Source organism: Rhipicephalus microplus, unplaced genomic scaffold (genome assembly GCF_043290135.1).
Source record: "Rhipicephalus microplus isolate Deutch F79 unplaced genomic scaffold, USDA_Rmic scaffold_21, whole genome shotgun sequence".
Taxonomy (NCBI): Eukaryota; Metazoa; Arthropoda; class Arachnida; order Ixodida; family Ixodidae; genus Rhipicephalus; species Rhipicephalus microplus.
Genome location: NW_027464594.1, coordinates 9,747,464 through 9,819,552, shown reverse-complemented (window position 1 = coordinate 9,819,552; position 72,089 = coordinate 9,747,464). Strand labels below are relative to the sequence as shown.

General features: G+C 46.7%; 2 protein-coding genes and 1 long non-coding RNA gene across 3 annotated transcripts in view; 2 read left to right on the top strand and 1 right to left on the bottom strand.

The window, feature by feature from the left end:
• LOC142785342 (sphingomyelin phosphodiesterase 4-like) overlaps positions 1-9,803 on the top strand; it is a 141,950-nt gene extending 132,147 nt beyond the window's left edge. Inside the window, exon 16 of the mRNA XM_075883823.1 lies at positions 8,728-9,803. Coding sequence (XP_075739938.1) covers positions 8,728-9,084 — 357 coding nt within the window. The 3' untranslated portion in view covers positions 9,085-9,803. The remainder of the gene's footprint in view (positions 1-8,727) is intronic.
• Positions 9,804-27,617: 17,814 nt separating this feature from the next.
• Positions 27,618-53,756, bottom strand: LOC142785341 (uncharacterized). The gene is made up of 6 exons (XM_075883822.1): positions 53,653-53,756; positions 53,014-53,278; positions 33,368-33,511; positions 31,721-32,013; positions 29,461-30,502; positions 27,618-28,102 (listed from the first exon to the last, which is right to left on the bottom strand). The coding sequence occupies exons 1-6, from the start codon at positions 53,683-53,685 to the stop codon at positions 27,879-27,881; spliced, it is 2,001 nt and encodes a 666-aa protein (XP_075739937.1). The 5' UTR covers positions 53,686-53,756; the 3' UTR covers positions 27,618-27,878.
• A 2,247-nt stretch (positions 53,757-56,003) lies between these two features.
• LOC142785375 (uncharacterized) lies at positions 56,004-59,181 on the top strand. The gene is made up of 2 exons (XR_012888947.1): positions 56,004-56,227; positions 57,216-59,181. It is a non-coding gene; the product is annotated as an uncharacterized LOC142785375 (long non-coding RNA).
• Positions 59,182-72,089: the final 12,908 nt, after the last annotated feature.

The following is a 72,089-nucleotide window of genomic DNA, read 5'->3' as shown; positions in this document are numbered from 1 at the left end:
GTTTGAAATGCCCGGCACTGTCAGCCGCATCGTTATTGGCTACCGAGTGAGTGTTGGCAGTACGGCGACGGCCATCGGCATTTGGTCCGTCTGCTTATCTGCGCGTCTACGCATATTTCTGCGATGACAAGTCCAAAAAAGCGCAACGAGAGACCACAGAAGTTTTGAATGAAGCACAAGTTCAAGGGAAAGCGGCGCAAAGCGCATCGAACGACGGCAATAAAAGAGAACCAGTCTACGTGCGCTAGGCCTAGCGGCGGCATCGACGAGTGCGCGAGCAACAGTGGCTGGGATGAAGGGATCGACGCTGCGCTTTCTTTTGTCAGTGCCTCGGAAAAAAGATAGGCTTCTTCGATAAAGATAAAAGACCGTGCGGTGAGGTTTGTGCTACGACTGTGTTGTGCGACACACTCTTGCTGACGGCACTTGTGGCGGGTGCGGCGTGCCCAGTTTGCGGTAATAAATAACTTGCCAGTTCGGGAGCCGGCAGAAAAGCGCAAGGGACTTTCGTCGCTCCTCGAACTTCATTGTGAAAACGGCGAATGCTTAGTGACTGTAGTTTCGTGCTCTTATACGTCGCCACGTGTTACGGCGAACGGCAGTAGCCAGGCGAGCCAAAGGTACGACAAGGGGAGCTCCCGAGATAGTTTCGCCGTAAATGTGAAGGCGGTGGGAGCTGCACGCGATGTCGGCATCGAGCATGAGCAACTGTCGAAATTTTGCTCCATCATTGGACTCGCATAGCCAATACACGAACGAGGATTTTTTTCAATAGCCAGGAAAGTGCACACCGGTGCCATGGAAGCTGCGAGTGAAAACTTGCTCCAATCGAGACAGCTGACAAAAAAAGCAGCAGGCGAAACTGATGTGGCTGTTATGTTCGATGGGACTTGGCAGAACAGGGGCCACAAAAGCCACAATGGTATTGGCACAGCTATCTCCTTAGATACTAACCTATGCTTGGACTTTGAGGTCATATCAAATTTCTGCCTGACATGCAGTAGACACAAGGATATGGGCCCTGACGAGGAAGTTTGGCAGGCATTTTATGGACCAGCCTGCGAAAAAAATGTTTCACGTGCCATTACCACATGGGCAGAAAATGAAAGAGCCAGCCATTCAGAAGCCTGCTAAATCACGCACTAAATTTCGTACCGAATTCTAGTTAATCACGCAAAGTACTTAAAAGAAACAGCTTGCACCTTTTCAAACGTTGTTTCGGGAGATGCGCGAGCAGAAACGACACGAGCGAATGCACTGGCAGTGGCCGCGGCGTATTCGGCTGGCTGTACACAAGCAGGCGAAGCACGTTGGGGCATGCCGACACTCGGCCACTGCACGATCTACTTCCAGTGTTCTTGGTGATCATAGTTTAAACCAGGCTCTCAATGAATGTGTCCTCTTTTAGGCTGTCAAGCTTCGTCATGCTGTATGGGTAGTTTGGAATTTGAGCCAATGGGAGCCGATGCGATTTGAACTGATGAAACGCCTTTGCCACCGTGTTGAATCTGCGGCCGGCTAGTTAGATCGCAGAATTTGAGCTAGCGGAAAGCGTATACGCTTTCGCGTGGCGGAAAAGTGGGTCTTGGGCCGATTTTTTTCGTTCCGGCCTCGCAGCGTAGTCTTCAGGACGCTTAGGCGGCGAAGCGAGTGAATTTTCAGTGAGTTTTATCGCTTTCAGTTTTTTTCAAGGCCCAGTGTGAACGTAGCCTAAATGTCTCTTATGTGCACGCCTATGTAGAATAGTTTCAAAAGGAAATAGCATATTGGTAAGTGCTTTATTTGAGTAGAACACTGCTATTACATTCCCCACTGATGCGTATTTTCGGCTGCTAGCTTGTATTAAAGGGGGCAGATGGATCTTTGGGACCTAAAAATCGCGAAAAACACTTTTTTTTTTAATGGCCTTTTTAAATTCTGCAAGCATTTTTACACGTGCCTGCCAATTTTCAGACTCCAGAAAGTGATAATTTACTCGTTATATCATTACAAAGAGGACTCGCGAGCTTGCACAGAATCTGACGAAAAACACTTCTTTCGCGACGCAGAGCTACCGTTTGCCCAACGCCATAGCCACGATCTAGGTCTCGTTCGAAAGCGCATTTCTTCATCTTCAGATTTCCGCTCGAACAGCCTGGTTGCTGAAAAGAGCAACCGAAAAAAAATCTAAATATGTGACGCTATTAGTTAAGTGCACGTGACCACAAGGTGGCCACTTCATTGGTTGATTGGACTCTCATTGTCTGCTCGGTGCGTCAACGTGCGAACAACTTGTTCTGCCGCCACACCGCCTGTGCTTTGACTAGCGTGCTCTGATTGAAGTTGTTGCAATGCCTGGATCATTACAAAAGTATTATACCTGTCTTAAGTTCGGTAAAAAAAAAGAAAAAAAGGCTCAGGCGAACAACTTCAAGGCACGTCTCTTGGCAAGTAGCATCAACAAAGAACGGGATGGGTCACCCGCCGATGCCAGCCTGATGGCTTGCCAGCCTGCGACGTTCCCAAACCTGACGCATCGCCGGCACATCCATCATTGCAACGTGCAGATGAACATTGCGCACATCGAGACTCCACGACCCCGCCGACAGCGAAGGAATCGCTGAGGCACCCAAGACAGTCGACGGGGAGTTAGGACCAGTGGGTCCGCTGGCCATCGACGCTTCGCAAAGCAGCGGCCGCCTCCGCCGTAACACAGCCTTGCTAACCAAATTAGAGCTGCAGGTACGGTGCGCAAAAGCCAATTCAAGGCTGTAGGAACTGGCATAGATGGCCGTGTCGAAGAGAAAATTTGAGTTTTTGAAGAATGACGCATCGGCCGGCGCCGCTCCCCCGGAGCCAAGCGAAGAGGAGGCAAGTTTTTTGATCGCCGGTCTTGGCTGCATCGGTCAACTGCTCGATGCCATGAAATGTTAAATTTGCAACGGAAGCGTCAGTATTTACAGACAGGACAGGCAATACGGCCTTGCCGTGAAAATGTGTGCACGTTGCCTGAACTGTGGTGACATCGCGCATGTGTAGAGCTTTCGCGAGTGGATAGCGCTCGGAAAGTGAATTCGTTCATTGTCAATATTCTCGCCACTCGAGCCATGCAGGCTACTGGGAACCATCAAGCGGCCATTAATGACATATTTTCGACCATGAATATATCTCATCGCCGACTTCACAAGGAAACGTGGCAGGGATATGTGAAGCAGAAATTTACACCTGCAGCTAATCGCATGGCCGAAAAAGGGATGGGCGAGTGAGCAAGTACAGTTCGCGAGTGCAATTCACGAGCTGTACAAGGAGCTGCATAGTGACTTTGCCGACGGTATTGCAGTCTCGACGGTATTGCAGTCGCGCCGGGTGTGAGCGTCGACTGAAGGACGGTGATCCGGCATATCAGGCTTGGCAAGACAGCCACGTGTGCCAAAAAAAAATACTACAAAAAAAGCTGGCGAAATGGAAGTTCAGGCAGCTGTGCTCTTCTTTGAGAGGTCCCTGAAAAGAATGGCCTGAAGTACACAACAATCTTGTCAGATAGTGACAGCCGCACCTTTCTAGCCTTGCAAGAAGCGGATGTCTACAGCTTCACAAAAGGACAAAAAGAGGACTGTTTTTGTCACGTCCAAAAGCGTATGGGCACTGTGCTAGGCAATTTAGTAGGAAGACAAAAAGGAGGTGCCTATGAAACCCTTGGGGGAAGGGGAATGCTCATTGGTGACATCATCACACGGTTGAGTTCTTAATACGGCTGGGCGCTTAAATCTCACAAAGGAGATGTTGACGGCATGCAGAAGGCTGTGATGGCGACTTACTATCACATCACTAATAATGATAGTGAGTTGAATCACAGCCTGTGTCCCACAGGCCCAGACTCTTGGTGCCGGCAGAACATAGCTGTTGCCAAAGGGAAGCCAGCTCCGAGGCACCATTACAATTTGCCTCAACATGTGTGCAAGGCTCTTCTGCCAGTACATGAGCGCCTGTCTGTTAAAGTACTTCTAGAAAGGTGCGAAGGAGGTAAAACCCAGAATAGCAATAAAAGCCTTCATTCTATGATCTAGGCTTTGGCATCTAAGCAGCGCCATGCTTCACTGTTTGCGGTTGAAGCTGCAGTTGCGAAAGCAGTAATGAAATTCAATGGCAACAGCTTCAGAATGTCAAGAGGCATCCTCGACGAAATCTCAACCCCAACCTCCCAAGCTTCAGATGAATGACCGAGGAGGACAGGTGACTAGTGGCTGACACAAACTGCCAGCGTGCTTCGAGCGAAAAGCAAGCACTAAAGGAGTGCCACCGCAGTGCTAAGTACCAGTGAGGTTATGGCAGCTAGAGCAATAATTCCTTTTGCAATAGAAGCCTGTACGTGTGTAGAATGCCAGTATGGAAATGGAATTTAGAAAACAAGCCTTTCAATTAATTACTTATCAAATTTGTAATAGCATACCAACTGCTTTTTCAAAGTGTAAAATTCAATCTGCCTTAATATAACTGAAAAGCCAAATAAAATAAACTATTTCCATTATTTCAATCTTCAATCATTATTCTATGTTGCCATATCTTAAATGTTGCTTTTAATTAGGCACTTTTTTCTAATGAGGCCTTAAACAATGGGGGTTAAACTTGCATTATCTTAGGAATGAGATGAGTTACAGGAAAAGTAATTGCACATTTGAAATGAGCAGAAAAAACTGCACAGGCCCGTGCAGTTTCATCAAGATCACTGAATAAATAAAGAAAAAGTGTCTAAAATGAATCTTCCCCCTTAATTAGTCCCAACATAGTTCCCATAGGATCCCATGTATTGCAAATCTCGCTGTTACGCAGCAACTGTGGTGCCTTCTGACATGATGCGTCACAACCTGGCTCACCGAACCCAGCAGGGTACCGCCAGTTTAATTTGACTATTGACAGTCTTAGCTTGGCTTGGCTACAGAACTGGCTGCAAAGAGCTGCAGGTGAGTTGGAGAGGCCACCACTAGATTGCCATCTGTGAAAAGTGCTATCACCGTCATCCCTGTGCTGACAACACAAGTTTCACTACAGAATGACAAAAGTACATGACAGTCAGCCTTCTTATGCAAGCGCTGCTGCACGCTGACAGCAGTGCAGCCTTTCAAGTTATTGAAAAATGCGGTGCTTTCTTTCTTTCTTTTTTCTGTGGTGCTTTCCACTCAGCGAAAAAGTAGGCAGTCTACTTCGTATTTACTCGATTCTACCGCGCCCTCGATTGTAACGCGCACCCGATTTCCACAGCGAAAAAAAAAAAAAGTAAGACATCGATTGCAACGTGCACCAATTTTTTTCGCTGGCCCGCATGATCACACCACTCGAAAAAACGACTCCTTTCGGGAGCGTCTTCCATTTAAATATGAGGTACGGGCGAAGCTTGTGCCCATCTGACGTGTAACAGAGCATTGCCGTCACTGTAGTTTTACCGCGGACCGATGTCAGCACGCGAACTTGCTTCGCCCCCTTCTTCTCGACGGTTGTGGTGCCAGGCATGTCGAAGTAAAGAGGCGTCTGATCGGCATTCCCGATTTGCCCAAGCAGGTAGTCGTTGTTGCGCCGCAAGTTTAGGACGAACCTCTGAAAACTGTGAAGCTTTTCATCGTACTCCTCCGCAAAACTTTTCGCATATGCATGTTCCCCTTTGGAGGGAAAAGCCTTTCCTCTTCATAAAGTTAGTTAGCCAGCACCTGCTCGCTTTAAACTGGCTCCGCATTAGACATTTTTCTAAGACTAATTGCAAAGTCCGCACTTGGAGCAGTTCTGCCGTCACGGGCCGCTGTGCTGCTCGCTGCCAAAGCACATACTCGCCGAGCAGCTCTTTAATTTGCGGAAACCGACCCTGGTGTGGTCCACTGAAGTCTTTGCGTAAAGCTTTGCTGTCGAAAATCTTCTGCTTTTGTTTCCGCCGGTCCCGCACGCACGTTTCGGGAACTCCGAACGACCGCGATGCGGCCCGATTTCCGTCCGTTTCTGCACACGCGATGACTTTTCTTTTAAAAGCGGCATCGTGGTGCACTCGAGTTTTTGGAGTCGGCCATTCCACGCCGTCGATGCTAATGCACTACTAGATGACGAACTCCTCAGCACACGTACGAAGTGCCGCACATGAGAAACACATAGGCAGAAATGGACGACGCGCCATGCCGACGCACGTAGGGGGCGGCCATTTTAGATTTGCCGATGGCAATAGATTGGCCGTAATTTTTTTGTTCGTACTCGATACTAACGCGCATGCGATTTATGAACTAGCTTAACCGGAAAAAAGGTGCGCGTTAGATTCGAGTAATTACGGTACTATACTCAATTTTAAATGTAGAGCATTTCTTAGTCGCACAATGTCACGCATCGGCGGCGATGTCCACACCCCCACTACGCATGCTCGTGCCTTGTGTATTGTGCCCCATGCTTGCATATCGTGCCAACTGTTTTCTCCCCCCCTCTCTCGTCTCGCAAGGCTATTGCAGGCAGAGTCTGCGAGTAAAAGCCGACTGCTCAGGCTGCGCAACCGTTCACTGGCCACTCCATATATGTAGGCTCTCGATCGCACATCAGCGTCCCACCACTCATGAAGGCAACCCTTCTCCTTCATTCAATAAGAATAATAGAAACGAAATAACAATTAAGCATTCCCCAACCATACCCAATTACACAACATTCACGCGATACCCCCATCACTCTGCGACGCATTTACTAGAGTTCCCCAGAGGGAAGATATGGGTGGCATTTTTTCTCTTCAAGTCTTAGACTCACTTTGCTCAAAGAAATTGTTTCAAGTCAAAGCGACTCCGTTTTCATTCACCCTGAATTTCCTCACTTAAGCCTTTTCCTGGCTGTTGCATTTTTTTCTGCACTTGTGTGAATATTCAAGTGCTTCGAATATCCGAACAATTATTACAGTATCCAAATTTTTTTTATTCCAATTTGAAATATTGTAAATATTGAAAAATTCTAAATGAACAAATAAGTGTAAAGTCGTTTCACTGTGGAATAGGAGTGTTAATTCGTGAATCCTCCAATCTAGGGGAAATCTGCCCTGCCATGAAGCCTGGCTTCAAGCTTAAAGGAATGTTTCAAGGTTAAAGGAACCTCCTCTGCAGTGAAACGACTTTTACAGAAGGTTACATGCAAACAAATATACACCCATTCGTTCCTTTGGAATACTGTAATGTTCGTTTGAATATTCACATAAGCCTAAAACATGCAAATCATTGGTACAAACAACTGGGCTGGCATAGCTGTTCCCTCAGATGAAGAGTACAGCCCTCCTCATTGCTCTCCTACCATTCATTGTCCAGTGTGCTAGCGAGAGGTCAGTTGAGGTGGGAAGGAGCTGAGTATCTGTTCCATTAGATTAGTGCTGTTAAGGCTCATCATTTGTTTTTTGTGTGCATTGAGTGTCGTCGTGTCTCAGGTCAGTGGTAGTGATAGGATTGCTCTGCCAAACTTCGACCAGCTGGATTATAGTCTGTATCATAATCACGGCTCAATGAATTTTGGGGTGATACGAATTTTTCTGTAATCCTGGCGAAGACTCATTAGTCAACAAAATTCCAGAGTATGGTCATTGTGAAACCATTTTTTATCCCACATTGTTTTATACAAACTCACTCGGCCTCGCCGATACAAACAGATTGGCTTGTGTTTGTTTCCCTCTCTGCGTAGCACTAGGCTCATGCTGCTGCCCTTTGGAGTCCTGTTGTTTTGTTCAGACCTGCTTGCCACTTCAAAGTAAGCCATGCCCCACAAGTGAGAGCTCTTGTAACCTGAAGCTGGAAATCCTACGAAAAGTTAGCAAAGATCCAAAAAGGAAGCAGATGGATTTGGGGAAGAGCTAGGCCTCGCAACATCACCATGCACTATGTAGGGTGTCCTGACCAAATTATGAACGTACTTTCCTTCAGTGTCCGAAGAAGCATATGCTTCCAAGAGAGACTGACTAACTGACAGCACTACATTATGACGAGCTAATTAAGAATGCTTATTAAGAAAGTACAAGAACATTCCTGTATGACCGTCTCGCAGCTGAATTGTATATCTTTCATGATCTTGCGTGGAAGCTACATTGTCTCGGTGGGCACGTTCGCAGGGGATTCACTTTGGAGAACTTTGGCATGTATCACGGCATAGGCTCTGTTTCTGTTGGTGCCTTGATGTGATATGGCCTTCGAAATTTTTTCAAGAGCTCTATTGTAACACTTCTGATTGAAGCCTGCTGGACACCACCCACATCATTGCTTGGAACTGGGTCTCTCCTGTTAGGATGTTGAACTACTTTGCATAGTATATTCCTGACAATCATATTTAGGGCCGTCGGATACAGGTGACCACGCTGATGCCCATTACTTCTGCCATTTTTCACTAACTTGAACTGGTTGTATCAGTGGGATTCCGACATGGCATTGTATGTTTGTGTATCTCTTTAAGAATGAAGCTTCTGGTCGAGGCTTTCATTTGTGAGGACATTCTTAGATCTTGGGATTCACCCACAGAAAATGGGTAAATCCCACTGTCGAGATATGTCACAGCTCCCACTACTCGTACAACTCACCGCTGCACCCATTACTGCTTCCCCCACTCCTCCCACTTTAGTCACCAAGTTTATGCCGTACCCCACTTCATTCAACCTACTTCATTCTACTTCATTCAAGCTCCACTGCACGCTATCAGGTTTGCGGTTTCATCAGTGTCCGCTAAGTGGAGCAGGCTAACTTTTGTTTTTTTGTTCTTATGCAGTATGGACCCCAGCTGCAATTCCTGTACAGCAGCCCCCATTTTGTTGGCCATGTGGCGCGTCTACTGCTGCAGCCACCGGCTGTCTACACTGAGGTCATCAAGAGGGGTGTCGGCGTACCGTACACGTACCGGCAGCACGAGCTGCCCGCCCGCGTCCGCCTACGATCGTTGGCTAAAAAGCAGTACCTCGTCTACTTGTGTGCCGCGGTGTTCTTTGGCTACACTTGGGACTACAGCCCCTTCCTAGTCTGTTTTATTGTGCTGGAGTGCATCTGCGCCAGCCTGCTCCTCAGGGCGGCATGGTCCTGGGGAATGCAACGTCTGCGATGGCAACAACCGCACCAGGCTGTGGGCTGAGTTGCCCTAGCCACCATTCGTAGCGAGAGTTTTTTATGTGGTTACGTCAAGTCAGTCGGTGCAGCAGTGGCTACGAACCTTCACATGTCCAGCGTGGTGCCAAACTTTATCAGCAGTGCTTAGGGACTGGAAAGCAATGAAAAGGTTTGGAGTCTTCTTTACAGAAAACTTAGCAGATGTGTATCCTTGCACGTACGAAAAAGATAGTTTGCAGTCTGTGTTTGCATACTTTTCAATGCCTGTACAAGCAGTGATCGGTGAATGTAAGAGCAAGCAGCGTGTTTAAAGGGCTTCCATATGGTTTCAACTTTTTCAAAGCAAACCGAACCAAGAGGACTTGGGCATTTCGCTCGTACTCTCAGCATTTATTTGTACACTCACAGTGTTGTTGCATTACTTCGTATGCACCTGCTGACGCATTTCTAAGGAGAGCATCCTCATATATTGCTACGGCAGAGTACTTTCAGGCTTTTGGTTTTTGTTAAGTTATGCTGCTACATTCAGTGCACAAGTCATTCTGCCCGGTACCGTTGCTCAGAAGATATGCGAAGTGTTTAATGTAGCCATGGTGCAGATCCCTTACATGGAGCAAGTGCCACTCATATTCAATTGGTTTGAGCGGTGATGGGTGAAACTTAGCCAATCACTGTTTACTGTCGTGCTAGAAATGGTACTTGTTGAAGCTGACAATGAATAAAATGTTTTCATTGCTTTTACAAGTTGTTTCATGTTTTTTTTTTTTTCATGCAGGCTTCTGCCACTGAGTGTTGCTTGTTCCTGAATCGAAGCCCGCAATACATTTTTCATCTCTTGTGACAGGGAAACCTGTACAGCTTCAGGGCATACGATAATTGCAGCAACAAAGATGCGCCAGTTTTGTGGAATCCGAAATGTAGAATAACACTTTAGACAAGAACATAAATGAAGGTGCAGTCAAACACAAGTTAATGTCCTTGCTGGCATATTCATTTCTGTCCTTTTGCCCAGTTGCAACAGCAGATACTCAAAATGTTGAGTCCCATCTACAGAGAGTGCCACAAAGACTATCCGTCATCTACTCTTGGGTGCACTAACGAAACCAGCCGCGCACCACAGCTTCTTGGATGCTAACTACTTAAAAGCGGGCCATTCCCTAGAGGACTAACAAAGCAATCCATTTTTGCACGTCGCAGGGATGCTCCACATGGTGGCGCCACAGTATGTCCTCGTGCCGAATAGAATTGCTGAGAAAAAAGATGGTACACATTTCTGATTTACCAGTAAAGGGCTTTACTGTCAGCTCGACCACTTGTCCAGAAAACAACTATTGGCAGAAAAATGCACAACCAGAGCTTTGCACCAGGTGTAGTAGCATTGCACGACTGTGAGGTGGAGCTTTCAAGTGCATTCAGTGATAATGTAAGGGAATGGGAAAGAAAGTGTTAGCTCAGAGATCTCTATACGAGAGAAAGAATTCCGCTCCGATCTATCCCCTCTAACATACCCGGCGCCGGGTATGTGTCACTGGTATGCAGGTAAGTGCCGCAGGTGATAAACATTTTAAAACTACCCAGGAATGGTGAGAACGCACAAGGATAATTTTAATGCTTGAGGGTTAAGAGAAAGCTGACATACGCAACGCTGACCAGACGAAAGCAAATAATTATAAATGTCAGTATCCCAGCAGGAGTCTAACCCTAGCATATTGCGTGGCAATGAAATATTCTACCACAGAGCCATGCCAGGTCTCTGAAGTTCTTTGCAAATGGACCCTAATGTTCGTCAAACGTCAATTCTGCTTGCAGTACTGACTCAAAATTTATAAGCATTGCATATGTACACCTATGATACAGTCATGTCTGGTTAATGTCAGTTGTAGTTATGCATCATCTGCTGAGGTTGATTTGTGTAGATGGCACTGAGGTTGATTTGTGTAGCAGTGTTGAGGGCTATTATCGTCGTAAGCCCCAGCGCTTCACATCAGCTAGTTGCTTGTAGTATTGCTAATATCCATGTTGCCGTTGGCAACGTTACGCAACTGCAATGAACTGTTAATATATAGCATATGCAGCTGTTCAATGTATGTGTGTGCTGGAATTTGTACATATATTGAGGGCCAGTTGATAACGGCCCACTCAATAAAAAAAAATTAAACAGGTTCACCTACAACTGCATGTTTCGCATACCATCGATTCCCAAGGTAAATGTGATTTGCTGAATGTTCGCTTTCTTTATTTTAATTAATTTATGTTTTTTGTTTTTTCCTTTCTACTTCTAGCTTGCTTTATCTTTTCTATTTTTGTGCGTGGTTTTGCCTGCGTTAAGACAGGTGATGACAGCATACGACAGCCCTGGCGCCTAAAGTGCTGTGCGAGAAAAGAGTGTGTGTGGGGGGGGGGGGGTGCTGCAAGTTCCATCACTGCGCCCCACCTCTCGTTCCCCGCTGGTCAAGACCCCAAGAAAACAGAACTTCGGATCATATTCAAAAATTAAAACCAAGTAATGGCGTCCTTCTCGCAGAGGCATTCCACTGGACCTCGGCACGGTGGGGTAAAGGTGTGAAGTGAACAGGTCTGTGAATGGAAAATCAGCAGTCATTTGGCGCCAGTGTCGGCAAAAGGCTTGCGTATCCACAACCACACGCTATAAAAAATTCACAACATATACGCAGTGAATGATGATTGGGGCGAAGCGTCCATCCGTTTGGCAGCTGTAGGAAATCGTTCGTTTGTCTGTCTGTTCGTCAACCACATAAAATCGTGAATTGTGCGAAAACCACTAGCGCCATCAAAGAATATTTCCAAGGATGGATGGATTGATACGGCTGTACTATTTAGATCGGGCGGTGGCTAACTTCATCAAGCCGTAATACTTAGTGAACCAAAAACTAGATTTATTTTTTTTTTCTTTTAAATAGTGAGGTTGAGGTCTCGTACTTTACAGTGAAGGGTTTATTTTCACTCATGCCTTGAGTATAGCCACCAATCAAATAACCTCCTTCTAGTTAATTCTACCCGCTTAAAGTCTGTTTTGCCCTCCCTGTCCCTAAACCCCAGTGCTTTGAAAAACTCTGCGCCATCATTCTGAACTATAGGGTGAAGCCCTTTACAGAACATTATCAAGTGTTGGGCAGTTTCTTCCTCTCCACATGCACTGCATACCGTGTCTACCCCTTCGTATTTGGTCCGATATGTCTTGGTTCGCAATACTCCCTTCCTGGCCTCAAACAGTAGAGAACTACCCCGAGTATTAACATAGATACTTTCCTTGGCAATTTCCTGTTTAAAAGTCCGATAGATCTCTAGTGCGGACTTCTTAATCATGCCGATTCTCCACATATCGGTCTCGGCTTCCTTCACCTTCTTCTTAACCGATAATTCTTTTTGGTTTGGCCCCCTGCTGTTTTCTAAGTATTTACCAGTCAATTTTCTGGTTCGCTCCCTCCATTTGTATCGACATTCTTCATGTACAAGTAGCTGAATACCTTCCTAGCTCAATGCTCCTCCCTAATTTCTCTCAATTACTTCTCAAATTTTATCTTGCTGCTAGCTTCCCTGCCCTCAATGGATGTCCATCCCATATCACCTTGTACTCCCTGATTTGGTGTATTCCCGTGAGCTCCTAAGGCAAGCCTACCTATTCCACATTGCTTAATTTCTAATCTTGCTTGAACTTCTGATCTCATGCAGAAGACCGCATTGCCGAAAGTCAGACCAAGAACCATGACCTCTTTCCATGTTTCTCTCGCAACCTCATGCCTATTGTAATTCCACAGTGCCCTGTTTTTCATCACCGCTGCATTCCTGTTACCTTTAGTCTTCACGTATATTTCATGTTCCCTTAGGTACTCGGCTCCACTGTTTATGCATACGCCCAGATATTTGTATTTATCTGTTATCGCTAGCGTGACCTCCTGTATTCTAAGCTCACTACCTTCATTGTCATTAAAAATCATTACTGCAGATGTCCATCAATCTCTGCAAATGTTCCTTGTTGTCCTCCTCTTGAACCACGCTATCGTATGCTCCCTTGATATGCAAAAATTCTAGCCACAGGGGCCTGTGTTCCTTTTCTACTATTTTGTTGCTCTGCGTCAGTGAGAACAGATTGTCTTCCAATCTTCGTTGTTTCCGAAACCCATTCTGTAGTTCCCCCAGCACCCTCTCATCCTCTATTTATGCCTGCAGTCTTTCCTTTATAATCTGATCGCTAGCCTGCAGACCACTGATGTCACTGTTATAGGACGGTAGTTGTTTATGTCAGCTTTGTCCCCCTTTCCTTTATAGATCATGCCCATCCTGCTAAGTTTCCATCCATCGGGGACTTCGCCATCGATTATAATCTTGCTCACTGCCTCTCTCAAAGTCTGGTTAGACTTCGGACATAATGTCTTTATCAGCATAATTAGAATGCCATCTGGGCCTGTTGATGTACTACTAGGAACCCTCTTCTCAGCCCTTTCCCACTCATGTTGTGAAAATGGAGCTATTGCGCCACTTGATTCATCCTTGTCTAATGTGGTGCATAAAGCACTTCTTGGTTGAAATTTTTCTGTCACCCTTGTTCTTATATATTCAATAGCTTCGTCCCCTTCTAGCCTAGCACTTTGAGCTGTAGTTATAAACCTCTGCTCTAGGCTCGTCTCGTTTCTTAGGGAGTTTAGATGGTTCCAAAATTTCGCAGCTGCCTTGGTATCTTGTTTATGTACTTCTGCCTGCCACTGAGGTCCCTTTCTTCTAATCTTTTCATTGATCAGAAGGGATGCATCTCTTCTACAGCTTAGAAAGATTTCCCATTTTCTTTCAACATCATCTGTCGGTTCACTCCGCTGCTTAGCATGTCTGTGTTCCCTAGAGGCTTCCTGACGTTTTGCTATGGCTATCTCAACTTCCTCAACCCACCAACTCTTGGGTTTGTGTCTTCTTTTCTGGGGTGACTTGTAACGTGCCTTAGCAAGCTCTAGCTCAAACAGTCTAATTAGATTCGTGTATGTCCACACTGTTTTATTATCATCAGTGATTACTTTCTCAATTAGTTTAGTGGCCTATTTCGATTTGCCTTTCTGAATAAAAATTTTCCTGTAGTTGCTCATCTTGCCTCCTTCCCACTTTCACTGCTCTTCCAAAACTTAGCTTGATACGTTTGTGATTACTACCCCGACTTCTGGAGCCACCTTCATCTATGTGCATTCCCCCGAGCTTATTATACATCCTATGTGACATCAGTGTGTAATGTATCGTTGACTGCAGCCTTCCTACCTCCCATGTTATTTGCCCTTCACACTTCTCGGTACTGTTTCAAATAATCAAATCATGTCTTTCACACATATCCATGATCATTTTGCCTGTTGGATCGGTATACCCATCTATATCTTCTATGTGCACATTCATATCTCCTAGTATAATTATCTCGCACTCTTCTCCTAACTCCTCAGTGTGATTTGTTATACACTCTACCATTGCTTGCTTTTTCCTCTCTGGCCTTTGCTCCCGTCCACAAGTACACCAAACCAAGGAGCGTCATTCGCCCTGCCACTTTCCCTTTTAGCCATAAATGTTCCTTGCACTCCTGCTTGACCCTTTGCCAGTCTGTACTTTTATGAATGAATTCCCCAATACCACCCCCCTTTCTCCTGCTTTCTGTTCTATTACAATATTCCCACGAGTAGTCTGGATTGTTAGGAGGTTGTTTTATATCCCTAAGATGTGTTTCTACAAAACTGTATACCATTGGCCTCTTCACGCCTAGCTGTTCTATCTCTTCCCACTTCAGCCTGTTCCTGCCACCCTGCATGTTAATATAACCTATGTCTGAATTGGCTCGGCGCTCGTGGCTACGTCTATTTCTGCCCCGAACTCTACCTAACTTAGATACTGGTGCCACTTTGCAATCGTATCTGTCCATACCACCTGTCAAAGAGTGACCCTGTTTGTTTTCCTCGTTACTAGCTCTCCTTCACCCCGAAGAGCCCGCGTGCCCCCCCTTCCCCCCCCCCCCCCCAAAAAAAAATCTACTGCGCGTCCTGCAAGTCGCCAACCCACCTCATGACCTAGCCGCTCATCGAAGTGATTTCTGTCTCGTTGAAAGCCACCCCATCTATGCACCTCTCTGTTTATTTCCACCACCTCAAAGACTTTCTCTCGACTCATCCGCCATATCTCTCGGGTTGCGTTGACAACCGCTCTTTGCAGGTTGCCGTCACGCACCGGTACCTCCGGTATTGTGCATATCACTACCTGTACCTGAGGAGAAGTGGCGCGCATGCCATCGACCACTTTCGCCAGTTTGGTCGCTAGTCCTGCCGTATCTTTATTTATGACATCGTTTAAACCGCCTGAAATTATCACGAGGTTTCGTCTATCAGCTGTAGTTTTGAGTTTTGCGCTTGCTTGCCTCATGACTGCTTCCAGCTTGCGTCCTGGGAACGTTCCTACTGCAACCCTCTTGTCACCTCTTACCCTCTCTGATTGCTTCTGCGCATCGATTTAAATTCGAGTCCCCAGCGATTATCGCATGCTGTGAATTTTCCGCTGGAGCGTCCTGCACCTGGGGCTTACTTGCACCTCTGACGCCGGCTGCTTTGTCCCCTCCCAGCCCCACCACTACTTCGCTGAAGCTGGGCCTTGCGACAATTGAACCGGCTGAACCTGTTTTTTCTAAACTTGCTAGCTCTTTCTCATCCGCCGTTTTGGTTGCCGCTGCCCTAGTGTTCTCTCCATCGGCCGCTCCTTTGTTCACCTTGGCTGGTGCTTCCTCAACGGACTTCAGCCTTTCTCCCATTGCCCTCGTTTTTTCTTGCCCTGTCGCCAACGCAGTCTCCAGCTCGGTGATTCTCAAAAGCAGTTCACTCTAGGCAACCATCGTTTTCTCCATTTTTTTCCCCTCGACTTCACATTGCCTACACTTCGCGTCAGCCTCCTATCCATTTGCGTCTGCACTTGGGTCCATTTTCAAACTCACTCCGCTTCTTGAATACTTTACAGTCTTTTTAACCATGTCTCTATGACACCAATTGTCCTTATGACATGTCTCACTTGATAATTACAAAACACAATCCCTGCCCTACAAAAAAGAGAAAGTGTAAATTCTACTACAAAAATTTGCGTGTTCAATGTACGTGCACCTTCCCCACAGGGGTGGCAAAAGAAAACAAACACACACACGCACAAACTAGTAAATACCTGGTGACTGCCCCCCGGAAAAGCCGTGCAATGTAATAAGTACTACAAAGGTTTTAAGTGCAGCCTTATAATTATAAAGGCAAGCTCAAAACATGCAAAGCCACTTATCTGCGAAGTCGATAGGGAGCGCTCAAAAAACACGTCCATCCACCGTGCCAGTCCGAACTGAATCCAAGGACATATGCACACAACGCCATCTGTTGCGCAATGATAAACTAGACACGGCATAAACTGTAGTGGCCTACCACTACAGAGAAGGGAATGACCCACACCCTGAGGAGCTTCCCCCATAAAAAAATTATGCGTGAAAGGTGCTTCTGAGTGAAGGTGTAGGATGGAAGGCTCCTCCTCTTGGTGATCAGGTAGAATTTTACACCCTACCTGCCTACCTCGGATGCCAAATACCAATTGAAATTTCTGGGCAGACATCACCAGTAATTCGAAAGGCCTCCCTGGATAGTCCTAATAATAAACGCCAGAGCCGTACTTTGCAGTTTCGCATGGTTAACCAAATATGTGTGTAGTGCTTGGCCGGTGATTTTATTCTATCATTAGCAACTGAATGAATGTAATCATAGCAAAAATAAAATAAAAATCTTAGCACTGGAATAAAACGAGGACGAAGAAGGAATGCTACCAGTGCGTTGTGTACCATGCACAGGGAAACAACAACCACCATGAATTGTGTTCCTTCCATCCCTCGTTGCCTTGTTTCAGCGTTTTATATATTTATTAACATGCGTGTTACCAACAATGCCAGCGTTCTTATTTAGGTTGATGAGGTACTATTTTTTGTAGGGTATCAACCGAGTTCGGGTGGCATGGTTTGCATGAAAGGAGTATCATTTTAATGGCACAACAATTAACCTATTGAGCAGTGCGAGTCACAAAATACATCAATATGTACTTCGTTTTGACTAATCTGTTCTCTGGTGCATTGAATTCACGTAGCCACGTGAATATTTTTCTCAGTTTACAAGAGTCACCTGTTTCCATGTGTAATGTTACTATTAAGATGCGCGCTTTTCTGTTTACCATATAAGTGTGGAAAGATAACAAATATATCTCCATGTATTTTTGAACGTGTCCAATGCCAACAGGTCGTCAGTTTCATCCCCATCATCATGATCAACCTCGTGCCTTCGTTCTCTCGTGCCACTCACGAGCGAAGAAGAAGTGCAAGATCGTGAAGCAAATTGATCGCCGAGCTGGACTTTCGACATCACGATGTACTCCACGCCCTTCGGTTATTGGCAGCCTTCAGACGGAGCTGATACAACTCACGCAGCCACTCCTTCAACAGCGCCAGTTACGGAGCAGTCAAGTTCTTGGAGGAGCGTTCTCTCGGCTTGGAGTTCGACTGCGGCTCTCGCCGCTCGCTATCTCGGCAAGCCCGCGGGAAGCGACGACGACGTGGCAGCCGACATCTTCTTCGCCGAGCTCACGTCGCGCGTCTTCGGTCTCGGCGGTTTCCTCGACCTCATGTATCAGCAACACCCGAGACTTCGCGCCTTCCTCATCGGCCTGCTCCTGGCTGTGGTTGCCTTGCTGGGAGCCGCGGTTCCTTTCGCTTTCGTCGCCTGTGCCACGGGGGGCCGCATACCGTTACCGTGGAGACCGACCGCCCCGCGCTGTTGCCTCATCTGCTGCGTGCTGCTCGGTGTGATCGCCCTCTTCACGTTCGCCGACCTGACCGCTATGATGACTTCGCAGGCAGTCCTAGCGGATGCGCTGCGACTGCTGCCGGCGGCGTTCCAAAGAGTGACTAATGAGCTGCGTCACTACGCGAACCAAACTGTCGTAGACTTGCTTACAGCACTCGCTGGTGCCGACGTCGACGTCTCGGAGCGCGTGAAAAACTTCCTCTATGAAGTCCTACCGAACGAGACGGTGGCTAGAATATCCACCGTCAACTGCCTCACTGCCGCCTCCGCCGTCGATTCGGTAGCGACCAAGCTGCGCCGCTGCAAGAACGTTCCCGCCACAATGCTTTTGCCGGGAGCAGTGATTCCCAAAGCTGTCGAGCTTGTTCGCGACAACTTGCACTTGCAGCTCAACCGCACGTTGGCGGGCATCGATCGGTTGGAGGGGAGCATGGCAGGGTTTGAGCAGCGCGCGAAGCTCTGGTCCAAGGCAACGATCGTTGATGTGGTCGCGACTCCTGTCGTCATGGTTTTGCTCTGCATCACTGTGACCTTGCTCGGAATCGGCATTGCCTCCGGTATTCGCAGTTGCGTCACTCAGCGTGGAGAGCGTGTAAGGGCAAGTAGGCGCATCACTGTGATAATGTTGGCAAACGGTGTGCTGATCATGCACTTTCTCACTCTCGCCACCCCTGTGTTGATGGTCGTTTCTTCGACTGGCATCCTGGGAGAGTGCTACCTGTGCGCGCCTTACAGGCAGTCGGCATTTTCGCGTCCCAATGCATTGGCTCGAATGGCATGGCCCGATGACGATCGTGGTGCGCTGTTTTCACCACTAACGCCAGAGCTCATTTTGACTAAGTGTGCGGGTGATGGAGCTTCCATTGCTGCACTACGCAGTTCGGAAACTTCAACTTCCGCGCAGCCTGACGGTGGGCCAAAAATAACCTCGGCGTTAGGTCTGAGCAGGTTAATTGCGGGGCACCAACCAACGGCCGGTAATTGCAGACCTCTTTTCGATGCCTTGACGAAAGCGCTGAACAACTTCTGCGACGAATTTCTGCGAAATCACCTAGGCACTGCCTTGGCTCTGGCTGTGGCAATTACCCTTGCTGTGGCAGCTCTCCCTCTGGTTCTCATCGTGTCGCAGTTCTTTCACGTTGCAAGGGAGGACGGCATCGCGATGGGCGAGGGAGGGAAGGCGCGTCCCAGCACTTCGAAACGGCTGGAGACATCTCGCGAAGAGCTCTTTGCTAAGGAAAGGAGTACCTGGTTCTCGTCCAGGCGCCATGCTTCCTCGACTCACATGGAACTGAAGAAACGGGGTCACCGTTTTCGGAGACCACGAAGCCGCTGCCTACCCATAGTCAGCAAGGCTCGGGGATCCAGACACGACAAAAGAGTTCGAGAGGAAAGCGTCGAATTCATTTGTGGCGGTAAAAGATCAAGAGTGGACGACAGTTCTTCGTTGATTTTTACCGAACAGGCCACCGCGACCGAAGTGTGTGGACTGCCTCGCGCCAACACGTCGACGCCGAGGCTCGTCTCCACGATCTCCCGGGAGTCGCTGGCTTCGTACGGATCGCCGACTCTGCTTGGCACGACGGACTCGGTGCTTCCGCGGAGGTGCCCCCGCTCTGATCTGATCAACGAGTACTACCCGAGATTCTCTCCTACTGGACACCACATCAGGAGGCTCAGGAGCCGGTTCGCACTGATGGGCAAAACCAGCCGCAAGACTTCGTTGGGAACGATACAAGAGGAACCAGAGCCGACATCGGAGAGTGAGCTTTCGATGCTCACGGCGCTGTCAGCGATGAGCGACGAGTGGTGCTTCACCAGGAACACGACGCCCAGCGACAATGGTGACGACGAGGAGCAGTTCGTCTCTGCAGACGCTTTTCCGCTCCCTTCTCCGAAGTAGCTGTGTGCAATGGTACATGCAATGGTACATGCAATGGTACATGCAATGGTACATGGTTGCAACGGAAATTCGTCAAAAAATTCAGTTTTATTCGGGGTGGACTGGTGCGATATCAACAAAAGTTTACGAATACTACAGTTCTGTAATGTTATACGAAGTAAGGCTGGCAGCTGTTACAAAGAGTGTTTGTCGTTTTATTTTTTAGTTAAGCTCGAGATCTCATGCACTCTCGCGTTACTCAACAAAACGCTGCTTTACGGGTACACGGCCACTCCTGGCACCGTATCGATTTTAGTGCTGTGCTTTCGAAACACAGAGTAAGCGTCTTTATTTATAATTTATTTATAATTATATCTTCATAATTTAAATTTATAAGCCGTCTCGTGATATTTGTCGCGATAGCGCGCTCTTCGGGTGACGCAGGCCTTTCCTCTTTCACGTCCTTTGGCGTCCATTCACGCTCCTTACAAAATTAGGTGGGGTGTTCCATCTCTTGAGGAGAAATCAACGGTAGGTCTCGCGCGCAGGCTGATTCTCTGCGTGTGGTCGAGGTGTCCGAATCGTTCCTTTGGCAGCGTTCGTCGCGAGCTCTTGCCAGCTTTTATTGACAGAACCCACAATGGGTGGGTTAACTTGTGTCGTCAGTTTGTTGTTCATACGGAAATATATGGTGTCGAAAACAGAACACTTTGAGAGTCCTCGTGTAACTGCTACCGCAATAATATGGATAAAATAAATTAGGGGAACCTTAAGCCCCGCCTCTGAGTGGAACGCGATTGCGATATACTGTCCCTATAGTGCGTACTTCGAAACGCTTATAGTGCAAGAAATCTCTTCGAACTTGCTATGACCCACTACGTTGCCAGGAGCAGTAACTTGTGTGCTTTTTGTAGTGAGCGACCGGCTTTAAACCATAAAGTAATTATGCTGAGCTCATGTTCTTATGCACGGTGGCAATGCTTGTACGACGCATTAATACTGCATTATTTCATGTTGTACTGTGAGGAATGTATACAGGAAGCGCGTGTTTGTAAAGCATGAAAGTTACTTTCACTGCATTTCCAAGCAGAGGAAGTCATTTTCACTGTATTCACAAGCAGAGGCATGGCTTTGTGGTAGAACACCTTCTTAACACGTAAACGGCCCGCGTTCGATCTTCACTGGGACCCAGAATGTCTTTTTAATTATTATACTATATCTTTCTCAATTTTTTGGTGCCGCACAAGATTGTTTTTCGGTCACAACCGACGACGCCGACAACGACGCCATCGTTTCTGGGAAACGATTTGTGTAACGTTATTGCGTTAAAATTCGGCACAATCCTCGTACGATGAGAATCGATTTGTGGAGTACGCGGGAGGAAGGTTACCGCGTGGCGTAATTTTTTAACACGACAAGGTTCGTCCGAAAGAAATGTCGACGTCGTCGTCATTGGTTGGGAGCGAAAAATCTTGCCCGTGATCTAAAATTCAGAAGGATGCAAATGAAATAAATTTAAAAATTTTTGGAGTTAGAGTGAGGATCGAACGCAGGCCACGTGTGTGGCAACCGGGCGTTCCACCGCAGAGCCACAGCATTTGCTGAAACTGTTTAGAAAAAATAAAAATAAAAAAAACACTACATGAATGTCGTGCAGAGGAAGGAGTCTCCTCAACAATCATATATTGTGTGGCAGAATTAAGGAGCTTTTATGTGCGCGCAGGATCGTAGAATTGCGTCATGCGTCACAAGATGTGGATTGTGCAGTGATAGGATGAAAGGCTCACCCATTACAAAAAGCTCATGCATGATTCTCATCAGCAGCGGAACCGTCAACACGGAAAACCGCTGCGTAGGATCGCATGTTGCATATGGCACGCGCGACTGCATAGGCTGGACCCGTCTCGTCGACTTCGGCCTCCGATCGGACTCTCTTGACTTGGGACAGCGTTGCTTTGCCGACTGTGGCTTGGTGTCGCTTTCACCAAAGTTTTCGCCTTCCGAATCGGCATAGAAGACAGTGCTGTTTGCTGTTATTGCGGCAGCGATGAAACGATAGAGCACGTTATCTGTCACTGCCCGCGCTGACAGCGTGCGAAGACGGCCGCCAGCTGCTGCGTTAGCTCGCCTTGACGACAGACCCTTGTCAGAACAGTCAGTGCTTGAAAGCCGACATGATGTGTCTTCGCGCAGAAACTCAGTGAAGGCCTTGTTGATGGCTATAGCACCTCCGCTATAGGCTATAGGACATGCTATGGGCTATGGCACCTCAGCTCACCTATTTATTTTACGGACGTCTATTTTGCTCTTCGCTTTTTTAACATATTTCTTCCCTATTCCGTTTTCCCTTAGTGCTGGGCAGCAAACCGGATGCTCCAATTTTCGGTTAACCTCCCAGCTCTTCCTTCATTTTTATTCTATTTCTCTCTTCGCTGATTGTCGAAAGGCTGCATAAGGGCGTAGCGGGCCCTTAAAGGACCCCTGGCACCAAATTTGGAAACTCGAGATGCTCGTGTTGTTTGATAGTCCTGCATGTAGGGTCACTTCTGATCGATTATTAGTGGCGAGCGTGACCTAGAAGATATTTTAGTTTGGTTTGAATGTAAAGGTGGGTGCTCTTCCGAGTACTCGGGCGTGCACAAACGATATTTTCTGTGGTTTCACGTAGACCGCGGGACCTTCTTCTGACGTTGCAAAGGTCAGAATTTGCGGGACACGCACAATATCCCGCGATTAGCACCCGGCGAGGACTATTGTTAGTCACCGCGGTCGCTCTGTTGTTGGGTTGCTCTCAAGGTGGGTGTGGCTGCTTACGCCAGGAATGCTTTTCTTTTTAAGTGCGAAGCATTTCTTAGTGAACTTCAGTGCCTTTGAGGATATCTATCTATTTATTACAGCGAAAGCTGTTATGGTATCTATCACAACTCTGGTCTCGCGCAGCGCCGTAGTTCTCCGACGGCGCTGCCGACACCACCGCCGCTGGTGTCTGTAACTACATCGCGCGATATTAGAAAAAAAAAAGCTTGTACTACTGGCACGGTGAGGCTCGAACCCGGGTCCACTGGGTGCCAGTCCAGTAGTCTACCATTGAGCCACATCGCTTTTTTTTGTTTAATGCATGAAATCATCACCAGTGAACTAGCGAAGTACGCACAACATGCTTCATCAGAAGTCGGGCAAACACACACAGGCGTCAAGAAGGGGAAGCTACTCCGGAACGAGGTCAAAAGTCTCAACAACACTGCGAATTAATACGACTTATAAAGTGTTTTAAAACAGCAAAATAACAAGCAGTCGTCGCACAATGCGAATAGCGTAGCGAGTGGGCTGTCCAATGCTATACGACCAATTACAAAAGCTTGTTTTTGTCCAGTTATTAACTGTGGCGCATACCCACTTCAGGCGTCTTTCCTTATCGTCGTGAGCCAGTGCATGAGCAATTGGGCCCCGCCGTGGTGGTCTAGTGGCTAAGGTACTCGGCTGCTGACCCACAGGTTGCGGGATTGAATCCCGGTTGCGGCGGCTGCATTTCTGATGAAGGCGGAAAAGCTGTGGGCCCGTGTGCTGAGATTAGGGTGCACGTTAAAGAACCCCAGGTGGTCAAAATTTCCGAAGCCCTCCACTACGGCGTCTCTCATAATAATATGGTGGTTTTGGGACGTAAAACCCCACTTATCAATCAATCAATCATATAAATCAATGTATAAACAATTGGCACAAAATTCCTCGCAATAGATTAGCGGATACTACGCTTCTCAGAAGAATGACGAGAAACAGCATAGCGAATGCCGGCCATTACCTTAAATCTTTGCCGTAGTGGGCATCCAACAAGTGCGCTTGCAGGAGCTACCCAATGAGTGTTTAGAAAAAACTCTAAAGGTCGCTTACGTTTGGGTGCTCTTGGATCAACCCCTTTGATTGGCGTGAGCCAAAATTAGCATAGGAAGGTTAGATTGACGAATATGACGAGTGGGCCGCTAGCATTCAAGACATCAATAATGCCACAATCCCGTCGCGTACGTCGTCAAACATTTCCCGCCAGTGAGTGCACATACCCATGGGCGGGTATGTGCCGCTAGTATGCGGGTATGTGCCACAGGTGATTTACACTTAGTATCTACCCGGGAACGACGAGAACGCACATGGGTAAGTTTAACGCGTGAGCGTTAAGAAGTACCCGACCTCGGTAGCGTCGACCCGCTACCCGCTGTGACTCTGCTGCGCGGAAGATGGATCACAATCACAGCGAAAGCTATATAGAAGAGCGGCCTTTCAGAGCCCTTTCAAAACACTCATTGGTTAACTACTGCAAGTACACTTGCTTGATACCCGCTAGGACATTAATAGTAAACTTTGGGGGTTGTTGGTCGGTTGTTCCTCAGAGTCCTGGCGCAACCCATGGACCACGGGGGATCGGCCATGAAACGGACGGTGCCTCATTTGTGAGGTGGAGTTGTTTTACCACCCTGATTATTTAGATAACGATGTTTAAACAAAGAGCCGATTGGAAAACGATAGATTAGAAATAAAATAGAGGTAATAAAAAGAACGGGGTAGTAGGCCGGCATTCGCTATGCTATTCTTCGTCATTCTTCCGAGAAGCATGGTATCCGCTAAACACTTGCACGGAATTTCGTGTCAATAGTTCATGCAGAGGCTGACGACGATGAGGGATTATGGCTAAAGTGGGTGTGCGCCACAGTAAATAGGTGAACAAGAACAAGCTTTTGTAATAGGTTGGATCATTGGACACCCCACATGTTACGCTATTCTCACTGTGCAACGACAGGTTGTTCTTTCGCTGTTTTAAAACGCTTTATAAGTCGCATTAGCGTGGTTGATTTCCTGACATCAAGTTTGCTTAAGGCAAGTTTGCTAAGAAGTCACAGGCACCAGCATAGCTCTGTGGTAGAATACTGGGCTGGCATCCAGTGGACTCGAATTCGAGCCCCACTGTGTCATTGGTGCTAAGTTTACCAACAAGTCACAAGCACCGGCGTAGCTCAGTCGTAGAATACTAAGCTGGCACCCAGCGTACTCGGATTTCGAGCCCCACCGTCTTTGGTGCAGGTGCATTTGGCGGCGGCGGCGGACAACTGCGCGTGACTCAAGTTGTACGGCTTTCGCTGTAATAAATGGCAGGGTCTGAGCTAGAATCGAACCCAAGCATTCTGCGTGGCAATGAAGCGTTTTACCACAGAGCTACGCCAGCTCTCGGAACAACTTTTCAAATAGATGATAATCTTCGTGAAACATCAATAAAGATTACAGTCTCCTTCGTGTTATGGCGTTTGTTGCAGCGGCAAGGTTCAGAAAGTATGCATTATCTGTGCTTACTCCAAGTCTCAATTCATCACCTGACTTTCTGCACCTACACAGCTCCCTTGGAGCACGAAATAATGGTGTCCAGCAAGACGGGCTGAAGTTGTAATAACCAGAACGCGTTGTAGAATTCTAAATCTTAATTTTTACATGCACAGAGCGGGTTTCGCAATCTCCCCTTTTTGCCCCTATTGCAACGAACTCGAAACTATCGAACACTTCTTGTTCAGCTGCCGACGTTTTTCCTTACACGAAAAATGTAGTATCGAAACTAAATTGTGGCAATGTGGTCTACCGGTTACGTCGGCCATTCTGTTATTTGGGGTCTCTGCGCTGGGACACTCGGACAGGAATATTTTCAAAGCTGTCGAAAAGCTTACATGCGACTTGAATATATTTGGTAGGTATCAACTACTAATAATTCTTTCTTCAGTCTTCCTAGTCAAAAGATCTTCAGTCTCTGGGAGGTTACACAAAATAGTGCAACTTAAAATTACAGTCATTCATAATTAACGTTACATTAAAAATCATCCCAAAATTATTTTAGCTCTTATAAATATTAATTATAAATCTGGTATGTATGATCTGCCCGACTCATGGCCGATCCCCTAGAGTGGGTAGGTAGGTAGGTACCAATGCTCCAATCATCATCATCATCATCATCATCATCATCATCATCATCATCATCATCATCATCATCATCATCTTTCAGCGTCACAAAAGCTTGAGGGCACTGTCTCAGGCGCTGCTCCACTGTGGGGCACTAGTTATTTTATTAGGGTAGGTGGTTCGAACTGATGCAAAATCATTCTGAATTAACGTGGCTAGTATTAATTATACGGTACATTAGAAGATTTACGATATAATTTCAGCATTCCCAGACGCAAGGCTATAAATTAATGCAAAAAAACGCTAACGAAACTTTCACTGTCAGGGTTCCTTTAACAACTGTGCTTGCGATAGGCGTTCAATGTACATTGAAACGGCCAATGCTATGCGTACAGTCGTTTCCATACTGCGTAATTGAGGCGTGAGCCGAGAACCGAAGCGGGCTAGCACATCAAGAAGACGATGTGCTCGAGGCCCGATTACGTTATCGCGGTTATACTGTAGAAGGCAAAGCTCAAGCGTACCCAATTTTATTCAGCGATACGTTACAAAATGACTTTACAAAATTGCCAAAGATATGTGCAAGTGTTGTACGCACATACGTGCGTTGAACAATCGCACGTTTTATATAACCAGTTGTGTACAACTGCGTAACGATGACAACAGCAGCATGGGCATTACAAATGCCGGAAGTGGCAAGCTGATCCGTATGCGCTTCTGCACGCGTCGACGGTAGGCCTGAGTAGTTCTACGTAGTGGATAACGCTTATATACAATTGACATTACCTCACGTGATGCTATTGACATAGGAGTATATATGTAATGTTTAGAAAATTAGATAACCAGCACTGCAATCCACAACTGACGTTTTACTACGATCACGCCTGCCTATAGGGTCTTTTTCAGTAGCAGTTCCGAAACCTGGCTTGGCTCTGTGGTAGAATACTCGATAGCCACGCAGAATTCTTGCGCTTGGTTCCTGCTGAGTGTCCGATATTTATCCTTTGCTTTTCACTGTCAGCGCCACCGATTTCAGTTTTTTTAACGCTGTCGAATCTACTTCATCAATCTCTATCTCACTCCGCCGTGGTAGTATAGTAGCTAAGGTACTCGGCTGCTGACCCGCAGGTCATGGGATCCAATCCCGGCTGCGGCGGCTGCATTTTCGATAGAGGTGAAAATGCTGTGGGACTGTGTGCTCAGATTTGGGTGCACGCTAAAGAATCCAAGGTGGTCGCAATATCCGGAGTCATCCACAACGGTGTATATCATAATCACATGGGTGTTTTGGGACGTTGAACCCCACATATTGTAATTAATCTCTTTCCTCGTCGTTGCTGGGTGGATAGGAACTGCCAATTACCCGAGGCACATACCCACATACCACGGCCCATGTATGTGTCACACATATGTGGACTAAAAGGTTCGACATTGTACGCACGAGATTTTCACGTTATTTATGTCATATTAATATAGACATATTCGTCGAACCTTTTTACAATCCCACAGTGGCGTAACTAAGGGGGAGGGGGCAAGGGGGTACAGCTGCCCTGAGCGCCTTTTGGGAGGGGATGCCGAGCCGAGCCCACTCAACATGCGCTCGGGGACTTCCTGAGAACCCAAACGGCGTGCTAGCGCCCCGCGCCCTGTATCATGGCACATCAAGTAAGAGTGTTTGTTAAGTGCTCGTTGAGGCCATCTTTGCGCGGGATTCGCGATACGCTGGTTAACAACTTTAGAAGCCACAAGGGTTAAATCATTGTCAGGCGTATTAGTCGTCGTGATGGAGATGTGCTATTAGGTGTCATCACGAGCGCATTCACGCCAAGCAATGCTGTAGCCACCGAGTAACAATAGGCGTTGTACCAACTTTAATAATCACTTCTCAATAAGCACTATTTTTGTGAAGACAGTTTTTATTTTCGTGTTATACCGATTCCTGTGGTAGAGGGATCAGTCATGTTTGTTTATCTTTCCCTCTCGGCAATCCCTGTTACCCGTCTTCCCCCCACCCCATGTGCGGAGTAGAAAACCGGTTAGTAGCGCCATGCTTGCCTCCCTGGCACGCGAAGAAAGAACATGGTCGTTTTTGATCTCACACTATCACACTTTTTTGACGCACGAAATTGTCTCCAGCTTATGGTCTCATGGCTGACACTACAGCGACGTGCTTTCGGCCTCCTCTGTCACAGGAGGCAGGGCTTTGTTGACTAAGACAGGCACGCCACAGTCCTGAACAGCTGTCTCCTCCGCTGGAACTCTTTTCGACGACAGGCGACCACTGATCCAGAGTACGATGTTGAGGATCAATGCGAGGGCGAGCATGCCTGCCATAAGTTGGAAGAGTCCGTCGTACGAGCCGACCTTGTCGCGGAAAGCGCCTGAAAAACACGAGAGAACGATATACCTGCTGTGCAAGAAGTGACACGTGAACTGTACATGCTAACTACAACAGCCGCATTTTGATGGGGTCGAAATGTAAAAACACCCTTTCACATAGACTTTGGTGCAGCATATAGAAATTAAGCTTGTGCGAATTATTCAGGGGATCTGGCACGCCTGGTAGTTATATCGTAGTTGTGGTACGTAATAACGCATCATTTAAATTGAAGATTCGTGATACCACATTTGTATGTTTGAAATTTAGATTATTACGACGCCCGTACTCTTTTTTACAGAGAAAGCTGTATATGGCTAAGTGAAACGAAACATCGTCCGGCTGCGCCGTCATGAGCGTTTTGCATTAGCTCGTGATGTCGGTTACGTCATTTACAGCGTTGTACCCAAGCACGCACGCCATTGGCTGCACTGTGAGTTAAGTCGCGATGTTAAACACTTGCGAAAACACGGCGTCAGTGTGATAATAGCGGGAGCTCATTCACCCGGGTGAACGCCCTCTTTAGACGGCAAATTTTCCAGCGCCACTTTGGCTTTGGTGGCGACTTCTGTGACCGCCTGTGGTTCGAGAACAACCACTGGGATTAACGCATTGCGAAACGCATTTAACCGCTCATTACTCTCTTCTATGACCGTGATTACGTGAGGCACAGTGGGCGGCATGTAAAATAAACACTGAAGTAAACCCAAGCCAAACGTGCGTCAAACCTCATTAAGAAGCACGAGCATGTAACCAATATTTGTGAAATGCTTCTGTGCAGTGTCGGGTTAAACCCACCGCTAAACACCGGCGCCGATCGCTTGAGCTTTTGCTGGTTAACTATTTGTACAAAGTGCATGGTCGGCGAAACTTTTACTTACAATTGGTTGCTATTTAATGTTGTTCTTTAAGGATTGATTGCTCTTTCGTGCCACCTAGTCGCCTATATAATTACGTCTTATGGGCACACCACGACCAACTGAGGTGTATTGATTATCAGTCAGACAGTTGTGGAATCGGTTGTAAAGGGGAAGAATAAGATGTGCTCATATTGAAACGGAGTTAATGGAGGTCATACACAGCGTAACACACGCAACAAATACAGTGTTCTTGCAAACAGCTCATAGTTACCTCCAAGTGATAGAGGAAGTTAATCCTTCTTGCAGCAGTTGTCATTTACGATATTGTAGGCATTGTAGGAATCAAAGTATGTCGCCGTCTTGGGCGGTATTTGGTGCTTCTTTGCTCTCTGCTGCCTGCGACTTTTACGAAAGGCCGACACGAAGATGCCTGAAGTTCAAAGCCGTTAGGCTGTATTTGTCTGATGGTTTCATCATCTTACCATAAAATATTTCCACTTACCTATAACAGGTGGCCGAACAAAACTTCCCACGGCCGTAACGAGTGCCAGAACTCCGTAGGCCATTGGCATATTCCTTGTGCCCAGCTCTGTGGAAAGACTTTCTGAAGTGCCAACCAGGAGGTAACCTACGGGGAGTCCCAATATGGCAGACACCACCAAAAAGGCAAGCTTTCCTGAAACTAACGGCATAAGCGCCGAAACGATGGTTAGCCAGAGATAGCACGCAGTGAGCAGCGACATAGTCGACGTAATTCCATAGTCGCTGAGGAAAGGTACGAATAACCTGCCGCCGGCGTCCGTGGCTGATAAGATAGTCAGCGCAAGGACAGCCTCGCTGACCGGCACGCCTATATCTTCACCGAGGTCAAACATGACTGCGAGGTATGAGTCCAAGAAGAAGGTATACGTGAAGGAGCTAAAGGTGTGCAAGTACATCCGCGGCGCGCTCAGCACCTCTTTGAGGCTCTTCAGCGCCGAGGAGGGTGCTTCGACTTTGGACACGTCGACAGTCGTCTCCTGAATGTCTCCGGGCTTGCACAGGCCGATCACACTTATTACCGTTCCTCTTCGCGAGTACCGCTCTGGCTCGTTCAGAGACGGCCGTTTGGCCGCAAAAATGGATCCAGCGACACTCATCATGGTTCCCCTTCTTTCCATTGCTGCACCCTTTGGCGAAACCATAGATACGGTGGATGTCACCTCGCTTTGCGGTCCTTCTCCGATGATGCTGGTCACTGTGCTCCTTCGTCCGGATGTGATCGAAGGATGGTACCCGGATGTCCGTGAACCTGGTGTGGCCGAGTTGCTGCGGTCGCTGTTAGCGCGTGATGCAGTTCTTCTCGTAACGACGTCGCCTACCAACTGGGTTCCGTTGGTCGTCGTGCTCGGTTGCACTAGTGTGCTTCTCGCAACGCTCGTTTCCATCGATTGTCGCCTTGCGAGCGTCGTGATCTGATCTACTTCGACGCTTATTCCGCCAGGAACCTCGCCAACGTTGTTGTTGCAGACCACAGAGTTGCGCCTAATGCCACCGTTCAGTACCTGCGAATTCATAAGTGTGCCCCCCGATGACGGAGCTTGCCAGAAGCTCACGAATGACTACTCATTACAGAAAAGAAAGAAGGAGAATTTTGAGGGCTTCTTTTTGTTCGTTGTACGCAACGTTAATAATAACAAACGATGCCAAGGTCACTCAGTATGAGAAGATAATATTTGTAGTAATTATCATACAACTGTTCAATTGAAAGTTCTAGGTTCAGTCTGTACCGGCGGCAATTAAATAATATTTTCTCTACCTAACTTTAATCTCGTTTATACTTTTATAACCACAAATAACATCATGTAATAGGCACCGCACACTAACCAGAGGGAGCTGCGTTGCTCACACTGCCCCGTCTCAAAGTTTCTGGCATTCGCCGTTAAGGGCATGCCGAAAAGAGCCGCGTGCTCTCGTCCCCAATGTATCCCGGGCAAAATCCGCTGACAGATGCAGGGCGCGAGACGCGCGCGTCGTGTTCTATTTTTACCGATGCCGTTTCAAGGTTTCTTATTTTATCCGCTAGGCTATGCACAGTCTCCTCTGCAAAGGAGACTGTGCAGCAAATTCAGTGACTTTGTGCGCCCGCTAACTACAACAAAATTGTTCCGGTGAAAGCCCAAGGCATATACGATTCGCCCCATTCGAGATAAGCGCGCACATGCATGAGCGTCCACAACAGCAACTCCCCCCACCCCCCTGGCTCTCCGCGAGGTAAAGTGCGCGGGGGAGATGAGAGTGCGCGCTGCCACGTCGTGACGATCTGGCGACAAGTGGTAGATATTAATTGTTGGCCGTTTCGACTTTGAAGAAGGTGCTCTTTCGAGGCTCAATAGCTAACGCCTTGCACCCACAAGCAAGAGGTCGGACGTTCGATTCCGCGCGCCAAAGTTATTTAGGGGCGATGCTTCTAAAGCTTTTCCTAGCTCGTTGTGATTCGTGTTCGCCTAGTTCGGTGAATCAATCAGCAGGTGCGGAGAGATGGACGGACAGACAGAAGCACGCGCGGATGCTTCGCCCCATTCATCATCATTCACTGCGTGCACATATGCTGTGATTTTTTCTGGATTATTTTTCTTTCTTGTATTTTACTATACATAGCTACGTATACATATGCGGTGCATGACACCGACGCCCACGTCGACGTCGACGCCGGCGGCTAAATTCAGCCGAGGCTGTCCATATAATTGTTGTCTCAATGAAATGCAGGAATTGTAGTTCACCTGAACGGAAGAGTGCTCCTTCAGTTCAGCAGTGGTGTCCCCGAAGCTGTTCTCCCAAGGAGGGTCTCGTAATAAGATTCCCAAGACGGGCACGTTGGCGAGGCAACCGCCTAGCAAAAGAAGGGTGCCGCGAAGTCCGTACTCGCTCAGCAGCAACTCAAGCAGCTTCGGTACCACCAGTGACGTCATAGGCGGGCCGGCCAGGTTCAAGCCCAGGGCGATGCCACGACGCTTGTCGAAGTAGCGGGTCACGGCGACGATGCCGCAGCTGACAACAATGCCATGGCCGGCTCCTTTAGCATGTACCAAATGAAAAAGTGGTTGCACAGTGCATCTGATCGTTTAGTTGGAGGGGAATCAACACTGACAGTGAACAATTACGTGAGTGAATTTCAAGAGACTTATGGAAATAGTTAATTAAACTGAGTGTTCAATAAACTGAATATTCACTAGAATACATAACTGCAATAAACCTTGCGAATATCAAGTCAGAAGAGTGAAATACCATTTGTATGGAAAATAATTCTGTAATCTTCATTTGAACTAGAATAACGAGGTGGTCCAGAGCGAGTGCGTTTGTTTGCACTGAATATGACTACCCTGGCAAAGCTCCGCTTCTGTATCACGCTATCTCAAAATTTTCTAATATATTTTCTAACCTCGGCTTAAGATGCAGGATTTTACGTGCATCAGCCATTGTAACTCCTCGCACTCTTGTTCTTTTGGTCTCGGATGAGCACCAGAAACAATGATAGTTGCTGGCAGGTACTGAAGTGCATGTGTTGGCTTTCGCCAAGCGCTCATTGAAATATCTACTGCTAGGTTCAATAAATTGATCACAAAATTTAGCCTCGGTGCACAGATCAACTTCGTTCAATTAGGTATTCACTATTCAGAAATTTGTTAAACTGAAAGATGCATGAAAAAATGCATACTTCACCCGCCGGGTATTTCCCGTAAGTTCGCTATTCTGAAATAACAATTGAACAGACTTTCGTTCAAGTGAGAGTTCTCTATTCTACCAGAAACGCTCTACACGCACAGAGATAGAGGTAATTTATTGGCATCTGTGTGCTTGTACGATGCGCCTAAATACCAGAATTTTCTACCAGTAAGGCCAACTCTCAAGTAAGAATAATCATTTTCTGTGTTCAGTGACTAGGTTTACAAAAGACACCATGAAAATGAAGAGGCTAGTGGCACGCATCTTCAAATCTGCATCGAATGTAATTGATAATTCCTTTTAAACAGTTTCTGATGTGCCTTTCTTAAAAACTTTGTATAAATGCTTCTCATCAATCGAACATTGCGTATAGGTCTCCTAGTAATATTTATGACAGCTTTTCGATGTGCTGATGTAAATGTGGTTTCGTACACTTTAGATTGGACCCATCCGGCTGTATCTATGATTGCTCAGCATTCGGCGTTACATATATTCTTTAGATATATTTTGAAGAAAGACGACTTCTTTATTAGGCACCCAAGCCGAAACAGATGGGCAAGTTCAAAGCTAGAATAACAAAGCTGTAAAGAATATTTTTCATTCTGTCAATCCCTATATAGGATAATGCAGCTTCATGCGCAGTTAGCTGCTGTTTCTTCATCCTATCAACATTTTGAGCTGCACAAGATATTTTGGACACTCACCTGTGATTACCCCAACCGTAAGCACTAGGAACAGCGTAGAAGTCGCAAAGAATGACACGCTGAATCCGATGGACATCATAATTCCACCAAGGATGATGGTACATCGTACTCCAATGCTTTGAATTAGTGCTCCAGCTATAAGACCTAAACAAAGATGGAAGTGAAAGAGTAAATGTCGTGGATCACTTTTCGTTTTTTATCTTGTACGTAGTGGTCCACGTATGCTACGGTGCGTGCTGACGGTCGCATATTGCAATGAGCATAATTGGAAATTTCTTTCGAACTCGCGATCATATGAGCTCTGTAAAAACTCACGACGAGCTTGGTGTCCTGCTTAACATCTCGCTTACGAAAATACCCAGTTGGACCAGAATGTACGATGAAATTGTCATCTTTGACTGGTAACTCTCTGAGGAGTTAAAATGTGGTAGGCCGCGGAAAATGATTTATTACTAAATTAAATTGTCTGTGTGATCTATACTGCTTTTTATCACTGTAGTCTACACACTGAAGTGCTAGGCGAAACAGCTTACGGTCAAGCGCAATCCTGTGTGCGGCGCGACCACCCTTACTACGCAGCCGCTCCTCTTATCTCTCCTCTCCTACGCTTCCCCTCTCTCGCCTCGCAACGCCAACGCAGGCAGCGTCTCCTAACCTACGCTCGTTCCTGCCCTCTTTCTTCTCTAGGCATTCCTCCCCGCGGTGTTTACACCGTCATTGAGTATGCGCGTCCCCTCCCTTCTCTCTCGCGTCGCCTCGCAACGCCGAAGCAAGCAGCGTTTCCTAGCCAGCTTCTTGATTGGAAAAGCCTACTGCGCACGCTGCACAACCGTTCACTGGCCAGTTCTTACATATACAGGCACTAGATTTTGACCTCCAAGGTAGTGCCCATGGGAAATTTCTCCTCTGCGTTGTTGAACAATAAAAATTTGTAGCGTGCACGTGAGCTTAAAGGGGACGGCGGGTCTCTGTGCTCAATCGGAGTCTGCGGCCTGCCATTCCCCACTAGCAGCGATCGGCATGTTCCAGTAGCAAACACCGGTTCATCATTGCGTGCTTTGCACTTCCGCAGGTTTTCTCTCCGGCGCAACGCCGCGATGAGCGCCAGCGTTAACGTCGCCGCCAGTGTAAGCATTAGCGCTCGCGGCTTCGCATCTACACAAAGTTACTTTTAGCGGGAGATGGCGTAATTTTTTTCGTGAACATTGCGAGTAAAATTTTTATTTAATTTACCCGACGAAGCGTATTAAGAAAGCTAGCAAGTTTATCCAGCACTTTTCATGTTTTCGCATAAGGCACCAGTCATTGCGTCCATATATTGTAAACGTATAGTTTTCATAAGCGTCAGAAAATCGCATGTTCATGAGGTCGAGCCTAGGACCTATTCAGATCCTTAATATCATATTCTTAACAATCTAATCACAGGCTACCACGTGGTCTAGATTCATAAACCTTCTCACAACTTGATAGACGAGGACGTTGCCAACCTCTAGTGTACGTTTTTAAACATACGGCAGCTTTTACATGCTCTCCCCGCTCTAATAAAAATGTGTTAGACTGCAGTCACGTTAGCTGTGAACCGGTGCTGATATCATGTCATTTCAATAGGTTATAAACTACTCAAATAATTATCACCCCAAACCTTTGATAAAGCTACCGAGCACATGACGCTAATTCAAAGTACAGGGCAGAAATATTCAACTAATACGAACTGACAGGATGATGGTATTATAGCATAACGATTTTACAGCGCCGGCTGAAAATTTCTCCACGAACCATTACCATATTCGACCATCATAGCAGAATGTATTCAAACATAATGGTGGGTGCAGTCGTGTGTCTCGCGGAGTGCACAACTACTCCAGCTTTAGCCCTTTTAAATATATGCTGCAAACATCACGACAACGAAAATTCAGCCATTTCTCTGCCACTCATTCAAGAGTGCAACCAATGGGAAGCTTTTATAAACGTGGTCTTTGTGAAGGAGTCTTTATTATGGACCCTTTGCCCAGCAACGCGCAGTGAACTGAAATGAAACTTGCAGAAATGATTTGCGTATAGAGCCGGTTAAGTATACTAGTAGAACAGCATGAACCGCTTTGTGACATATATTCCACCGCGCACGTCATTAAAAAATAAAATAAAGTAAATCAAGAGTTGCTCACTAGTTTGCAGAAATTTTAACACAGCAACAGGGTGCGCCTCGCCTGACCTGCAGCAAAAAGGTCAATGCCATACATATCTTTAAATCGCAGCTTGCTAAGATATAAATAAATGTTAGCCTTAGTATTGTCAGCTATAAATAAATATCAGTCCACTGGAAGTAAAAACGGCCAATACGGTTCGATTCGTGCTGATTCTAGGGCTCTGTCAATGAAAATAAAAGGTAAAAGGCCACCGCATGAATGCTTGAAAGGACTCTGAAACTTTATATGTAAGCGGCACCGAGTTTCTTCCTATTTAAAAGCACGAAAAATTGACGCAGCTGTCAGAACGAAAGCAATGTATTTGCATTAGCTATGAAGCGCACGTGCATTAAAAAGTCATGAAAATACAAACACTTCGTTCTTGCGTAGCTGACAGTGCCGTTATAAGTCGTCCACTAAATGCAGCTCTACAACGCTTTAATTTCAGTCTTTCACAATGCATAGGACGAAGACGAGCAAAGAGGAGACACGCAGAGCACTGAACTTTCAAGTGGCTTTTATTTTCCTGCCACATATATGCGCTGTTCACAGCATAAACAACAAAAAAAGAACAGAGCCGATGAGCTGTATGAAGAACTCCACAGATCCAACGTACCATAGCAATCGATGTCATGCGAATCGTACGCAGGAAAGGTGATGGAGATGCAATTCATTTTGTGGAGCTAAACGTGACGAAATGACATTAAACATGCGTACGAATGTTATATGCACAGACGTGTAGTTTAACAGTCCCATAAGTTCTACATAAGTCGTTTTTTTTTTTACATTTGTCGTTGCGTAATGATGCAAAGAGCAACTTGTGTATTACGAACACCAAAGCGGTAAGCTGAGATGTATAGCGCTTGTGCTTGCGAGGATGGTAGCCCTGGACAGGTCTAAGTAAAGATCAACGTAAGCGGCTCGTGGTTAACACATGCAATGCGTATAAAATTAGATGAGCAGCAGTGCAACCATTATACTGATGCTTCACCTATTCTTCGACCCCAGTGCAGGGTAGCATATCAGACACTGCCTTCCTGCTAACCTCCCTGCCTTCATCTTTTTTTTTTCCTTTTTTTTTCATTCATCTCCTCTTAGTCATCAAATTTAGACCTGGATTGGGTCTTTTTCCAAACGAATTTTGAGGCCTGGCATGGCTCTGTGTTAGAATACTTGACTGCCACGCAGAATGCATGGGTTTGAATCCCGCCGGGACCATAACACACATTCTTTGCAACTTAAAAGAGAGCAAATGCGAGCCCGTTGGTATACGTATTCTTAATGAAAAGCAGTGCAAAATAAAGACTGACAAGAAGTCACACAGGACCAGAGCTGACTTCGAACTGGTTGGTTTATACATATAAACGAAAAATGAGGGGGACTGAATCTATCAAATCTTCCGGCGGCACCAGCATCTAGTGACACATTATCAGTATTTTGTGATTAGAGCTTAGTTTTTGAGATAACTACGTTCCTTCTCTGCCAGATTAATAGAGAGCATGCTGACACACATTTCATCTTTACAAAACACACATGTGCCACTAGACGCCGGCGCCGCCAGAAGATTTACGTTTCCTTCTCTCACGTTTTCCATTTCTATGTACACGTACGCCCTTTGCAATAAACCTATCAGGTCGCAGAGCGCGCTGGTCCTGTGTGATATAAGCAGCTCTAAGTCACTGTAATTTTAGCTAAAGAACACGGGAAATTCACGCAGTATAAATGCGGTCAGAATCACCGAAAGGTATACCGCAGTCTAGGGCATATGACTGTGCCACAGATGCCTAGAGGAAAGGGTTTCACGTCGTACGCGATGGAATTTTCCCATTATTCATATCATCACCAGACTGTAATAATCATACAACTTCTTACCCTGCCACGCTAGCATTGGTATACCCGAAGTTTAGAATGTGATTCCTAAAACACCCAGACGTAGGCGGATAGATAGATAGATAGATAGATAGATAGATAGATAGATAGATAGATAGATAGATAGATAGATAGATAGATAGATAGATAGATAGATAGATAGATAGATAGATAGATAGATAGATAGATAGATACTAAAAAGTGTTGCAATACGCAAAGAAACGCTTCAATTTTCAAAAAGCTGTCAGGAAAACAGTATCCCATCATCGATATCGCATGTTTTCCGATACACATTCGCTTTACTTGCTCGAAAGAGCAAGCGAAGCTATACTGATGCGATTCATATCACGTTCAAGATATACCGGGCTTCCATTATTTCACGTGCTGTCCTATTTTTCTTTCTCCGGGGGACCCGCGTGTTATCGCAAAGAGGCTGGCACGCGAAATTCCGGCAATGAACTCCCGAATGACCACCGGTAGCCTTGTCTAAATTGTACCCGGGTTAATTTCTTAAGACGTTCAATAGAGCAGCTTCCGGCCTGACTGACATATTCACCGTGCGAAGATACCGGTATGCAATAGACTACGTATTCTTGACATGAACCTATATTTATGCTTGTTGGAGCACTTTCCAGGTTCTTGTGCGAGAATTCACCTGACGGCATACTTTCAGAGTCTTTTCGGGGGATGGAAGAAACATTCACCCTGACTGACTTGCCAATGCGCTTTGCGTTGCGGCTAATATGAGGCACGCGGGATTACTGCGACTTTCTTCTCTCGCTCTTGTGCTGACTCACCGGAATATGCTGTAGCACAATCAGCATCCTTGATATCTTTCCACGTTTTTTTCAGCAAGGGACCTTAAAGGGCGCCGTTAACACTCTTTGGAAATACGAAAAACGGGCGCGTTGTTCTTTCCCGGCGTTTCCAGTCTTTGCGGCACAATTCGTGACGCGGTCTGTTTGCTCACGACGCCGGGACGAAACGAGCTATCGGCTGTTCAGTTTACGAAAGGTATTTTTTGTTGCGAGTTTTCACGTAGCATGCTTTGTCTTGGCATGCAGTCGCGTGCCCGGTCTGCTCTATTTCGCATAGCAGCCGTGCGCGATAAACTGAATTCACTTCGTTTGATGTAATACCGCCTTATGTAATACCCCCTCTAGGGGGTATTTAAGGTAATAAAGTGAAGTGAAGTGAAGTGAAGTTTTTTTTTTACGTTTGGGGCTGCGCAAGTGGACATGGCAGTGTGTAGTCGATGAAGGAAGGCAGGAAGATGAGTGAAACGGAAGCAAGAAAGGAAAGAAGACGAGAGAGAGGGAAGTACGGATGTTAACCAATTTGGCATAACTGGTGTGCTGCGGCTACCCTAGCTGCACAGGGGGAAGGGACGGATTGGGGAGATTGAAAGAAGAATAAAGAAAGAGAGGGGGAACATACAAGCACACAGATAACGCCGCAGAGAAGAGCGGGTGTCTTGGGCGGTATACGGCATCACAGTCTAGAGCCGCTCGTTCAAATCTGTTGTTTTAGGAACTTAGCGACGCCTTGTTTGTGATTGAATTCTCGTTGACCTTTCGGGATGACATTTGAGAATAGTTTCCAGTGTCATCATACTGTTGTAAAGGCGAGCGAGCGTGAATGACAGGGATAGTCTCTGCACAGCGTAGGGAGGACATTTGCAGAAGATACGCTGCAAGGTATCCTGCTTACCGCGTGTGTCGCAAAGAGCGTTGTCGGCCATCCCTATGCGAAACAAATATGACTTTGGGAAAGCCACACCTAGAGCTATAAGCAGCATAGCAGATTGGCCTATCTTCGACGGAGTCCAGTTGGCTCTGAGATATTACTGCGATGCGTTTAGGTGTGTTGCCAATAGTTTTGGCATTTTGATGGGTGCAGTGTCGAGTGCGAAATAGTCTTTGCGAATCTTCGAAGCATGGCAGTAGCATCAGACTTTGAAAGAGGCATGGCATCTTTATTGTCACCTTGTAAAGCTGACCGGGCAGCGTTATCGGAATATTTGTTACCGATCACGCGTCAGTGACTTGGCAACAATTGAGATGTCACTTGTTACCCCTTCTCAGTTGACGTATAAATAAGCGTTTTATCTCGAATAGAAGGTGTAAGTATGGTCCACACCGCAGGGCTGACAAAGGAGATTGTAGGGCTGCTTTGGAATCACTAAAAAATGACTATTGCTGCGGTTGTTCGTGATGGACAACACAGTACACCGCGAGGAGCTGCGAGTTCTGCAGCCATTGAAGAATTCTTGGGTGGTCGGTCTTAAAGCTGACCGTTACACCTCTTACTAGGACAACGGCTGTTCTGGACGAACTTCGGATGGTCGTGGAACCATCGCTGTAATTATGCACGTGGTCGGCGTAGTTCGCGTGCAGTACAACAAGAGACAGCTGTTTCAGGACAGGTGATGACTGCTCGGATTTTTTTCTTAATTCATTCTACGCTGAGGTGCACTGCATGTTAAATCAATCACCAAGGTGAATCGATGGTCTTAATACTGGGCTGAAGCTTGATGGTAGGCTGGCAGGGTAGCTCGATATTTTTGCGCTCTATGATGCTTACGGTCCTTCTGATGCGACTTGTCCACGCGGGCGCGCGCGATCACACTGAAAAGCTGCGCATTCAAAGAAAAAAAAATGGCCCCGTATATGCATGTTTCACTAAAAATATCGACAAAGACGAAAGTCTTCAGTTTGTTTATTTGATGTTCTATGCTAGAAAATTGGTGAATGTAATTCGGAGGCATTGCGTGAGACATGAGCACAATCTGGCAGTAATCTTGGAAAACGAAAGAGTGACCTCCCATAGCAAGTGCACGGCGTGGGCCCACAATCTCGGAGGCAATAATTTGTAGAATACAAGGTGACGGGTAGGTGCCACCACCGTATTGTCTTAGCAAAACATTTGAAACACATGCCTTTTCGTGCATAAAGCCCCGCTGCGGCGGTTTAGTGGTAAGGTACTCGGCTGCTGACCCGCATGTCGCGGGATCGAATCCCGGCTGCGGCGGCTGCATTTCCGAAGTAGGCGGAAATTTTGTAGGCCCGTGTGCTCAGATTTGGGTGCCCGCTAAAGAATCTCAGGTGGTCGAAATTTCCGGAGCCCTCCACTACGGCGTCTCTCATAACCATATGGTGGTTTTGGGACGTTAAACCCCACATATCAATCAATCATTTTCGTGCATAGAATTTCATTGTCAGCGCAGCGTAATCAATGCTACATTCTTCGGAGTACAATGTATGCGTTTATGTATGCGTATGTATGTGTATGCCTTATGTATGCGTATGTATGTATGAAACACGCTACAGATATTGACGTGTCGAGGTTGGGCGTCACATACGAGCAATATTTTCTGTTATACGACAAAATGCGCAAATCTGAGCGCCAAAACCAGATGTGTATTAATGGGTGGTGGGGACGTGGTTATACTTTAACTTTTCGGGTGACATACATACTAATCGACCGACCGATAGACAAACCAAATTTTTTGCGTCGATGTGCCCCTAAAAAGCTATCCTCTTTCTTGAAAAAAGTCACACCTTTTCCGGAAAGGCGAAGCAATGAATGCGACAGCAACGAATTCAGATGTCACATGAAGAATAGCGAGGAGAGCAAAACGTGCCCCGCGTTGCTCACGCACAAATGACGTGCGAGGCGTACTCACAGGTACAGATGAACGCAAAATAAGTGTCTCAATTGTTACTTCGCTGTGTCAGAAAAGCGAGCCGTTTTCGCAAACGGAGACTTTGCAGCAAGTGTAGTGACCTTTGTGCGCCCAGTAACTACAACAGAATCGTTTCGGTGAAAGCCCAAGACATCTGATTTTCCCAACCGTGAGATAAGTGTGCGCACGCGTCAACGTCTACCTCTCCTCCCACACAATGCGTGCGAGATCAACGTATGAACGCGCGTCGCGACAATCTGGCGACGCGCACTCATTACGCCATGTCGCTGGTAAGGCTGAAAACGCCATAGTTCCCCTGAGATCGGCATCGCCAGCGGCAAGTGGTAGATACATATACAGTGAATGACGATGGTAACCAACGCCGACATCAGCGACATTGAAGCTGAGAGTGTTGATATAAATGCTATCGCAATAAAAGGAGTGTTCGAGGTAACGAGTCGATTCTAGGGCTTTCGTCGGGACGAGTAACGAGAGAATGCAACTGCACCGTGCGACAAATATTTGTAACTACGCTCGTACTCGACGGATTGTAAAAAAAATTGCGACAGTGCATTCATGAAGCAATAAGCTTTTTAGTGAATCTATTCCAGGTTTTGTTGGAGATTTCTTGCAGAGCCCCCTTAGAAATAATGCTGGCGTCTTTGGCTCCGGCACTCAGCCACCTCAATGATAATATTTGACCTCCTGCGTTACGATGATGCAAAGTTTATGATAATGGGCAGCCAATCCACCAAGTCAATTTTGATGATGGCGCGAAACTATTTTAGCAATTATGAAGTGTTTGTCAAATGATTATGTAAGGTGGTGCCACGTGGCCGCCGGGGCGCGCCAACGGACGCACGTCGCGTGGGTCGCACCTCGCGTCGGACTCTACAGCTATAGCCTCTGGATAAAAAAATATTGGCCGCGTATCTGTGTGCTTCACTGCTAATATTGTCGAAAGTCTTGTGCCGGCTGTACTACATGGGTCCTCGAACATGTCTGGTAGAGTCATCAAGTGGGCATTTATGTTTTTGCCTTGCCTGAGACCACGCCTCCCATATGTTGAATTGGCCACATCTGGCTGGCATTGATAAAACAAAGGAGACACTACGATAGATATGGTCGCCATCTAGCTGTGTCGTTGGGAAACATGAGCATGTGCAGAACCCTGGGCCACTATGTGGTGCTGCACCATATGGCACTATATGGTGTAATATGGTGCTGCCAGGTGACAGCACCATATCGTTGGCAGAGGGTTTTTTTGTGCATTGCATTTTATTATCAACGCAGCTTATCAAGCACCAGGGTGTTTAGAGTTAAGTAGCTGTGTATCTTCCAGTAAGTGAACACACCACCTAATAATTACGTATTGATGATGCACCTTCAATATGCGTAATATTTGCTTTTTGACCTACAATGTTTACAAGTATGAACGCAGTCACCACCAGTTCAAGATGGGTAGGCGTTCAGCAAGTGCTTAAACTTTGACCGAGTGCCAGAGCTGTTTGACAGACAGACAGACAGACAGACAGACAGACAGACAGACAGACAGACAGACAGACAGACAGACAGGCAAACAGACAGACAGACAGACAGACAGACAGACAGACAGGCAGGCAAACAGACAGACAGACAGACAGACAGACAGACAGACAGACAGACAGACAGACAGACAGACCAAAATTTTTGCGTAAAAGTAGCACAAGAAATACTATCGTCTTTAAAAATCCTGGCACCGTGATGCAGCACTCGGGCTTTGCTTAATTGCTGTGCCTGTCGTGTCGAATCATGCAAGAAAGGAGACACGCGTATCGCGTTCCGTTCTCACTGACCATGTCTCAATTGGCACTGGCGTTCGCCGACACACTTTATATACAAAGTGAGGCGCGGACTAACGGACAGGTGCATGGGCGAACGGACGGTTGCACGCACAGAGTACAGTCTATCCTCCTGAACGCCAGAGCAAAGGCTGGTGCACACCGGCGACTTGCAGGGGTCGTGCGACCATTCGCGACTGGCGATTAAAAAGCGACTTATGTTCACACCAGCAGAGGCTGCATGCGAGTGACCGGAAGTGGCAAAACTGGGAGTCACTTGGCAGCAGCGGCGGCAGTCTTGGAACGTCGCTTATACCTACCTTTCTACTGATCGCAGATACTATCGTCGACACGCACGTGAAGCTTGTCTTGGTGGCAACATCTTTCGCTCTTTTCCGGAAGGGCGGCGTCGGTCACAATCGTCTGTGACGTCACTTCAGGGAGCGACTGTGCCGCCAGGGCTCACAAGTATTTCAAGAGGATCATCGGCCGACGTCCTTCACTTGGCAGCAGCGGCGGCAGTCTTGGAACGTCGCTTATACCTACCTTTCTACTGATCGCAGATACTATCGTCGACACGCACGTGAAGCTTGTCTTGGTGGCAACATCTTTCGCTCTTTTCCGGAAGGGCGGCGTCGGTCACAATCGTCTGTGACGTCACTTCAGGGAGCGACTGTGCCGCCAGGGCTCACAAGTATTTCAAGAGGATCATCGGCCGACGTCCTTCACTTGGCAGCAGCGGCGGCAGTCTTGGAACGTCGCTTATACCTACCTTTCTACTGATCGCAGGTCTGAAATTCTTTTGTATTTTTTTTTTTTTTTTTTTTTTACTGTCGCTGCTGCTGCCATCCAAGTGTATTGTACTGTCTTTTGCCATGACCTTATCCCGCTCAGAGGTGTACAAACTTGTGAAGGATTTAAGACATGACCTGACTGAGATGCGTCAGTCGCTCGAGAGGGAGCTGCGGAAGGAGCATCGTGAGATCAAAACTTCCCTTGATTTCATGAATAATGCTTTTGAGGATATGGCAAACCAGCTGAAAAAAATTGAAACTGAAAATGCCGAATTGAAGGCAGCCAACAGCTCCCTCACGGATGAATGCGCGCTTCTAAGAAACAAAGTGACTGAGAATGAACTTAGGATCACTCAACTAGAACAGTACTCTAGAAATAGGAACATTGAGATTAAGGGTGTTCCCATGACACAAAACGAAAACCTGAAAAGCGTACTTGCAGCTATTGGAAATTCAGTAAATGAACCTGTTTCCGAAAGTGACATTGAGGCTTGCCACCGTGTACCAACACGGGACGCTTCACGACAAAATATTGTAGTGCAGTTTCATAGCCGCTCAAAACGAAATGCCTTGCTTGAAAAAACACGACAGAAACGTTTGACCACGGCCGACATCGGACACCAGGAACGCCATCCTATCTTCATAAACGAGCACCTGTGTCCCGCATTGAAAGTGCTTCTCGGAAAAACAATTTGCAAGAAAAATGACAAAAACTGGCGTTTCTGCTGGACGAAAGAGGGCAAAATCTTTGCAAGGAAAAATGAGTCGTCACGTGTCCTACGCGTCACGAAGCTCAGCGACCTTGATAAGATAGAGTAAGTCGAGTACGTACATACCGTTTCCGATATGAAATATGGAAAACCGAGTTTTGTCGGTCTCGGAAATTTGCAGGTTGTCACAAAACAAATATTCATTTTCTGCACTGCATATTAACACACAGTCTGCTAGAAATAAAGAGGAAGAAATACAATGTTTGTTATCGCGCATGGATTTTCAGTTCGAGATCGTGATGTTTACCGAGACATGGTATCGCGATGCTACAGAAGTGATCAAAATTCCAGGATATACTTCTTTCTTCGTAAACCGCAGCTTTAAAAAAGGAGGCGGGGTCATGATGTTAGTGAAAAATGGCATGAATTGTGTTATTGTGGAAGAATTTTCAAGAGCCACTGCTGATTTTGAGGTTCTCACTGTCAAAAATGGTGCTAAAGTGTACAGCGTTATGTACCGTCCACCTCATGCGAGTGTGTCAAATTTCTTCACATTTTTAGATAGTTACCTTAGTTATTTTAATGATGATGCCAGCACTGTCATTCTAGGAGGTGACATAAACATAGACTGCTTGCAACAATCAACAAGTCATGATGAACTTTCTAGGATCTTGGACGCAAACAGTTATATTAATGCAATCAGTCTACCTACACGAATACAACCAACTTCTTCGACACTACTAGACGTCTTTATTACAAATATTTCACCCGAGCATCTTAGTTCTGGCGTCATCAGTTCTTCTGTGAGCGACCACCTACCCATTTATCTACTATCGGCGCAAACAAAACCCTCCACTGCGTCACGACACCCGTCCACTAAATCTTACAGACAGATAAACTCTTTCACGCTGAATAACTTTCGCTCTCATTTGCGTGTAACAGATTGGGGCAAAGTATTAGAAGTTGATGAACCCGAGACAGCGTACAATGAGTTCATAAATATTTTTAAGGCAGCGTATGAACAATGTTTTCCACGTAAATTAGCGAAACGAGCTCGGAAAGCCCGTAAGCCATGGGTCACCGGGGAACACCTCAAGAGCATGAAAGAAAAAGACAAACTGTATCAGATCTTTATGAAAACAAGAGCTTTAACAGATTTACACGCTTTTAAGCGCTTCAGGAACCAACTGAACAAACAGCTCCGAGAAGCGAAACAAATTTACTTAAGCAATCTTTTCACCCCAGAAGTCCTTAAAAAGCCACACCTTATGTGGAAACGATTGAACACTGTGCTACACGGTGACCCCCAAGAACAATCCACTTTATCAATTAATAGTAACGGCGAAGAATTAACGAATGCACGCTTGGCGAATTCCTTCAACGACTTTTTCACATCACTTGTGAATAGTAAGCACGATCCGAATTGCATTCAATATTTAACAGCACCGATACAGAAAAGCGCATTCTTGTGTCCGACTACTGTGCATGAAATTATAACATCTGTTTTGTCACTAAAAAACAGTATGTGTACGGATGTTCATGACTTCCAAATCAGACCTATAAAATTTGTAATCGATATTATCGCACCAATTCTGGAACATGTTATTAACCTCATGTTTTCTGTTGGCACATTTCCCAAACAACTACAGATGTCAAAGGTAACTGTAATATTCAAGGGTGGTGACATCAATAATTTCTCCAATTACAGGCCAATTTCAATTATTCCAGTCTTTTCTAAATGCATTGAGAAATTGATATATAAACGCATGTCCAGTTTTTCAACGAAGCATAGCATTATTACGCCTTGCCAGTTTGGCTTCCGGAAGGGATGCTCCACTGAGATGGCTCTATTACGCCAAAAGGAGCTTATCTTACAATCTTTCGAAGATCATCTCTGTACACTAGGCATATTCATTGACTACTCAAAAGCATTTGACTCAATTAACCACGATTCCTTGTTTGAGAAACTGCAGCATTATGGCTTTAGAGGCACTTTCTTAAAACTTATAATTTCTTACTTTAAACATCGCCACCAGCAAGTCACTATTAATGGTTTTGTATCCGAATTCAAACCAATTAAGGCTGGTGTACCTCAGGGTAGCATTTTGGGCCCATTGCTCTTTAATTTATATGTGAATGATATAGTAAATATTTGTGCTAATACTAAATTTATCATTTACGCAGATGATACAAGTGTTTTTATTACAGGACGTGACCCTTCAAACCTCATTGAAAAAGGCAACGTCGTCCTAAATAAAATTCACACTTGGAGTATCGCCAACTCTTTGAACCTAAACGCGGCTAAAACGAAAGCTGTTATATTTCGGCCTCAAAACAAAACACTGGGCATCACAAACAGTCTAAAGTTAGGTACATCAACTATAGAATTATCACGCGTTGCTAAAAGCCTGGGAGTCATTTTTGAAGAGCATATGACGTGGACAGATCAAGTGAATGCCACCTTAAATAAACTTTCAAAAACTGTAGGTATATTGTCAAAGTTTCGTTACGTCCTGCCTCAAAACATAAAATTGTTAATTTATAAATCACTATTTTTGTCTAACTTATCTTATTGTCACTTAGTCTGGGGCACGACCACCAAAACCAACGTTCAGAAATTACACAAACTTCAAAAGAAAGCCATTCGTAACATCGTTAGTGCCGCATACGATGCCCACACGGAACCGATTTTCAAGGCTCTGCACTTATTCCCAGTACATGAGCTATATCACACAATTTTAAACAATCGCTATAAGTCGGCTATAAAAAATAACGACACATTTTTCACAGAATTGTCGGCGCTAACTCGCGCTGAACATGTGCGAATTTTGAGGACTCGTGAAGTCTGGAGATTACCAAGACCACGAACCAATTACGCAACACAGATGTTGAAATATCAGCTACCGCTACTACTTAACATATCCGAAAAACATAAGTAACACTTCCGCGTACTCAATTCGCATGTGTATGATGATAAAATGTACCTGTGAATCTCTCTCTCCCCCTTCATTTTGAACGAGTGCATCTCTGTATACTGTACCAGTGCCTTTTCTCGTATACCAGTGCCTTTTCTCTGTATACTGTACCAGTGCCTTTTCTCTTTATTGTGTACATTTTTCAGTTCCACTAGCTCGCTTATGTTGTTGCAATGAAGATAACTGTTATGTGCCCGTTTTTGCCTTTGTACGTCACGATTGTACGCCACTCTGTACGCCACGTTTGCCAAGCCCGGGGGTACGGACCCTGTCAAGCCTCATCTATGGCTTTTTGTCCGTACCCACCAAGCTCCACTGAATGTCTTTGAAGCTGAAATAAATCATGATTGATTGATTGATTGATCTCGTTATCAGCGAGAACTCTGGAGACCAGCGCCGATCAGCCAATCACCGCCAGCTGAGTGAATGGAGCGAACTGAGCGCGCCGTATTTATTGTTTTCATCCGTTCTCGCACAGCATTAAAAAAAATGGCAGCATATCCACGGAGTGAATGATGGGGAGTGGGGCGAAGAATTCGTCCATCCATTCGTTCTTGCTTCCGTCCGTTCCTGCGTACGTCTGTGTAACCGTCCATGCGTCCATCCACCCATCCGTGCGTGCGTCTGTTCATGCGTCCGTCCCTGCGTTCGTCCATGCATCCGCGCCTGCGTCCGTTCATGCGTCCATCCGTGCATCTGTCTGTGTGTCCGTTCGTCCATCTATTCAGCACTCCAAGTACCACCATCTCGCATCTTTTCATCATATATTTTCCATATAGAAGCACCGCCATCCAGCGGACATTTCAAGGACTAAACGGGAGGTGGCACATGCACACTTTCTTACGGCTTGCGCTTCGGGTTTACTTCCCACCTTTAACCACCTCGAGTTCACGGCATATACTAGTTCACTGTATTCATGGCTATGCGGCCCAACGCTCGCTAAACCGAGGTTACACCCAGCGAGTATAACGTAGCAACCCTTTCTTGTCAGATCGTGCTCAATGTACATGCCAATAGCTGCTAATGGGGATCGCAGCGTGCGCGTTACCTAAAGGCCGAATGCTCCTGTCTGTCATTCCCCCTTAGCAACCATTAACATGTGCATTGAGCACTATCTTTTATTGTTCAACAACGCACAGAAGAAATATCTCACCGGAACCACCTTGGATGTCAAAATCGTAAGGACCGCTATTTCGGGTATGTGCCACTGGTGGTTCCGTTCTACGAGGGACGCACAAGCCACGCCATAAGAAGCTTCGCCCCTAAACAAGTAGAAAACGAAAATTGAGCATCGCTGGTTGGTTCCAGCAGCTTCGCGACTGCAGTCGTGCGACTGAAAAATCGGTCAGGAAGCGACTAGCCAAAGCGGTCGCTTTGCGACCGTTGGCGGCCATTCGCGACTGTTTGCAACCTGTGGCAAATGGTCGCGTGACCGCTGCTAGTCGCCGGTGTGCACCAGTCTTAAGCCCATGGATTTTTCTGCAACTTGTTTTCAAAACTGGCTTTTCCTGAGTGACCAGCTGTAATGTGTCACGTAGATTTTCAATATTTGATTTTACTTCGCCTCCACACGTTGTGCAATATATTGGACATTGGAAATCAAAGAGCTTTGTTGGTGAACATAGAGTAAGCCAGTGATTGAAAAAAGAGACATCTCGCTACAGAACCATACTTTCATTTGCTGTTTTCAAACCGAGAACCCTATTATTAATGGTAATATTTTCTCAGCAATGATATCACTCATACACTCTACAGAGAAAAATAAGTAAACATTGAATGCAACAAAGAGTTAACTGCAGCGGAAAACGTATTACTCTGCGTAAAGTGTAAAGAGCGCACGAGCATACTGTCGTGCTTTAGTAGTCAGTGAGACCAATGCCCAATATAATGAACATTGTCGAATGCGTCACTTGTGCACAAACACTACCTTCTTTTTAGGTCAAAAACGAATTTATCTGCGTGCTTCTATCTCTTACGAACAAAAATCAGTGCTTAAACACGCTTTAAGACGTCCTGGAATGAATATAACTCCACACATTTGAGGCGACATCTGTGAAGCCGTTCGTGCCATTTTGAGTGCTCCCGAAAGGTGAGAAACAACCCGACTTCGACTGAATTCACTAGATGGAAGCACAGGTCCCACAAGCAGCCGAGAAAATGTGTCTGGGAGGAGGCAAGTGCTTCGAAAGCTGTTATGTGCTATGTTACAATGCCCATTATATTAGACAAATTTCTCATCGTTGGGTCTCAGGAGGTGAGACATAACATGCATAATTTAGACACCCTAGCACGTTTGGAAACAAATGGCCGCTACTAAAAAACGAGACACAGATAGTATTGGAAAGTTGTCCCACCCCGTTTGAATACTAGTATAGGAAGCTTGCATGAACAACGGCGACGTTATGCACCCTGGGTAGGCAGCCATTTTTTGTCGAGGCAGCTGGCGAGTGCAGCAGCGCAGTAATGTTTGCGAGCGTTGACGTAGCTTGCAGGCGTGATCGGGTGTGAGCGCGACGCAAACGTAACTCCAAGAATTGTCGTGTACGATGTCAGCCTCACCGGAAGACTGCACCGCAGCGCTGTGCCAGATGTACCTCTGGCGGTACGAAGAGGAGCCGACTATCAGCTCCGAGTCCACCCATTCACGCTTGGTGCAGGCGGCTGTGTAAGTGACGTGGACTTGTGGCCGCGCGTCGACAGCTCCTATATTCATGAATTTCTCCTTCCGAGGACGAGTTTGATTACCCCAGAGCTGTTGAAGTCGAAAGGCAATCAAGGGCCATAACCCTGTGACAAGTGGCTGGTTGTGGGAGTGGTGGGTGAATAAATTCGCCGCTGACACTGTGATCATCGTCACTCAAGTAAGCGGTGTTAAATTAATTGATTTTGCCGTAGATGCTAATGTTTGGTTCTGTTCAGGTTAAACTCCCAGTGTGTTAACAAGCCCGCCATCGACGTCTTGTTCACGGGCAAGAGTGATGGCGAGATCCTTGCCGCGCACTGCACATGCAGGCCGGTAAGAGTGAAGCCTGCTCGCTTCCCACAGCGTCGTTATTCTACGTGGAGTACGACGAACGTGCACGAGAAGAGCACTCCCCAATTTTTTAACACCTCTTGAGTGACGATGACCACGGTGTCGGCGGCGAGTTTCTTCACCCACGGCTCCCGCACTCGGCCACTCTTCACAATGTTGTGACCCTCGAGGGCCTTTCTGGACTTCAACAGCTTCCGGGCAATCAAACTCGTCCTCGGAACGAGAAATTCACGAAAAAACTCCCAAGCATTTCCCCGAGGGTGAACATGGTTAAGTGCGAATACACGGGGTGATGCTATGAGGGGTATTTATTAATTCGCACTATTATATTTATTAATCACACTATGGTGCCTTTATGGTGTAATGGTTCCTGGGAATCGCAATTTGATCACACGGGGGAGTTTACGTTAACTCACTGGCGAATGCCAACGGATTTTAACTTTACTCCCCCTCACGACCCGCTCTCGACGGGAGACTGAGAGAGAAGGCGGGCGCGCGAGAGAGAGGGGTGCGCGCGCAGCTGCAGCGAGTGAGGAGAGCGGAGGAGCGAGCGAAAGGGGAGGGGGTATAAGGCGCGTTACTGACACCGATATCAGCGTCGCGTCCGTGGCTTATTAGGCACTGCACCGTGTCGCCTGTAGGCAGACAGAAATTAGGTGCTTTCTTCCTTTTCCTCATGAACCACTAACAACAACATATTCGGTAGAGCGTCGCGCTGCGGCCCGCCAAGTTCTCTTTCTTAGATAGAGAGAAGACTGCGGACGCCGCCGACGGCGGTGGATGGTTTGGGGTCGCTTATAAAGTGTATTTACACTTAATATCGGAGCTGTCGACGCGCTGCCGCAAGTCCACGTCACTTACAGAGCCGCCCGCACGAAGCGTGAATGGGTGCACTCGGAGCTGATTGTCATCTCTTCTTCGTACCGCCAGAGGTATATCTGGCACAGCGCTGCGGCGTAGTCTTCCGGTGAGGCTGACATCGTACACGACACTTCTTGGAGTTACATTTGCGTCGCGCTCGCACTCGACCACGCCTGCAAGCTACGTCAACGTTCGCAAACACGACTGCGCTGCTGCGCTCACCAGCCGCATCTGAAAAAAAAAAAATAATAACTGCCTATCCAGAGTGCATAACGTCGCCGCCGTTCATGCAAGCTCCCTGTAGAGCGTTTATGTAATTCATTACCATCATTGTTAAACCATCTTCAGTCAATTGAGTTTGATTTTTTTGTTGCTCCTCAGCTGCACTTAGATCTATGTTTGTATAAGAAAGCTGATTTTATTGATCCTGGCGTTCTACTCTTGTATGCTTTTTTTGCTGGCTGTTGTATATTGCTTTTATTCTGCGCTAATTATATGTTCACATGTTTTCGTTTCGTGAACTCTTTTTTTTTTGCTGTTGCCCACATGCCATACATTATTTTGGGCTACGGACTAGTCGAGCCGCCTCTCGGCAGCTTTTTTCCGTCGTCCTCCATCTGTGAGATTGTACAAGGTGGAAATAAATCTTGAATTTGAACAAAAAAATCAATTTGTTTAATATTCATATTCGCGCTATGAGCGCTTCATGTGAGGTATATGCGAAGTCAGTGTTTGGGCCCGACGGGAAGCTACGACAACCACGACGTCAAAGGACATCGTGCGAGCCTAATAACCCTGTCAAACGGACAGCCCTAGCCGTGGTTTAGCTAACTATAATTACGGCTAACCGCGGTTAGAGCTAACATGGTAGGGTCATAACGCTCAATAATGCCAGTGCGTTTGGCCAGCTTGTGGGATCGAAATTGTTGCTGAAGCCGTATATCAATGACTTGTACATTCAATATCGTCTCGTACAGCATTTCAAAGAGTAACAATGGTTTGATCGCAGTAGTTGCTGCCTCTTTTGCATTGCTTGTAACAGATAGCGCCGGTATAAATGCATATATTACGAATTATTTTATCTTTAGAAGCGTCATTTGTGGTGGTATTGATTATGAAGACTCCATTTACGCATTCTGAGATGCTCATTTACTACCTGTGGAGCTCCGCCTGTCAGAAGTTCACGGGTGGTAGGCGCCCGCTAGCCATTTGAGTGCGTGACCTGAGTCCGCTTATTTATTTACCAGAAAATGAAAAAGATTCAGAACCCGTAATCTCAACTTGTGGAATACTGTTCAGGAAAAAAAAAGAAAGAGCCAAGTGCAAACAATGCACTAGGATTGTAGTACACCACAACACACACTATATATAACACAAAACGTAAGCATTTTCGTGTATAACCTGCTTGAGCCCAAGTACTGGCCTGCAGTATTTTAAATACATACATAAATAAAAATACCATTACAGAGATCAGCAGGATATGACAGGTGGCTGTATGGCATTATGATGTCATACAGCTACCTGGCGAGGATAAGTGCGCGCGCCCACAGTTATAGATGGGAGAGGGCGGTAAACGGATCCCGACGGGCGCCTGACATATATCCGGACTAAGAAATGCATTCGCATTAAAAGTAACTAGTATAAAAGCAGAAGATACGAAAGAGGAAGTACGGCTAGAAAAGTGTGGAAAAGACATGGGTAAGTCACATTACCGGTCACGTAGTAAAAGGCCCCGTAGAGAGAAACAGGAAAGGACGCGTCGCCCCGGCTTGCACCGAATGTCTCCATGATGGAACTGAAGAACAATCCGGTGCATCGGTAAAAGCCGGACGCGATGAAGTTGATCACAAAGCATGTGACGGCTATGGTCCAGCTCAGCCTTCCGTCAGGACCCGTGGCGTCGGAGCTCCTGTTAACGCTGTTCGGGCACTTGAACTCGTAAGCGCTGTCATCGCCGTGACGAATGCCCGAATCCGGCTGTGGCGAGAACAAATTGACGAGGCATGACATCTTATGGTACATGGATTTGAAGTTCTAAAAAAAAACAACTACAGATTTATTCAGCACCTAAAGTGCAAGATATAGCCAGGAAACCGGATAGTTTTCCTGGTTTCCGCGATATAGCGAGTATTTAACCAAGACCCTAATAAATGTGTAACCTCATCAGGGCATACTGTTATTCTAGTACATTGCCAGTAATAAATGTACATCACTACTAAATATCCTAAACCGCGCCGAAATAAAACATTTCGGACATAAAAGAAGTGTCAACTGCGGAAAACGACAATATCAGAGAGTCGCAGAGCCGGTACTACGCAACATCTCTTTGTATAAAAATAATCAGCTCTCACGTGTTTGTGCGGTCCAACGTTAGACTCGGTCATGCTTTCTCTTGCTCTTGCCTGGATTGTGCACCGCACTGTACAGAGTTAAAGACTGATTCACTCCGTGACCTTTGTGTGGCGCGTTCTCGTGTATGACGTAAATAGGGAAGCTTTGCTGACGCCGGAGACGCGCTGGAGTGCATTCTGCGAGTGTACAGTTTGTCGAGGCGCGCTGCTTCGATAGGGTCAACAAACGTTTCCAAATAATCTCGAGTGGGATTTACGCTTGTTGTAGTTTCGACGCAATCGACTAGGTCGAGAAACGCCGCTGGATGAGGACAAAAAAAAAAAAAGCGGTAGGGAGTTGTGTGAGAACGTTTGAGAAGGCCCAAGGCCTCTTGGAGGCCCTTATAGCGTCCAACGTGGCATTTCCGACAGTTCGAAGAATCCCGAAGGCGCCCTCTCCTCGATCACTATAAGGTGGCAAGAACGGCGCCTTACCTCGAAACATAAACACAGACCCAGAGGAACAGTTCTGGTACAGTGTACTAAAAGTTATTGTAGTACACATTAGCCGCTGTAAAGGTGTTTCTCTTGCTCTGGGCAGTCCTACGGGCCGAGGATGTCACCAGCCCACAAGGAGTTCTGGCTGACCTCTATAGAGTGAGACCCGCACTATCGAGGCCGCCGGATCTTTGTAATATATTTATATTATCCTTCTCATCTCCCTTTTTTCACCACCTGCATGCGTATAGCTACTCACTACAATAAAAACTGCAGTGTCAATGACCAAGCCTACCAGTTGATAATGCCTGTCGCTCTCCACGACGATGTTCACCTTTCGCAGCGATATTTTCATATAAACACGGGGTTTTTTTAAGTGCTCTTAGCAGAGATGCTGGCACAGATTCATTACTTCTGTCGAGCGTTCTGTGCAAAAACGTTCTGGACGCAAGCGTATAGGAAGTTGCCGTCCACGAAACCCATATCACTAGCAGCAGCGGGCTCTTTGACAGCTAATCGTAGATCTGTTGTGGCCGTCTTCCTTGTTCACCGCCGAAGACAAGTGGATTGCAGCGGACATCGACTATTTATTGCTATATGCCAGAGGAAACTTGAACAATGAGCCATGGCCGACGAAGTTGCGTTATTCACAAACCGTAATGTTATCAGACAAGGTGGATATTAATGCGTCATCACGATAGACAGAGAAACCGCCTGCACAGTCCGACTAATTGGAGATACGTTCAAGTTGAGATGCACAGACACTAGCCAAACGGTAACTGCCTACAATTTGCACAGAAACGGACTGACAAATTTATCATGTGCAACCACCGTCGTCATGCTGCCGATGTACGGGGACGTTTTGCATGCAGCATGAGATCACGTTCTTTAGTTCGTTACCTTCACTCTAAGCCAAAAATGGCCAAAATGGGAGCAACGGCTGTTTTTACTCCTTCAGACCGACTGTTACCCTCCGAAAAGACCAAGCGGAACAAGATGGCCGACTTGTTCGAGAATGGGGGAGCAACTGTATTCATCTTAAATTTGTAAGGGAGCAACGGAAGGAGGAACCGCTGTAAATGCTCTCGTCACGCAACGGTTACTCCCCGGCAGAACACCGCACACAAATATGCATGCCGCCCACATTGATATTCATGGGCCAGATTATTGTTTGTTCTGTGTGCCAAACTACACCAAACCAAAACAGTGATTTATTTTAGCATCCGTAGATAATAAGATAGCAGCGCTGGCTGAACACAGAAGGCCTGAGAATACAGTACGGCAAATACCTAACACACGCAGCAGCAGAATGGAGAGTTGGCACGTCAAAGCGGACCGAACGCCGAAACACGTGCAAAACAACGATAAAAAAAGCCTAGACACGCCGTTCGTCCGCGAAGTAAGGGCGTCAAAGTCCATGAAGCACCGAAACACGTGCATAAGGAGCCCCCCCCCCCCCCCCCCCGCCCAAATATATCGGAGAAGAAAAAAAAAAAAAAAGCGGACCCAGACGCGCTTCTCATCAGCCATTCACTTAGTAGCACGCTTCACCGTGTAGTTTGAGGGCAGAATGACAAATCTGCGCCCGCACGACAAGTGTGGCGCTAGTGTAGCAAACGATGTAAGTTTTAAAGTAATTTTTATTCAGTGTTTATGTTGACTAGCACTAAATAAAAATTACACTCAACTTTTTATATTTATTTATGAGTTTTAGTGTACCTCAGTTTTTTTTTATAATTGTATTAGGAGAACACACTTAAATTATTGCGCTGACGCCTGTGCTGCCACTGCTCGACGTTTTTTTTTTTTTCGGCGCAACTAGGTTTGCGTTCGCACTACTTACTCATTTTCATTTGGTCTGTGGTTGCCGAGCACATGGACGTGCGAGCTGTGAGCTATGTTTTGATCGTGTGTGTGTGTCGCAGATTTGCGTTTCTACTTATTCGTGATGAAGGTTAGTGTATATTTATCTTTATGGAGCGCGAAGTAGTTGTGGATTTTGCTGCTGGGTGGAACAAACACATCGTAAACACGTCTTCAGCTATCTGCAAGCCTGTTCGCTCGTCGGACAAAGGACTGTGCATGCATCAGCGTGCAGGTGAGTGGCATTTCCAGCAACATTTAATGCTCTTACAATACATTGTTGAGTGGTTGCGCTATTGAAAGAGAAATGATTTGCTCTTATTCACCGTATCCATTGCTAGCCGTATCGGACTAAATTACCTCTATTACCGCCTGCATACCCTCTTGCTTCCCCTGTCACCACTGCAGTGCCAGTGTACTTTTGCAGTTAAAAGTTCATTTCCGCAACACTACCTCGCTTGAAAAAACATTGGGGCGGGGTTGTAGCTGCATTCATACTGGCACTTTTCTACCATTGGCTTTATGTAATGTTAACGGCTGAGTGTTGGGGCCTTGGGCCACATTTTTTAGAGATGTAAAGTGTATGTAAATCAGTAAGTAAACAAATCATTGTCGCATCACTTCACTGGCATAGCCAGGCGGTTGCGCACAGAATTTTTTAGGCCGGGCGTAGGGAGCCCAAATTGACGACCATATTCGCTTGCCGGGCCTATTCAGATAAGCGGACCCCCCCCCCCCCCCTCCCCGCACGTCTAAAAAAAAAAAAAAAAATCTGCCCACATCACTGCGTCACTTGCTTCACCTCTGCGCTGAACGTACTATTTTATAAGCGCACCATCAAGCGAGCAGTTTACATGTTCTGTTTACATATTGACAGAACAATTGGAGGAGGAATGACCCAAATCTTTCAGATTTTTTTAGTGATGCAAAACCTTAGCAAAACTGAATATTGTAAAAGACAATCATAAATGCTGTATGTTCTCGTTAGCGCTGTCATTATTCTGCATCATGAAATCTTTATGCGCTGTGAAAACTTGGTATGCCGTTGAAGTCACATATCGACGTTAATACCAATCGACGAAAATTTCGACAACCTCAGTAACGCCGTTTGAGATTTGCCGCATGCACATAATTAGGCTGATTCCCACTTGGCTGTTCTTAACCTGACTTCACTGCTACCAAATGAAACAATATTTGATGCATGTCTTTTACTTTTTTTTCAGGGATATGACACAAATTTGGTTATACTGCAGATAAAGATGCTCCCAACGATGCTAAAGTACAGAAAGCAAGTGAATTTTGGTAAGTGCAGACTTTTTGTACTACGTATATGAAAGCATTGCTTTTTAGGGGCAAACTGTGCATGTGTTGGCCAGAGAATAGTTCATTATGCCACATGGTTACACTGGCACTGACAATTCGACATGGCTCCGCTGGCCCGTGTGTGTGCTCACACTGTTACCGTTAAGATAAAATGTTTATGTTTTCATTGCAGGGATTGCTGTTTGTACTAAAAAGCCAACTGCCAAGATTTGTTTACGCTGGTACTCCTAAAAGTATGCTTTCCCTATTTACATGAATTTTGGTTTGCACAAAGCATAACACTTGGGCCTAGATTCACAAAGCTGTCCATGCGCAGGCCTTCATAACAGCGTTTCTTGACTTGCCTTTACCCTGTTTTCTGCAGATGTTTCGTGGGTTTAAAAGTGCCACAGCATGTTGACCTCCCCCACTCTGAAATATTCGCGTTCAAAGTTCCGCAAGAGTGGGCTTAACTTTCTTGTGCACCTCTTTGCTAGCCCAAGATACTGAAGTGTTATGCTCTTACTAGAGGTGGCAGTGTTTCTAATGTTTGTATTTCCATCACATTGACCAAGTATGCGATCTTGGCTTGACTGGTAGCACATCCTCAACAAATGTCTTTGTGGCACATGTAGAAGGCAGTACAAAATAAATAGGCAGACATTCACACCGGGAGCTAACTTCTAATAATGCTTTTTTTTTGGAAACCATGGTGTGCTTATTCCAATTTGTCTAACAAGCAGTAACCTGTTTGGCTGTGAACCAACAAGACGTTGAGCTAATAAAAGCTTCACATCTTGTTGCTCTCAAATATATATGTATTGGCAAGCTATCTGTGACACTGTCAAACAAAGAATCAGAATATCTGTGCATGCCTTAAGATATATTGCTTCGTTTACATATCTAGTGGCTGTGACTCGTCAACCGAGTGAACAAATGCACCCTAGTTTTCTAAAGTTAAAGCATTTTTTGAAGGTAGCACGGTCTACATTTATTTGTCTATAGTTTTGTCCAGCCGTTTGCGTCAGGTACAAAGAAATATACTGAAGATTATCATGTAGCCTCTGCAAATGGTTGCTTTCAAGCAGGCTTTGCATGCTTGGCTTGTGCCTACAGGTATTGCACAATTCAAGAGGCAGCAGCGTATGATAGAACAGTAGAATCGAGAGCAACTATGTGCACGAGCTAAATAAGTATTTTAACATGAGCGGACAGTACGTGTTATTTGCCACACACATGACCTCATTTAGAATGCCCATTGGTGAATGGGCTCATAGAAATGTCACTCAGCTGTGTACAGGAAACAAGTTAACTGAACCTAAGGGTATCTTTAACTGCTACAAATATGCCTTGTTTAGGTGCTGCACATTTTCTTCCAGAATATTGCTGTCTGAGACATCATGTGAAGAGCGTCTACCACATCAGCATTTATATGGCTTGCCAAGTAACGTTTGGCCGAACCTTCCTTTTTTTCACATTTCGTTTTGCAGTAGACATCCTAGAATGTAAGCGCTGCTGCAGTGTGTGTGACTCATTGTTATGAATTAATTCTGGCATGTTTAACCTCACACTTCTATTTTTTTTTCTTGCAGCAATGAGATGCTTCAAATATGCCTGCGGTGACGTTCTGCTGCGCTAGCGTGATGGAAACACCAGCTGCGAAACTTGAGTTCTTCAGAATTGGAGAAGTTGCCCTTCTCTCACCAATGATGACACAGACTGCCCTATGCTAGAAATTCAAGATTGTTTTTCCACGGATGACGCAGAAAACCTTTGATGTATTATGGTGTTTGTTTAGTGCTGGCTGTGGTGTGGCGAAGTCTACTTTTACGTGTGGTCACACGTCGCCTCATAAAAAGAACAATAAAGCATTTATTTTCCTTTCAATATTGTCCACTTTTTGTGTTAGAAGCACCCAAGCAGTGCTCTTCCAAGGAGCTCTCGCCATGTGTTAAGCGTGTGACAAGCATACTCGAGATAAATACGCATTTCCCCAAGGAGTAACTGGAAGCATGTGCAGTTGGTTTTCAGAGAGTAACTGCGAACACGTGGGAGGAACGGTAAAGAGTAACTGTTGCTCTTAGAAGAGCAACTGGTGGGAGTAATGGTTGGTCGGCAGGGAGCTACTGGTGGGAGTAACTGTTGGTCTGCAGGAAGGAACTGGAGGGAGTAACTTTTCATCCCCCGAAGGAGGAACTGAAAGGAGAGCAACGGTTCCTCCCTCTGCAGTTACTCCTTTTAGGAGAGTAATGGGAGTGGCAATGCAATTGCTCCCTGAAAGGAGCAACCCCTATACCCCTGTTGCTCCGTTTTGGCTTAGAGTGTTCACTTGCATCGCCGACGTATAAATAACGATACAACTCACCCCCACACACATCACTTTGTGGTTATAAAAGGGAAAAGAAGAGAAAAGTTAGCCCCGTAATTGTCTTCATCAGCGTGCGACACCTCAACAGCAGCTCACAAAGGATGGGGGTGAGGAGGGATTAAAAAGGATAGGATTAAAGGTGTAGAGAAAAAGAGAGATGCATTAGGACAGCGAGCGAGGACATTTGAGAGATAGGAGAGATAGGAAAGATGGAAACACGGTAACAGGAGTCCGAGGATGGGGCACCACTTGCGAGAGCTCTTGTCGGCAACAGGAGATGGCTTAGGGCTAATCCAGTCGGCCAGAGCTGCGCTGACGTCGTCGTAGGGGACCGGCGGCAGGAGGTGGCGTAGGACCAACCCAGTCGGCCAGAGCTGCGCGGTCGTCGGAGATGGCGAGGGCACAACCGGTTGGCACGGAATCCAGCGAGCGAGTCCCCGATACAACTCTCACAGCTCCGTCTTGTCTACGACCGCGTATGGTTTAGGCCGTAGTTGCAGTCCGGCTTTGGTGATGCATAGACCCTTTGCCGTGTACCACTCACCAGCCACTCGAGTGCTGAGCAAGCAATTAAGATAGTTTGTGGCGAGAAGTAAAATGATTATGTATTTTTTGCGCGTAAAGCATGCACACCTTTATGTCATCATCGTCGAAGCATGAGACACGGATGAGTCCTCTTGTTCTCAAACAGTGGTTACATTTGTTGAATTTATGTTGTAAGAAGTTGCATATTTCCAGTTTTGTGAGTCACCTTTATCATTCTACAAATATCTGCTGAACAAATCACTCTCTACAAGCGGCTACAGGAACCTCGCACGGGACACGAATGCGTCCAGTTCTTAGCGACAACACGATTGTCACACCACGAGGGTTTGACGTATCACTGATGAACTCATTGTTTCCGATAGAAATGGAACGGAGCAACAAACTCGAAAGCGTATTCGAGCTCGAACAAGTTTATATGACGGTAAAGTTAGTCACCGAGACGTTCAGTCTTTACCGGTGCACGTACATCTGTTCATTTGTATAATGTATAGACTACAACCGACACATACAGCACGATATAATTAAGACCTGCGAACATCGCATGAGAAAACGTTTATTCGTGCGGATATAGCATTCGAGGGAGCTTATGAAAAATAGGTTAGGTACTAGTTCCGAAAGGTGAAGCACTCTGCGATGCCTATTGTTGGGAGGTGACGCTACATTACAGCCAGTGTGGATGGATGGAAGAACTTCACTTGTAGTTTGACAACGGCCTATGTGACTGTCCGGTATATTTGTTCAGAGACATTCACTGGTGTCGATTAAGTGCACCTTGACAATCGACTTGTGTGTTGAATCTATTCGTTGGCAGGGGACGTTGCAGCTGAAGGCGACCAAGGAAATACTGAGGTTTTTGAGAAAAATGGACTTGGACGTTGAAAGGGGCCCTGAAACCATTTTTCAAGTAAGGATGAAATGAATTCACTGTAAGAGATTATTGCCTTACGAATTCCACGCCTCAAAAATTTTAGGAATCTATCCAGTGCGAGTGGAATTACAAAGATTTATCGCATGCCGCAATTGCATTCTCTCTTCTTTCGTTCCGACGAAAGCGCTGACAGCTAAACAGAGAGGGATGTCAGGGGCAAAGAAACCATGTCACTCGCGGCTCGTGACCCTGAACACTTTTTTTTTTCTTCAAATGCGCGTCTTTTTCACTATGGTTGCATGCGCACGCGTGGACAAGTCGCAGCCTCCCGTGGCGATCTTTGTAATGACCGAGCACGCCATCTTCAAATCAGCCAATGAGTGATCGATGGGCTTGCTACGTGTGATTTTTCAGCGTCTTACGTTATTTATCGAGAGAAGATAAAACAATTGTTAGCTGACTCTGATAATTTATTGTGAATTCCAGGCCGCGTGCTGCGCTGTAATATTTGGGTCACGTGTTGTCAGAGCCTCTACTACCTATCGGCAGCGTTTTCTGACCATGCTCGAAAAGTGTTGCTTGCGCACCACATCAGAGTGATAGACTGTAACTGCAGTGTTTGCGTGTGTGCTGTGTGATGCTAAATCTTTTTCTTTCCTCGTCCTGTGTCTCCTCTTCTATTCTCTCTATCCCGTTATCACAAGTAGGGTAGCCAGCCGGCTTGCTAAGCCGGTTAACCTACCTAACTCTCCTTATCTGCCTTTTTTTTCCCTCTGTATTTGCGAAAACCACTTAGAGCAGAAAAAAAAATTGCAAATGTACATTGCCGCAACAGATGATACGATTGTGAACACCAATCACTATACTGTCAAATCTTGCCTCTGGTGGAAAGCAAGCGCACAGAATTGAAAAACCAAACACACTGCGACTACTTTGGAAGTTGGGGGAAGTAATTCATTTATTTCAGACAGGAACCAGCGCCCCAAGGCTGAAATAGAATGAAGGCTCATTTTTTTCTTAGCTATGAGTGATTTTCGTCGTGCGTGCGGCTTTGTTGCTTTAATGTGCGTGGCAATGAATTAGTTCATATTGCCACCTGCTTCGTCATGTTTGCGTCTCTTCCTTGTTTAGCGTGCGTCGTTTCAGCACCAGTTATGACGTAACTGCTATAAGCGCGATGTCACATGCCTTCCTTAGACTGACTCTGAACTACGACTTCTCTTGTCTACAAAGTATTTACCAGCAGGCTTAAATTTAAGTTGCTGTGTATCAGCTCACATCAAATCAAATCAAATCAAAAAACTTTATTTCGTCCACAAGTGTGTGTGTTGTGGAACAGGAGGGCTCGAGAAAAAGTGGATTTATCCACTTGAGAAGCCTCGAGCCCCTGTTTTACATGGCATACAGCGAGAGCATGCGTGTGTAATGAACTTCGCAGCTCAGAAGTCCCTTGCTTTTTGCTGTTTTGTGAAAAAACTTGATTGTTTCACATGGCGTTTTAGCTCCGGTTGCAGCAGGGTGTTGCGCTGTTGCGTTGAAAAATTCCCACCAAAATACGAAAATACACGTCACCAAAATATTCTGTCCAAACTCGGTTGCGAGGGAATCTTTGAGTGCTATGAACAGGGCCAAGGCGCTATTTCAAAGAGCCAACCGAAATGTGTCGAAGATAGCTCGATTTTCACCATGCGAACGGAAACCATCTAGTGTACGCCTTATCCTTGGATTGCTCAGAGGAAGCCAGTAGAATGCGCTATCGCCGACGCTTCACTCACCGGGCGCCGGCATTCGACGTTCATGGCTGAAAATGTCGTAGTGCAAGGAGCGAACGGCGCTATCTATAGTGGTCTACAGTGCGCAAACGGAACAATGAGAACTTTACTCTTTAATCCATCACGTCGTTCGCAGTGAAAATGCGCACGGCGCCCGCCACTAGCTCACTATCTCTCTCGAAGACGACTGAGCTTTGTGAGGCTATTGGGAAGCTACAGAAATCGAGGTATGTTTGTATTGACGAATCGAGGAATGTTATAGCCCGACAGTGGCTTACAACGCTTGCGATGAAATGATTACGAATTGTCGTCAGCACTTTTGGCGACAGCGTAGGGAAGCGGACATGTCATGCACTTCTGAGAATTCGTAGTAAGCCGCACGAACCATGGTGTCGCAATATCTATTTCACAGCAGTTTATACAGGGTGTTTCAGGAAATGTGTCCACTATTATTGAAAAATTACAGAAGGGCGGTATCTGCGTGCTACCTGCGGCGTTCCCTTTACCGTGGCAGAGGGCTTCTTCAGATGCGTATCAATAATAATTCGGCAGTAATTATAGAAAATAACCTAAATAACCATTTACCTATTGGAAACACGCGGTTGAGTAAAGTGAGTGAATTCAAGTCCTTCCTGCGTCGATAGCCATTTTGAAAGTTCTGAAATGCGGTCACTGATAATCATCATGACACGATGAAATCTGGCTCGGTTGGCAAGCGAAAACTAAACAGATACACTAAATAGTGCATCTACCACTCACTTCTAAAAATATTCTCAATGACGAGCCAATGATGAGCTTTAAAGCAACAATTCGTTAGGGGTGTACGAACTTTCAAAAAATTTTGAAAGACAAATCAGACAGTGCTTTATTCGATTTGCTACTCGAATCGAAAGTGCATATTCCATCTACGGAATATTTTTCTTACATTTTCCTAATAAACAGCACGAATGGGAAAACCGGCAGGAAGAGCACTTTGGAACAGTAAATCATCACCTTTTTTGGTTTATTTAGTGAACTATCGAGATGAATTAAGTTAAGCCTTTTACGAGGCCATGCAATCACCGTATGAAGAGATTTTTTTTTTCGTTTTAGACTCCAGTGTTGCCGAAGCAAATGTGTCAACTGATATCATCATCGTGTGCGTCATGATGCTTTTTCATGAAATGTTATGAGTTTTAGGGCTTAGTGTAGCTTAAACGCTGGTGACAAACGAGCTCCTAAATTACTGAAGTACTTTATATTGATCCTACATAAAAAAATTACCTCGAAAGCTCCAGTTGCTTCTGTAGAGCTACAGCTGTTCACATAATACAGTGAAACATCACTTGAACAAACTTCGAGGGAAGAATAGATGCTCCGGGAGAAAGAAAGCCTCCGACGTGCCACACGAGCCCTTATACCTCCATGTGGATCAGACCTTCCTGGTGGCTTAACTCGTCGAGAGGAGGTTACGTTGCGGAGGCTTCGCGTTGGGGTGGCGCTTACCCCATCCATGACCACCCTATGGGCTTAAAGGTACCGAGGCCCGTATGGCACATCATACCCATTTTGTGAATAGATGTAACTGCCTCACACTTATTGTGGACGTGCACTGGTCTACAATAAAGTCGTTGCCGTTACCTCTGTGCAACAGGTCTCAGGCCTGGCCAACCACCCGACTTTGATAGCTGGCTTCGTGGACTACACCACCGTTCTCTATTAGGCTTCATGCATGAGGAAAACAACTTGTGCGTGTATTTTTCAAAAACTATTATGCCTAGGGGCAGGCTTTCAAAATAAAAAAAACTTCGATGGACCCCAGAAAAAGGATCATCAAAGTGAAACTTGGGTGACCTGAAATAGCCACGCTGCAGCTTGGTATCAGTAGCTGAAGAGAGCACCAGTGTTTCATCTGAAATCGTAACCCCCTTTTTTGCGATGCTGCTTATTTCAACGTGAATTCCTGCTATTTAGCATGTTTTAAAGAATGCAGTAATAGTTTGCTCTACATGCACTTTGAAGACGGGAGAGGCCATGATTTGAATCACTGTGTCCATGCACTCGTAACCTTTCCGGCACAACACAAAGCTGAATAGCGAAGGACTTCACTTTTTCCGAGTACATCACTGCTTCTCTATATGAAGGGGTTGTATCCTATGTTATGGCTCATACCCACACTGAGTATTGATCAAGAATAATAATTATGATGGTGATGATGCCTCAAACATGGCTCATAATATAGTGTGGCGACGCAAAGCGGTGCTTCTGTGTGTGGTGCAGAGAGCGCATGCGCCAGCATGAGAAAGTTATCTTCGAGAGGAAGGGTGATAATCAAAGTCAGTTGTTGTTTGGGACGCGAGTTGTTCACTTGCGCAGCTCTACCGAGCGACGCGTCTCAACATTGGTGACCCGGACTCGGAATACAGACACAGCGACCGGAGTGTCGAACCAGCGGCAATATGAATTCAACGTCCACGACCAACGCCCCTCCGACAGTCTCCTCAGTCGACGGTAAGCTGCCCCCTTTTTGTACTGCGGACCCCGCACTTTGGTTCATACAAGTGGAATCTCAGTTCGCAGCCAGACGAATCACCACAGACCTTACGAAATACCACTATGTAGTCAGCAGTCTACCGCCCGCCACAGCCAGTGAAAACAGGGATCTGTTGCTCGCACAACCTGTCGAAAACGCATATGCAACGCTAAAAGAAACCCTTATTCGCCGAGTTACGCCCTCCGAGCCACAACGACTGCAGCAATTGCTTCGCGGCACGGAACTCGGCGACCGTACACCTAGTCAGCTTTTGCGGCACATGCAACAGTTGCTTGGCGGAACATCAAACACGATAGATGGAGTATTGCCCCGAGAACGTTTTTTGCAAAAGTTGCCTGCAGGCGTCCGCATGGTCATCGCGGCCTCGGAGCACAAGGATTTAACCGCAGCCGCCGAACTTGCTGACAAACTGGTAGCAATGACACCGCCCACACCCATGGCTGCCGTGCAAGCCCAACAGCCTCTAAACGAACTTCAAGAGATGCGTGAGGAGATTGCTCGACTTGCCGAAACAGTATCAGCTTTGCACGCTAGCAGGAGGGCGCAAACGATAACCGAGCCTAACACGCCGCTATCGCAAGAGCAGCACGAGCATGTCTGCTGGTATCATCGGAGGTTCGGAAGTAGTGCGCGTAAATGTGTCCCACCGTGCGCGCTCGGGAAACAGCCGCGGCAGGCACTGAGGGCGACCAGTGCTACTACGTTCCCTCCAAGTCGTCCCTCAGTGTTTTTTATTACCGACCGCAACAACGGAGTACGTTTCTTAGTGGACACAGGCGCCGAGGTGAGCGTTATACCGGCGTCACAAGCTGAAAGAAAGAAACCTAGTACATCGCCCTTGCAAGCTGTCAATAACACGGTGATAACAACATATGGCCATCGTTCACTGTCGCTGAACTTCGGTTTCGGCAGAGCGTTTAGCTGGGTGTTCATAGCTGCTGATGTCAAATTCGCCATACTAGGCGCAGACTTTCTCCAGTTCTTCGGTCTGTTGGTCGACGTCCGCAACAAACGGCTTCAAGATCCCGTTTCTCGGGGAGCGGTACAAGGCACGCCGCGTTGGCACCCCCCTATCAGCTGGGACTTGCTTAGTCCGGCTGGAGAAGCGTATTTCACCGCAATACTTCAAGAGTTCCAGAGCTGACACGACAGCCACATGCATTTCCATAATTAAAGCATGGCGTCCTGCATCACATCAAAACCACAGGCCCACCGGTCTATGCGCGACCATGGCGCCTGTCACCCGAGAAGCTGCGGTTGGCCCGACATGCGTTTGCCCACATGATGGAACTCGGGATAGTACGTCCTTCATCCAGCCCATATGCGTCACCTCTTCACATGGTCCCGAAATCAACAGACGGTGATTGGCGCCCTTGCGGGGACTATCGAGCGCTGAACCGGGTAACCGTGCCAGACCGTTACCCAGTCCCGCACATTCAGGACATGACCTCCTTCCTGCATAATGCTATCATTTTCTCTAAAATAGAACTAGTGCGAGCATATCATCAGATACCCGTAGTACCGGAGGATATCCCCAAGACCGCAATAACAACGCCGTTCGGAATGTTCGAGTTCCTACGCATGCCTTTCGGCTTACGCAACGCCGGCCAAACTTTTCAAAGGTTTATGGATGGCGTTGTCCGTGGCCTCGACTTTTGCAAGGTATACCTCGATGATCTTCTGATTGCTAGCACAACTCCTGAAAAGCACGAGCGGCATCTGCGCTACGTACTTCAGCGACTGACAGAGAACGGCATCGTTATCAATATGGCACAGTGCGTGTTTGGGGTACCGACACTATCATTTTTGGGCCACAGCATTTCAAGTGCCAGAGTAGAGCCCCAGAAGGACAAGGTGGAAGCAGTACGGCAGTTTCCACAGCCGAAAAACCTCCGCCAGCTTCGAGAGTTCCTGGGACTCGTGAATTTCTACCGTAGGTTTATCCCGAAATGCGCCAACATCCTTCACCCTCTCCACAGCCTACTTGCGGCATCTGGATCGAAGGCAACTGCCATTCAGTGGAACGAGCAATGCACACAAGCATTCCGGATGATAAAGGAAGCTCTCGCAAATGCTACCATGCTCACGTAGCCGCAGCTGGGTGTTCCTCAGTGCGTCATGGTGGACGCCTCCGATGCAGTGATTGGAGCCGTGTTGCAGCAGAGGGTGAGCGGAGTGTGGCGACCAATTTCCTTCTTCTCCAGAAAACTGAGCCCGTCCGAACGAAGGTACAGCACCTCCGGTAGGGAAATCCTGGCCATATACATGGCTATCCGGCATTTCCGACATTATGTGGAAGGACAAGAATTTTTTGTGCTCACGAATCACAAGCCACTCACCTACGCATTGCGCGCGAACTCCGATTCTGGTGCGCACGTGGCATGGGAGCTCCGCCAAATGTCGTACATCGCAGAATTCACGACAGATATACGCCATGTTAGTGGCACGGATAATGCTGCTGCCAACGCTCTTTCGCGCGGTCCAGTGAATGCCATCAGCCTGCCGAGTGGCGTAGACTTCACCACACTTACGACGGCTCAACGCAGTGATGGAGAATTGAAGCGTCTACTGACGTCTTCAACCAGCGCCTTGAAGCTGCAATGGTTGGCAGAACCCACAGGATCCGTATGCTGCGACATGTTTACAAAGGACCGACCGTTCGTCCCCTCGAACCTCCGTCGCAGCATTTTTGACTTGCTGCACAGCCTGGCGCATCCCGGGATTCAAGCCACGCAACGGCTATGCACAGCGAGGTTCGTGTGGCCAGGAATAAACCAGGATGTCCGATACTGGACACGAGAGTGCATCGCATGCCAGCGCTCCAAAGTTCAGCGACATACTGTGACCCCCTTGGGATCCTTCCCTCTGCCGGATTGTCGATTTGCCCATGCGCATGTTGACATTGTGGGACCACTGCCGTTGTGCCAGGGGCAAAGCTACTTGCTAACCTGCATCGATCGCTTCACGCGATGGCCGGAGGCCATGCCCATTCCAGACATGACTGCTGATACCGTCGCCCGCGCATTTATCTTCCACTGGGTGGCCCGCTTCGGAATGCCGGCAACCGTGACTACGGATCGCGGAACACAGTTTGAGTCCGCCCTGTTCGCAAGCGTCACCCGGCTCTTGGGTACTCACCGCATCTGAACAACTGCCTACCATCTGATTAGCAATGGTATAGTGGAAAGGTTCCATCGCCATCTGAAGACGAGCCTGACGGCTACTGCGAGTCACAGTTGGGTAAAGGCACTGCCGTTTGTTCAGTTGGGCGTTAGGACGGCTCTGAAAGCAGATATTCGATGCTGCTCCGCTGGACTGGTGTACGGAACAACGCTTCGCCTCCCAGGGGAGTTTTTCACTACCAGTAAGGACGAAAACCTGTACGCGAACGCGGACTACGCCGTGCGACTGCGAGACATCATGAGCAAGCTACGCGCTGTTCCTCCGCGTCCGCCCGCAGCCCGGCCAGTCTACGTGGACCGAGAACTCTCCTCCTGCTCTCACGTGTTTGTGAGGCACGACGCCGTACAGCCTCCACTCCGGCCCCCGTACGACGGGCCTTTCAAGGTGCTGCGACGGGCAGACAAGCACATTACAATCGAAAGAGGTGGTCGTCACGACGTGGTTTCTCTAGACCACGTAAAATCAGCACACGTGGACTCCGACAGCGAAGCACCTGCACCACCTCGAGCTCCATCTTCGCAGGCACCCCCGGCAGACCACGTAGCGCAGCCCCAACAAGTCCTCAAACGGTTTACGTGGAGTGGACGGTGTATACGAGACCCCCGGTGCGCATGAACTTATGAACCGCAGTGGGTCGTCCGAGTGCGGCCGTTGTGCGCGCACTCACCAGGGGGGGGGGGGGGGGGGAGTACTGTGGCGACGCAAAGCGGTGCTTCTGTGTGCGGTGCAGAGAGCGCATGCGCCCGCATGAGAAAGTTATCTTCGAGAGGAAGGGTGATAATAAAAGTCAGTTGTTGTTTGGGACGCGAGTTGTTCACTTGCGCAGCTCCGCCGAGCGACGCATCTCCACAATATAATTAAGTGACACTTTCACCATTGAAGATCGATACGAAAACAAAAACAGCGTACGTAACACTGAAAAAGTGCTCTCATTGTTTTTCACCCGTTCAAGTCAGCCAATAAATTCGTGGCGCTTTGGCTTAATGTCTTTCCCTTTTTCTTCCTGAGGCACCCCCGCCGCGGTGGTCTAGTGGTTAAGATACTCGGCTGCTGACTCGCACGGGATCGAATCCCGGCTGCGGCGGCTGCATTTCCAACGGAGGCGGAAATGCTGTAGGCCCATGTGCTCAGATTTGGGTGCACGTTAAAGAACCCTAGGTGGTCGAAACTTCTGGAGCCCTCCACTACGGCGTCTCTCATAATCAAATTGTGGTTTTGGGACGTTATACCCCACATATAAATAAATCACATCAATCATTCTTCCTGTGGCAGGAAAGCTCGCTACTGTCTCTTCTGTTTACAGAGTGCCGTACGTCTCACCGAGACGGTTAAAGGTTGCGTAGTCTTTGAAGGGGCCCTGAAACACTTCTCAAGTAACCATGGAATGGATTGCCTAAAATATCTTATTGCCTCATCAATTCAACACCACACAAATTTTAGGAATCTGCCAGTACAAGCGGAGTTACAAAGATTTGTCGCACGCTGCAATCACATTCGTCTCGACTAAAGCGCTGGAGGCTAAAGAAATACGTCACGCGCGCATCGGGACGTTGAGCAATTTTTTCCTTTTTTTTTTCTTCCAATACGCGGCCTTTTCTGCGTGATCGTGCGTGCCTGCGTAGCCGAGTCGTGGCCTCTCACGACGATCCCAGTAACGACCGAGCGCGCCATGTCCAGATCAGCCAATGGTTGATAAATGGCCTTCCACGAGTGATTTTTGAGCTTCTTCCGTCATTAGTCGACAGAAGAGAAAGTAATTTTTAGCGGACTTTTATGGTATATTGTGAATTCCAGGCCACGAGATGCGCTGTAATATTTGACTCGCGTGTTCTCGGGAGTCTCTACTACCGATTGGCAGCCTTTTCTGACCATGCTCGAAAAGTATTGCAGGACTCCTTTAAAACGCGAAGTGCTGTCTGTTCCTGTTTCTTCATACAATTTCTGACAATTTCTGATCATTAAAAGTCGAGAGGTATTGAATGATGCCTCACAAAGCGCTCGCAGAACTGAAATGCTCTGTGAACTAATTTCGTTAAAGTGAAATACGTTGGCCCTGGGTCTAACGACGCTATGGCCGGGAATGTTTTTTTTTGGGGGGCGAAGCTCCTTATAGCGGCACTGGTTTGCCCTCGTAGTCGTAGTAGTAGTCGTAGGGAGTAACCAGCCTTACATTCTGACCTCCAAGGTGGTGCCGGTGAGAGATTTCTTCTGTGCGTTGTTGAACAGTAAGAAGTTCGCAGCGTGCGCGTTAACTAAAAGCCGAATTCTCCTGTCTCTCATTCCCCCTTAGCAGCCATTGGCATGTACATTGAGCACTATCTGACAAGAAAGGGTTGCTACGTTATACTCGCTGGGCATAACCTCCTTGGTTATTGAAAGGTTTAGCGAGCGTTGGGCCGCAGTGCCATGAATACAGAGAACTAGTATATACTATGAACTCGACGTGGTTATAGGTGGGAAGTAGACACGAAGCGCAAGCCGTAAGAAAGTGTGCGTGTGCCACCTCTCGTTTAGTCCTTGGAATGTCCGCTGGATGGCGGTGCATATGCGGAACATATGACGAAAAGATGCGGGATGGCGGCACTTGGGGTGTTAAATAGATGGACGAACGGACACACAGACAGATGCATGGACGGACTCACGGATGGCTGCAACGACGGCTGGACGCATGGACGGATGCAAGGGCGGATGCATGGATGAACGCAGGGACGGACGCACAGATGGACGTGCGGACGCACGAACAGATGCACGCACGAACGGGCGAATGGACGCACGGATGGTCACACAGACGGACGCATGGGTGGACGGAAGCAAGAAAAATGGACAGACGGATGCTTCGCCCCACTCTCCATAATTCACTCCGTGGATATGCTGCCATTTTTTAAAAGGTTCTAAAACAAAAAAGTTGGTTTAATTGACATTCGCTCAAGTGGCATTCTAGTGTTGGGCATTCTTAGCCGGCTAAAATGTAAGGGTAATGATACTTTGATAAAGTTTGTGAATATTCGTTAAAAAGAAGTTGTGCAGGTCCAGGTGTGGATGAAAAATGGTCCGAAATGTACTCGAATAGTATTCTAGTCTTATTCGTGTTTGATTCGTTCCTAAATTTCAGTATTCGCTGTCACCGTATAAACAGCGCTTCCCTTTACGTTTTTCCCCATCCAACCGGACTGATGTCTCGTTGGCCTTCCTGCCTTCCCCCTATTCCTGCCTTCCCCCCTTGCAACTCTTTGTCTTCTTCTCTTTAAACAAAATACAAAATGATATATTTAGATTCAAACGTATGTCTATTCTGACTCAAATAGTGAAGTGGCCGTTCTTTCATATTTATGTCATCCCTATGTCACGTTAGACGATGATCGCTTCACCTAAGAATTGAACGTATAAAACAAAATAAAGCTCCTGGCTGTGCTGGGGTTCGAACTGAGACCTCCACGCCGAGACCACGGGGCTAAGCATATTCATATTTTAGTTTTTTTATAGTCACTTCTTTAGATGCATAGGTTGTAAAGTTGTGGATAAATT

What these genes read in the sequence shown, in the direction of transcription:
- LOC142785341 (XM_075883822.1), bottom strand. Translation starts at nt 53,685, where the DNA reads ATGACCGAGTCTAACGTTGGACCGCACAAACAC. An exon ending in ACGTTGGACCGCACAAACAC is followed by an intron (nt 53,279 to 53,652) that starts GTGAGAGCTGAT and finishes TTCTCGCCACAG; the next exon opens with CCGGATTCGGGCATTCGTCA. An exon ending in TACGGTTGGGGTAATCACAG is followed by an intron (nt 32,014 to 33,367) that starts GTGAGTGTCCAA and finishes TACATGCTAAAG; the next exon opens with GAGCCGGCCATGGCATTGTT.